Source organism: Heterocephalus glaber, unplaced genomic scaffold (genome assembly GCF_053883595.1).
Source record: "Heterocephalus glaber isolate CG9 unplaced genomic scaffold, H.glaber_assembly_v1.0 deba00001537, whole genome shotgun sequence".
NCBI classification, from domain to species: Eukaryota; Metazoa; Chordata; class Mammalia; order Rodentia; family Bathyergidae; genus Heterocephalus; species Heterocephalus glaber.
Genome location: NW_028258332.1, coordinates 816,503 through 883,208, shown reverse-complemented (window position 1 = coordinate 883,208; position 66,706 = coordinate 816,503). Strand labels below are relative to the sequence as shown.

Sequence of the window (66,706 nt, the reverse complement as noted above, 5' to 3'; positions counted from 1 at the left end):
CGGCCCGCGGGTGACCAGAACCGAAAGGGCAGAGCCGGGAGCAGGGCCTGATGTCCGTTCTCCACCAGCATTTGGTCTCTGGCTCCTGTGGAGTAGAGGAATCCAGCTCCTTCCCTTGGGCAGAACGCCACCTCCGGCTGCCACCTTCCAGCTGTGCCCCTCAGAACGCAGCAGTGGGCACCATGAAGCCAACAGAAATCACCCACCGGACCAAGCCTGATGTCCTCTCTCCAGCGTGGTTTCCGGAGAACCCAGGACTGAGGATGTCACGTCTTCGCTCAGATATTTGTGTTTCACTTGTAAATAAATAAAATCAGACTTTGCAATGAAAATAAAATTGTCAACCGAGGGGAATCGCAAGATCTATAAATTAGGGCCATGATTTATATTTCACTGACAAACCGTAAATCAGCCCAGTGACTCCAGGTCAGTGTGGAGCGCACAGAGTGGCCCAGAGTCCAGTTCAGGTTGAAACTTGGTAACTCAGAGGACAAGACAGGAACTGGACATGGCCCCCAGCCTCGGGCTGGGAGTGAAGTGGCATCTTCCAGCCAGGCCCACACATGGGGACGAGGGGACAGTGGCCAGGGAGAGGCTGACCTCATGCAGGGCCCCACCCAGACCCTACCCTCCCTCTGCCTGGTGTCCAGGGGAAGTAGAGGCCATGGCAGGCAGGGGCTCGGCCATGGGTTTAGGAAAGGACAAGGCACACGCAAGGACCCACACGTGAAGTGCTGCGGGGGAAGCCATGTGCTGCGCCACTGGGTCCCGACGTCCAGGGCTGCAGCCTCAGTCCAAGTTCTGCTGTGACTAAGGCCACTTGCTGGTCTCTCTGAGCTGCAGTTCCTCCATCCCTGAGAGAGGCTGAGGGCACCACCTCACAACAAGGTCACAGAGTCAGAGGAAGGAGGAAGTGGGAGGCACGCAGGACAGAGCTGGGATAAACCACAGCTATTTCTGGGGGGTTTCCATTAACTTTATTGGTACATTTTAGGTACACAATACAGTTACATTCATCACTGGGATCTTGTACCTGTACATGATGCATCTTGGTTCCAATTTTTTTCCCCTTCCCCTTCCCTCCCTTCACCCCCTCCCCCCTTCCCTATTTACAAAGACTTTGTTTTAATTTTTTTCCTTTTCTCATATTTTTTCTTTTCCCTTCTTTCCTTTCCCCTTCCCCTCCCACTTCCCCTACCCCTTTGGACCTTTTCTTCCTATTTCACAATATCAGTTATACATTTTGATACTTATTTACACTTTTAGTTTTTCACACTAGAGAAACTATTCATAAACCACAGCTATTTCTGTGACCCCCATGAAGGTCAGCATTGTCTCAACACTGTGTTTGTGCGAGGACAGAAACAGAGAGAGAGAGAGGGGCAGAGGACAGATGGTGGGGGGGGGTCAGGGTGGGGATGGAGCTGGGGCAAGGACCATCTCGGGCAAAGGAACTGCATGTTATCTTTGGACAGAAGGCACCCCTGGACATGAACCTTCCATCCGGAAACCAGGAAGTCCTAGTGAACTCAGGTTGCATGCTGGCTGCAGCAGGGAGCCCTAGCATGCCACACCTGCCCAAGTTAGGAGCCCCAGCTTCTCAGAGCCGAGGCCCCACCTGCCACAGGATTTCTCAGCCCCGTGCCTAGTCCTGTGTTGGAGCCATGTGCAGGTCAGGTGGCTCTTACCCTCCTGTGCCATAGGAGGGCAGGTGCCCTGCTTTCTCTGAGGATCGGGCTGTCCTCAGTCCACCCGGCTCAGGGCCCCAGGTACCCAGGGTGGCAGGCTTGGCCTGTCCCCAGCACCCATTCGAGGGACCTGGTTGGCACTGCCAGGCAGCGATGCCCACCCATGGAATGCTGTGCGCTCTTCTTCCTGGGCTCCACACCCTGCCCTCAGGCTCCATGTGGACAGCTGAGCCCCTAAGACAGGACCGGTCACCACCTGACCTTCACTGTGACCCTGGCCCCTTGCTGTGCACTGCAGCCAGTGTGACTCGCCACCCCTGAGCTCCAGGAAGCACCAGGAAACCCCATCTGCACGTGACCAGAGGGAGTGGCCTGTCCCTGGGTGTCCCTGAGCCTCCGGTGGACGGCCCTCTTGTTTCATTCTGCACAATCCAGACCCTCCCTCCAGGCCACCAAGGTCAAACACTACAGCCTCTGGTGCCCAGCAGGGCCCTGCAGGGATATCCCGGCCACTTCTGTGCCTCTGAAGCCATCACCGGGCTCCGAGGCCTCTGTTTAGTGGCTGAAGGACCAGGTCACTTTCTACAGAGGTCACCATGGCTTCCCGTAGCCGTCCAGGACAGCACCCGGTAGGAGGCCAAGTGAAGCAGCAAAGAAGTAGGTAGGGACACGAGGTGCCTTCCAGGCTCAGGCCGCGCGGGCACAACTTGCCCTGGGGCATGAGCAGCAGCCACCGGGATCCACCGTCACTCGTGGCCCCGAGCCTGTGGGCTGACTGCAAGGGTCGTCATGTGATGGTTTGCGCATGTGACATTGGGGAGGGCAGGAACAGTCCTAACAGTCTTGGAGCCCCTGCGTGAGGGCGGGAGAATGAATGGGAGGAAGGGGAAGAGTGAGAGCTCTTGGGCCATGGGCTGCATCCCCAGGGCTCCGGGGCTGGGGACTGAGGATGGAGATTTGACTTCAGCAGCCCTGCACAGGACAGCATGCAGAGCACCAAGCAGGGAAGGCTGGGGTGGGCGGTGCCGCCCGACCTGATGATCCAGAGCCTGCTCAGCCGCTGGCTGAGAGGAGCGGGTCCTGGGAGGCATCAGCTGGAGCCCAGGGCCTTCCCCAGCCGCAGACTGAGCTCACGCTCCTCTGTCAGCCTGGGGTCTGGCGTCCCAGCGTGCAGGGTTCAGAGCGCGGCCCCACAAGACTGCAGTCCAGGTCCACTGTGGAGGAATCAGACCCTCCCTGCACAGCTGGGCTCCAGGGCTGGGGACATTGCCATGCACACCTGTGCTCCCTAGTCCAGGTGTGGAAGCCTAGACCACTCCTGACACCTGTGGTCCCAGGTGCGGGTGTCCACAGCTCACAGTGCTCCTGTCCAACCCCTGCGACTGTGGTGCCTATGGCTGACACCCTATGGGAGTGATTTTGCTAATTCAGTAAACTAGCAGTACACTGAATGAGGGAATGAAGTGCAGCGGTCCTCCTCCGGTCACAGGGACCCACTCACTGGCCTTCCTCACACGGTTCTGCCCACTCTCTCTCTGCCGTGAGCCCTGTACTGTGGAGAGCTGGCCAGAGCCGGCCCTGGAGGGCGGGAGGGGACTGTGCCACGTTCTGAAGCCTTTTTGCATCTCTGTTCACTGTTTTTGAGCAGACGCATTATTTCTGTGCTTTTAGAAAAATGCTTTAACTGCTCTTGCAGAGACGGAGCCACCCTGGGGACACAGCATGGACGAGTAGTGGAGGGGGGCTGCTAGTGTGGCTGCCTTGGGTTCGGGGACAGGCAGCTCAGTTGCAAGGGGACAAAGCCGCCAACAGCTTCTGAGCTTTCCATCCAGGGCTGGCAGGTGGCTGGGAAGGACCTCGCCACAGGGTGACCTGCGGACTCTGGGCATCCTCTGGCCCTCACGAGTGCACGGCCCAGGAACGCACAGGGCCGGGCAGTGGCTTCCCCACACCAGGCCTTCCTAGGGGCTGGGAGGGGAGGATCAGAGTTCGAGGTGGAGACAGGACAGCCCAGAATGGCCGCATCCTGGCCTCCTCTGCAGTCAGCTCTTCCCTGCCCCAGGGAGGGGACACAGGGCCACGTCACAGATCCCCTGGTTCAGGGCATTTCCAGTCTGGGCATCCAGAGTTGGACAGGCAGCACTGCAGCTGTCCACCGGACTGTTAGGGACAAAGGAGGAGGTCGGGTGCCGGTGGCCTCCATCCGGCCTGTCCATCCTGTCGCCATGGGCTCAGTGAGAGCCTCCTGGGCTGTATGGGACAATGACGTGCACCCAGAAGGCTCTCTTCGGCCACCCAGGCACGAGCTCGAGCATGCTGTGCAGTGCACAGGTGCAGGGCCAGGCGAGGGGACCTGGGCAGAGAAGGTGCCCACAGCGTTCACAGAGCCAGGAAAGCAGCTGCTCAGGGCCACACTGTGCTCCTGCCATACCACAGGACAGTGTGGGGCAGCCCTCAGGAGGGGACTGCCCTGTCCTGGGCTCAGTGTCCGTGGGAGCCGAGACCCAGGGAGCCTGAGTCCTCCCCCAGGGAGAGCACAGACTGAAGACACTGGCCGCCAAAAGGACCAACCTCTCGAGCCTCACGTCCAGGGCCTGGAACTCTGCCACGCTGTGTCCTCGTCAGAGCAGGGGACCTTCAAGGCTCACTCTGGTGCCAGGGGTGAGGGGCCAGCAAGCAGGCAGAGCTGGACGAGATGGTGGGATCCCAGCACTGTGGATGCAAGACCTCTCAGGCCCACTGGCAGCCAGGTCAGGAGCCCTGAGGAGGGGCGGTTGGGCCTGCAGTCATTGCCAGCAGCCCGGAGCCAGGGCAGTGAGCCCCTGCCCCCCTGGAGCCACCACCATGCAACCACAGCGACAGTTACTTCAGACAGGCCCTGCAGAGGCTCGGCCGCCTGAGGGGCTGGCAAGGGACTCTGGTTGGGTTTTTCTGTTAGCAACTGAGTCACCACAAGCGGTCAAATCCATCCTTCAGTGCAAGGGAGACCAAGCCACCAGCACCCCTGAAAAGAGCAAGAAAGCTGGGATCCTTGGGGGAAATAAACATGGCAACTGTTCTGGCTTCTGAGAGCATTTCGGAAGTCAAGAGCACAAGGCGGCTTTGTTTATAAGATCCCAGCAAGTCAGGAAGATCTCATTTTGAGTGTGCTACTCATCTGATGATCAACACAGTATCCATTGTTAAAATTCATTGCCCTTCAGCTATGAAAAAAATTAGACGCCCTCTTTACATGGATAATGCAAGAAGAGAGCAGGTGGTTGGTTTTGTGCTGGTAAATTGCATTTCTCTTCTTTAAAAATTCCGCTGTTGTGATGTGGCCTGATTAGATCAGGCTTGGCATTAACCTGGCGCCCTGGGGCCCCGGCTCCCTCTCCGGCCTGGCTCCCACCTTCCGGCCGCCCTGCGAGCAAGCGCTGTTATCTCCTTCTAAATTAAAATTGTAACTCGCCCAGTCCCATTTACACAAAGCCTCAGCTTTGACACATGCAATTACTATGAACACAGGGGCAACATGATTGCTAAGGGCCCCAGAAAGAGACTTTAATCAGAAAACATGGGGTTGTTCCGGCCGATTTATAATTTCACTACTTGCTATTCCTTTATGTTCTTATGTGTTCAGATAATTAGATACACTAGTGCTTTCTTCCCGAGAGGCCAGAAAGGGCAAAATTCCTATTCTTTTTACATTAAAAAGATTAAATTATAATATAGAAAATCTGTAACTTTGGGTAGAAATGACAAATTCACACTACATTAATTTCAGTGCTTACAAAATGTTACAAATAATTTGTGCGTTCTGTCCCCTTTTCTTGCAGGTGCGTGTGAATTAATTACCTATCCAATTTCAACATCTTTCAAGTCAGCTTGCCATAGACAACTCTGAAATTAAAAGAAAATATGGTTTGATTTTAATTCGCAGGGTGTGTTTGTTTTGGATGTTTAACCATTTAAGCCTTTGTGCGTGTACATAAGTAATCGACATTAACAGATGTGTTCACTATGCAAACATCGTGTGAAACAAGCGTCCCCAGGACTGTTGATTATGGCACGAGGGCGTGCGTCCCAGCTCGGAGGCCACAGTGCAGCCGAGAGGGCGGCCAGCTGGCCACCCTGAGTTGGCAGTGCCGAGACAGACGCTCACAGCGCTCAGCCCTGGCGTGAGGCCCACACCGGGTGAGGGTGTCATCTTATGGCGTGGTCCCAGGGGCTGGACGGGCCTGAAGAGCCCACGAGGTCCCCTGTGCACTCCAGAGGAAGGACCCTGGCGTGTGAACACCTCCCACGTGGCGTCCCAGGCCTGGCCGGGCTGAGCAGGGAAGACCTGCAGAGACAACAGCAACAGCACCCCATTCACGGCCCGCAGAGCGTCAGAAGCGACCTAGTGGGAAACAGCCTGCCAATGGGATCGGGTCCTGAGAGCCCACCCTGGACATGGGGCAGTCCCTGCAAGGCGCCCGTCTGCTGTCATTTGCTACGTCGGCCGCCGGGCACTGGTGGACTCCGGGCCTGGGGCCTGGGAAAGGTCTGCCAGCACCGACTGCAAGGCTGAGACTCGAGGGGGAGGGCCAGAGTGTGGGACTGGAGAGTCCGGAGGCTCTGCCGCCCCAGCTTCCTCCGTGCCACCCACTTCCTGCACATTGAACTCGACTCTCACCCAAACGCTTACGTTCTCTCACGAGAGCCCCCTGGGACCCTGAGAGTGTTGAGGGCCCAGCTCCATGCCCGGTGCCCAGCAGGGCAGCTCAGGAGGGGCTGAGAGTCTCAGAGGATGAAAGGTGACCCAGTTGGAGCACAGAGGGGCACGAGGCAGGGCCGGCAGGGCCGGCAGGGACAGGGCCTGAGCACCCTGCTGGCTGGAGTCCGGGTTAAACCCCAATGGCAGGGGGAATCCTGCAAAGGGTTCTGTTTTCTCCCTAGCATCACTGTATCCATTGCACAGAAAATAGATTCACGTGATGATTACTTCCTAGGAAGCAGTGGTTCTAAAACGCCCAGGTCAGAGGAATTTTCATGGAAGTATAAAAAAAGAAGATTTATCCAGGTTACAAAGGACAGAAATACGGACAGGGGACTCGGCAGATGAGGGAAGGAGGTGGGACCAGGCGGGAGGCCTGGACGGTGGCCGACCCGACCCCAGCACGGGGCACGGCGACACAGTCAGCTCAGGCAGCGCCTGGCGCCCACCAGGGTCACCCACACCACCATCCAGCCCCAGGGTGTTCCCCAGAGACCCCATCCCCAGCCACCTCACTGCGGGGACCTGCCTGCCCACCATCACAGCACGCGGCTCTGTGTGGCCCTGCAGGTGGACGTGGCCTTTCCTGGGCTCACAGGGACGGTGGGGACTGGGAGCTAAGCCATGATGCCACAGCAAGGGCCGTGGGGTGCTTAGGAGCCCAGGATGCTATCTCCTGGGGTCCAGGAAGTCAGCCCACAGCTCTGCCAGCAGGAGGCTGAGGTGGGCTGGCCCCAGGGAGGCCTCCACTTAGCCCTGCATGCGGTGGGGATGTCAAGGGGTGGGGGCCGGAGCTGGGGACACTGAGGGCAGAGTTAGGGGGCATGGAGGCCCAGCTGGGAAAGGAGCGCTGGCTGCAGCCCCTGCCGTCCTCCATCACCCTGTGCCCTCTCTCCACCGCCTCCCTCTGATCCTTTGGCCTGGTGAGGAGCACTGGGCAGCAGTGTGGAGTCCCATGGCCCCTGGGGGCATAGGGCAGAGCCTGTCTGGGACCCAGAGCCTTGTCATGGGGCCTCCCCTGCAGAGCGGGCAGCCAGGGCCACCAATGTCCCCTGTGGCTGAATCACTGCTTAGCTGCCGTCTGCCCGGCAGGATGTGCCCGAGGCCCCCCTGGGAGGGCAGCTGCCCACCTTCACCAGCTCTGAGAGGCAGCAGGGCACCAGGAGCGCTGTCAGCAGGGTGACGACGGCTGCCAGAGGCCTGGGGAGCAGGAGAGCACACCTGTGAGTCTGTGCTTTCCCTGTGGCGCTCGCCCCACCTGTGCTCCGAGGACCCCAGCCGGTTCCCTGGACCCAGCTGAAGACAATGCCTGCTTTCACTCTCCTGCTCCAAACCTTTGAGGCCCTTTCCTGAACCTTGGCTGTCCCACACCAGTTGGCCTCCGAGGGTCCTGTCCCAGAAGGCAGGTGGGGTCACCGGGCAGACGGGATGCGGAGGGGTGGCCAGCTCCCCGACCTGGGGCCCAGAGGCTCGCTGGCTGCGAACCCCCATCCACGGTGACAGGCTCACACGCACATGTCACACGCACACTCATGGGTGTGCAGATGGCCATGTGCAAGCACGTGTGCACACACGGGCAGAGGCCACACATTCTCACAACCTCGTGGGGATGGGAAGCACGCGGCATTTACACTGGCGCCGAGCAGGAAGGATGGACAGGAGAGAAAGGTAGGCTCTCCGATGGTCACACCTGTTTACAAAAATCAGCATTTTGTCTTTCAGAGACTCTGTGGGCCAGGGAAGGGGTCCTGGAGGTGGGCAGATGGGGGGAGGAACAGAAGGAAAGAAAAAAGGACCCGGATTCCACTCGTGTCTGCACCAGTCCCCCAGGATGGCTGTGTTTACTAGGTGTCGCAAACACACACCGATGAGATGCCATCACCCATCGGCGCGTCAGAGAAGCACTCAGGAAAAGCTTGCTGAGGCGACATGTTCAGCCCACGGGTCTCCCGCCCCTCCAGAGCTGTGCAGATGTACGGTGACATCTCATGCCCTGAATCTCTCCCTGCCCAGCGCCCACAGCCAGGGCACCAGTGGGCTTGAACGTGGCCACGGGTGTGCTGGGCAGGGAGACCAGGGAGGAGGGAGGAAGCCGGGGCCCATGCAGCTCTGCCGCAATTAGAGGAGGAACCAACCACACTGGAAACCAGACGGAGCTCCTCACACGGAGGCCGGGTTTGATCTGCAACCGTTTGTTCAGTTTATGGATCAATATTCATATGATTGTTCATAATGTTTCGATTGCACATTGTCTTGGGTATGATGATGAAGGTGATCCTGGGTTGTGTTAATAAACTCTCGCTTGATGCTGGCACCTGAAGGCTTGATGTGCAAAGTTACACCTGGACTCAAAAGAGAACAGTAAGAGGATTTTACCTCGTTCCCTACTAGAAGTAATCATGACCATATTCGCTGGCTCTTCGAGATTGCGGGCTGGGAAATCAGCAGTGTGAAAATGTCATGATCCCAGTGTGATGCTATCCGCCCCATTTCCAAATGATGGGATTAGGGTAATTTTATTTTCCTTCATTGACATTTGCATTGAATCTGAAGTCCTGTGGAGTACATTTAATAATGTTATAATTAGCAAAAGAGGGAAGAACAGCATGATTAACTGTTAAAGTCTTAGAAGAAAGAGGCAGCGCTGGGCCAGGCAGTGCTGGGCGCTGAGTCCTCCAAAGGCCACGTGCTGCATGCCTGGCCCCGACACCCTCGTCCTGCCCCATCTGCGTGGTGCACCTGGCCCCAGCCAGCCCACCTCCCGCGCTTCCCAAGCCTCTGGGGAACACCTCCTCCGCCCACCCCTGTGCCCTCCCAGGATCCCCAGGCAGAGAGCGCAGGGGCTGTGGGGACACTAAGTGACTGACCTTGATGCTGACCTCCAGCCTGCTCCCTGTACACTGCCTTCAAAATAAAACTCAGTTCCAGCCGTCTCCAACCCTAAGTGACTTCTCCACTTAGCATTCTTTGTATGGTGGGTGTTTTCCCAAGTTACTGGAAGTTCTTCAAAAATGCTACATTTTAATGGTCGCCAAATATGACAAGATTTGGATTTGCCAAAATCTACTGAACTACTTGCATGATGCTTGAAAGACAGACATTCAAGCCCTTTCTTTCTTTTATCTTTGCTAATAATTCTGCAGAGAGGAGCAGGGGGCCCTGCTGCTGGCTCTCCAAGGTCTGGGGTCTGCAGACCGGAGGGCAGTGGCCACCATGCCCCCGTCTGCATCTGGGCCCTGCGATGGAGCTGGAGGTCACCCTGCCTCCTAGCTGGCCGGCCACGGGTCCAATTACAGCATGGGCCGGAAGGGAAGCAACTGTGAGCTTTTGATGTGAACCAAGTCCCTCTGCAGAAAAATCACACAGCCTGCACTCCCCTGCGGGTCTGGGGCTGTGCCCCTCACCACTCCTGTGTGTAAATGGGCTTCTGATCCCTCAGGCTCAGCCAGCGCACACTGCTGGCCTTCTCTGACCATGGCACTTTTACCTCCACTCCTGGCTGAGCCCCAGCCAGACCTCCTGTTCCTGGGAGGCCTGCATGGTGCAGTCCCAGGGTTTGTGGGATTTCGCTATGGTTTTAAAGGCTTTGCGTCCTTGTAATCAAATCTGACTGGTTTCACCTTGTTTCTCTCCTTGTTTCAGGCATAGCAGCAGAACCTCAAGTGGTCATTTGGGGTGGGCCAGGCAGGAGGAGGAAGGTCCCCGGCTCCCAGAGAACAGGAACTTCCGGTTCTGCAGAGCCAGGCCTGCAGCCACAGCGAAGAGCTTCCTGCTCCGCTGCCACAAGGCTGTGCCTTAAACCTGCTGTCTGGCACTGTTTCTAAGCCCTGCCACCAGGGAAGCCAGGCACGCAGCCCCAGCGCATCCCCTCTTCCCTGCTCCCCAGGCCTCTGGAGGCCCCAGAACAGCCAGGCCAGGATCCCGGGAGCTGGGCAGGGGCTGCTGGGCAGTTCAGGGACAGTGAGGTGGCCAGGGCCCCTGAGGGTGCCCAGCTGGGTGAGCCATATGGCGGGCGCCCTTCCCTCTGGGCACCCTCCCAAACCTCTGCCACTCAGGGAAGTGAAGGGGACGAGAGCCAGGCTGCACCCTGAGCCCATCTCTCCTGCCTGTCGCACAGCTGGCCCCATCTCTGCCCTCGCTGGCCAGGGTTGGCCTGTGGCCATGGCCGACTCCTGGGCTGTTTCCTGCAAGTTCCTCGGAATCTCCTGCATGCACACACCCAAAATCCCACCTCCTTCCACACACCCCCACGGTGCCTTCGCGTCCCCCCAGCACAGGCTGAGTAACCCCAGCCCCACCAAAGGGAGTCGCAGACCAGAGGGGCCGGGGGACCATGAGACCTGGGCAGGAGGGCCAGTCCCTTGACAGCCAGGATGTGAGATGTGGGCCCAGACAACGCAGTCCCCTGGGCGGGACACACTCGGGACAGGCTCCTGGCTGCTGCCGGAGCCCTCCTGTGTTCCCAGGGGACCCTCGGCTCTGAGCTGTCTGTTGCGGCCTCCTGCCTTGACCCTGCCTGCCACATGGTGGCGCTGTGGGCAGCGTTTTCCTGGGATTTCAAGATTAATTCCCAGATTTGTTTCCACCACGGAATTGAACCCAGGGCCTTCACACTGAGCTACCTCTCCAGCCCTTTCTGTACTTTTTATTTTGAGACAAGGTCTAAATCGCTGAGTTGCTCAGGCTCAACTGGAGCTTCTGATCCTCTGGCACCACATGCCTGCCTTTCTTCTCAGGGATTTCAAGTTCAAGCCTGGATGCGTTAAGCCCCACATCAAAAAGAAATAAGACAGAGAGTGAGGGCCAGTGAGGCCTGTTACACCCCTGCTTCGCAGCCCAAGCTGCACCCCAGGACCCATCATAACGCCCTGTGACAGCAGGCGGCACAGCGGCAGAGACAGACAGGCACCCCGTAGCAGGGACAGCGCGGCCTGTTTAACAGTCTCCCTCTGGCGGCAGGGTGGCTTCCCCCGAGAACACTCATGGGCTTTCTTCCTCTGTCTCCATGTGTGACGTCAACAAGACCGCGACACTGACTCAGGGGGCTGAGCTCTGGGGGCCCCTCTGCGGGGTCTTTGGGGGCACTGGGTTGGGCTCCCCTTAGGGGGTTTCAGGAGGCTGAGTGTCCCTGGGGGACCCGGCTCCCCTAGCTCCTGCTGAGTGTGCCCCTGAGCTCCAGCAAGCCCTGTCCTGCTGTCTGTGCCTGCACAGAGGTCGAATCCGCCTCTCCTCCTGCCGTGAGCGCGGGATGGGCCCCCCAGGCCCGGGCAGCTCCCCACCGTGAGCTGAGGGGCTCCCTTGGACGTGGACCACGAGTCACCTGTCACCATGGCACCAGAATGTGCTGTGAGCTCACCGGTGAGTGGCCCAGACCAAGAAACGTCCGATCTAGGCCGTCTGCCCCCCTTTTCCAACCCCTGCCCTGGGACGTCTGCCCTGGCCGCTCCTCGGGGCTGTGTGCTGTCTGTGCCTGGGCCCAGCCTGTGGGAAGAACATGGGAGGTGCAGCTTGGAGTGCTGGGTGGCCCCAGGGCAGGCAGAGTTGCCAGGCCCCTGGGGAGGGCCTCGGGCTGAGAACCCACATCCATCTCATCTCGGTACAAACCGGGAACCCTCCTCCACACAGGCCCTGCGGCCAAGTTCCTATGCTAGAGTCCTAATCACAATGCCTGTGGGGTGACCTTAATAGGAACAGCCCTCCCAACAGCCATTAGGTAAAATAGTGAGGCTAAGCCAGGGGCAGTGGTGCACACCTGTAATCCCAGCACTCAGGAGGCTGAAGCAGGAGGATCGCCATGAGTTCAAGTGCAGCCTGGGCTACACAACAAGACTGTCACACACACACATGCACACGCACACAGGCACACGTGTGCACACACAGGCACACACACACACACACAAAGTACAATGCTGCTTTCAGAGAAGACCAGGGACCTAACACCCAAGCCTTACCAGAGCAGGGCCAACCCGGGTCCTGCGGGCCGATGACACTGAATGGCCCAGGCGGGGCTGGGAGCTTCCCCTGCCACCTCCACGCGAGGCCATGGGGCCGTGCAGGCTGCAGCCCAGAAGGTCGACCTTCCAGCTGGAGGCCAGAGGCCAGAGAACAGCAAGTTGACAGCTCGAGGCAGCCGACCGGCTTCTCCTGACTCAGCCTCCACATTTCGCCCGGCCTGCAGCAGGCTGGTCCAAGCCCGTGCGCCCTGGGAGGTGAGAAACCATATCACTCCCTTTGGGTCCATTTAGGGTTTCTGGCTCATAGCCCAGCGGCCCTCATGGTTTCCTAGATGGCAGAAGGTGCAGGCTATCGGTCCTCACACGGCCTCGAACAGCTGCGGAAGGACGAAGGCAAAAGCCTTTTGTTAGGATATCAGACACATTAGGAAAGGCGGGGCTAGAAAGCAAGCCCTTCTCTCTGACCAGCCCTTCCCAGGGCAGGACAGCAACTAGAATTTCCCTGCTTGGAGCTGGACATAACAGTGAAAACACTTCTGCCTCCTATCTCTCCATCTCGACTCTGGAAACTCCTTGGTCTCTGGTCAGATGAATCCTAGGCCGCATCCAAGCCAGGATCCAGCCCCACACCTGGGTCAGGGGATGCTGCCCAGGGGGCTGGCCAGTCTCCATCTGTCCATGCCTCTGGGTCAGACCCTCACCCAGTCACTTCTGTAAGGCAGTGAGTATCTGTGTAACTCCAAGGACAGGCTTGGGTCTGGATCCCTGAGGTCACTGGAAGTGGTGCTGGACAGAGCCTAGTGCTTGGCGCTGTCCCCTGCACGTGTGTCCTGCAAACTCCCACTGTGGATGGTGCTTCCCTGGGTTCTGGAGCTGCTCAAGCAACCCAGCTGCACCAGGATGGGTTCTGGGAGCCCTGATTTATAACCAAAGGTTAAAAGGCACAGGTGAAGCTACGAGCATCTGAGGGCACATCTCGGGACCCCCCTGCAGGTGGACTGTGTTTGACTGGATTACCAGAGATGCCCTGTGGAACTGCGTGCTGCTCGGTGTGGCTGGAGCCTCACACCTGGCGTCAGGTGCTGTGTTGCAGGGCTGTAGCTGGGGAAACTGAGTCTGGCTTGCCTTCTCTGTGTGGCCATGAGCGGGTGGGGAGGGTGCATGGGAAAGAAAGGAGGCCATGCTCACGCAGCCAACCTGGGCATGGAGCAGCCCACCCCAGCCACTGGCTCTCCAGCATCACCCGTCCTGGCCCCTCTGCCCTGTGCCGCCTGGCCGGCTGCGCGTGTCCTGCTGTCCCTCTGCACAGCACATCCTCATGCCTGCTCTGCCTGCATGGTGCCTGTGTGGAAACCAGCTGCACAGAGCCCACCTGCCTGGCCTCCTCTGCCCCGGGGCTCCCTGACTCCTGAGTGGGGCTGGGCAGGTGTGACCCACTTCCAGAATATTCGTCGGGTCACTGAGTCACACACCTGACCCCTGCAGTCGCTGTGGGTCTCCTGGTCCAGGCGATCATCGTGCAGTGTCAGGGCAGCGGAAGAAGCCCTGGGAGGTCGCGCCTAGGAGGCTGTCCAGAAACTTCCAGAACCTTCCAAACGTGTGCTGTCCCAAGCCAGCACCTGGGCCTCACCCACAGCTCTGCAGGGTCCAGGAGCAGCGCCTGTGGGGTCTGAAAACTGCCGGGGATGGAGGCCCAAGGCTTACACCGCAAGACACTCGTTGCAGAATTCACTGAAGTCATCTAATTCACTGTGACAAACAGTGCCAAGTGCCGGCTGCACCACTAGGGTCGAAGGCCACAGTGAAATATTCGCGGCTGTCCTTAGTGTTTACTAAACTCCACCGCCCTTCTAAACACACCATAAACAATTATATGTACAACTTTTTTGTTTGCACAGATGGTAATGATTAAGTGAGTACAAGGAACCAAAAAACTAGCCCTATGCTTAAGAAAAGGCCTTCCCCAGCAGAGTGTGGCAGGGCACGCCTGTGATCCCAGCACTCTGGGAGGCTGAGCAGGATGATGGCAAGTTGGAGCCCAGCCTGAGCAGCTCAGTGACCCAGGTAGTGACTTCTTTCTGTCCCTCCTCTTGGACAACTCTGTCCCCGACAGGCCATCAGAGCTGAGTGTGACACTGAGAGTTGCTCCGGCTCAGCCCCCCAGCACCAAGACCCCCAGGGCCCCACAAGCAGTGCCCAGGAGGAGGCAGCAAGGTTGTGGGTTTCTCACTGCCCTGAGAGACCCTCAGGATGGAATCCCATCCTGCCCACAGCTGCCTTTGCCCAGCACCTGAGGCGGCCCAGACACAGGTGGCTTCCGTGTCACCCACACCCCGGGGCACCTGGAACCAGAGCACCCCCTCCCTCCTGGTTCCCAGGTCATCAGCTGACTTCTGCACTCCGACCCCCACACCCCAGGATGCTGACCCAACAGTGTCCTCCTGGGGTCTGCCAGCCAGTGTGAGCCATGAGGGCTCCATGAAGCACTCACCCTGGCCCCACCCTAGAGCTGCCACACACCTGGCTCACAGCACCACTGCAGGAACAAGACAACACCTGAGGCCCAGACCACCACATAGGGCTTCCCACAGAGGAGGAGATCGGGTTCCCACAGCGATGGGCAGCAGGGCTCACTGCCCAGCCATGACCCTGGAAACGGCACAGTGGCCATGAACAGCAGGGCTGAGCAGATGGCTCCTCCTCACCACAGCAGCGCACAGATGGGCTCGGACACCATGCTGAGTGCTGCACCTGCTCCTCATCACTATGCAGAATTCTCAGGGACAAGAGAGACCCAGTGGGAATCAAAAGGGTCTAGTAGGGTGAACACCAGCCTGATGGACTCGTGTCCCAAAGCTGAGGAACTGAACAAAGAGAAGTTTCAGTTTTTATACATTTAGTCAAAGGGGAGTGGTCTATTAGTGACAAAGTAAGTGAGTTTAAACAGAACAGAACGGGGATAGACAGTTCAGTAATTTAGCCTTGTAAGAAGAGAGTGTCTTATGAATCACATGGGAACAGAGTTTGTTTATAGAATATAGTTGTTCACAGAGCACATAGTTCTTTGGGGGTTCCTGTACAGTGATAGGACTGTTTACCTTATCAGGACCAGGGGGAGGTCAGTAGTTATGGGAAAGGGTAAGGCAGAATCTGAACAGGGAGCTGTTAGACTGCTTTCAGCTAGGAGAACTGATTTTCTTTTAAGTTCTGCTTTGTTCCCCTCTTTGATGCTTTCTATAACAAGTTTTACCAGAGAGCACCATCTTTATCATGATTATTATTATCAATTTTTGTCACAAGGGGTTGCTCAGCACAGCCCACTGAGCAGAGGTTGGTGCTTGGGTAAGACCATCAGTCGGTGGTGTGCCTGCCTACCAGAGTCTCCACAGCTGTCTGAATGTTTCTGACAAGTAGGGGTAAGAGGCAAGGGAAAGTTATAACAAAAAGGATATGGGACTTATGTTGATCTTCAGTCTTCTGTTTGAGTAGCTTCCAGGGTGACTAGAGCAGGTGTTGTCTGTAGTGGCAGCCTGATCTTGTCACAGGATCCTGCCGGCTGGTCTACTTGTCTTGGGCTGTTGGCTTTAGCGGACTGTGGTAGATCTAAGACACAGTTCTTGTAACTTTAACAGCAGTGGAGGTGGACAGAATCACAGTATAAGGCCCATCCTATATGGGCCCTAGAGTTGTTTTTTTGTTTTTTGTGTTTTTTTCATACCAGGAATCAAACTCAGGACCTTGCACTTGTGAGGCAGGCAGTGGAACCACCGAGCTAAATCCCCAGCCCTTTTTTTTTTGACCCAAACAAAGTCCCTAGGTTTGAATGGGTATACTGGGTCTGTTAAGTTTATGAGCATTTTCTCTTGTACGAAGCAATAGATATCTTGTAGGGCTATTCCCAAAACCTACATTTATTTTCTCAGGGACAAATTTTTTAGTTTACAAAGATTACCTTTAATTTGACCTATGATTGGGGGGTGGCTGGTCATATAGAATCTCATAAGGGGAATGCCCAGTTTGTTTGGTGGGGGTGTACTGGACTCAGAGGAGGACCATGGGCAGGACTTGATCTCATTTCTTTAACATCAGTGTGAACTCCTGGACTTTCTTGGCTATGAATGTTGGTCCATTGTGTGACCCTAAGGACAGGAGTACCCAAAATCTTGGGATGATGTCTCCCAACAGCATCTTGGTCACCTTTCATGTCTTCTTTGTTTGGGTGGAGGCCTCAATTATCCTGAAAAGGTATAGACAAGCATCAACATATATTGATTGCCACCAGCTTGAGGCAGTTCAGTAAGGTCTATGAGCAAATTTTTACATGAGGCACCTCTTAAGCTTTGGAATTTTTGTCACCATCTCTGTCATCATTTTCTGGGCATTAACTTTTTAATGTCTATGCTTTCTACGTCTTGTGCATTGCTCCCAATCTAGCCTTGATCCATTGGCAGGTCTCAGCCAGGTTTGGCCCTGTTCTGTTCGTGTTTGTGCCTTCACCCCATGGTGACTTCTGTCTGTTTCTCCATCAGCATCACTCCTAACCGATGCATTTCCTTTTGAACCTCCTATCAGCCTCTTGTTTAGTTTCTTGGTCCTGATTTATATACACCTTGGTAGCTATCTCTAAAAGCTGGGACACACTCATGCCAGCAAAGCCTTCTAACTTTTGCATTTCTGCCTGAGCTTGTCCCACAGAGGCTGCATAGCATGCGCTGACCTCATCCACAGGGCTCCCAGCTGGGCACAGTTTGCAGGCAGGGCTGCAGGCTGCAAACAGGGAGGCCAAGGCCACAGGCCCTGAGTTCCAAATCAAGAGCGTGGTGGGGCTTCCCCCACATGCCAGGACACCTTCCTGCCTGTTCCAGCCTCTCCAGCTCCTGAGCTGGTGGCCACACTGCACCAGCCTCTGTCTCTGTCCCCACAGCCCCCCCCCCCCAGTGCTGCTGTCTAACTTCTGCCTGTCTCTTGCAGAGCATCAAGGTGTGGGCAGCCTGCCATCCACTATAACCTCCGATCCCCAGAGAGGCCGCTGCTGGTCCTGGTCAGGATCCGACACACCACAGCAGTCATCAGCAGCACCCACAGGACGGTGTGCAGGCTCCAGGGCCATGAGGGTGTGCAGTCTGTCCTGGCCATGAGCAGCAGGACAGTGGCTCTGCCCAGCATGTGCAGTGCTGGCCCCCATGGGGGACACCAGGTGGGGTCACAGGAGAGCCGAGGGGCAGGGCTCCTGCCCCCAGGCCATCCCAGGAGCCCACCCAGGGCCCCGACAGCCAGGAAACCCCAGGACCCTACGGCCTGGACTGCATCTTGAAATCTGATGGCCCTGGGCCGGACAGCCATAAGCCCAGACCTCATAAGCTCAGTCCTGGAACCCTTGGCACAGCTCCAGGTGAGACTTCCTGACCTTCGTGTGGAGCCCATGATGATTCACGGTTGGGGACAAAGCAAAATGGGAAGGAAGGCTCAGTAGCCCCTTGGCATCAGGACTCCACTGTGCATGGGCAAAGCCCAGGATCCAGGTGGCTGCTGGGAGGGGGCTCAGGGACTGTCCTGCTGGCCCAGGTCATCCTGTACAGGAGGTGGACACTGTGTCTCAGGGAATGGGGTTCACATAGCCCTCCCGGGACAGTGCTCAGGTCTCCCAGGATGTCCAGGTGGGAGCCACTGATGGGGGCCCTGCACCAGGGCACCCCAAGTCAGGTCCCCACCTGAACAGAGTGGTGAGGTTTGTGCTGTGTGATGTCACTGCCCACTCCAGCCCCCAACAGAGGGCCAGTGACGGTGGACACCCAAACACATGTTCTCACATGCAGTTCTCACGCTGCACACAGTGCCATGCATGTCCTTATGACATTCTGCAAACATGGGTCCTGCTCAGGAGCCACCCAGGATATGCACAGACTCATGGGGCTCTGAGGACTCACCACACAGACAAGCAGGTGACAGAGTTGACAGACCCCAAACCTGGCTCCTCAGGACAGGACCTTGGAGGCAGGGCATGACCCTTTCCCAGCTGCCAGTGCAGTAGTCAGCGCTCCTGCCGCAGGGACACAATGCCGGTGCCCACACTGAAAAGAGGGGCTTAGCTTGGCTCAGGACTTCTGGGGATCAAGTCCAAGGCTGGCTTGGACAGAGCTGTGGTAGAAGGGCATGAAGCAAAGCTCCTCGGTTCATGGTGTCCGAGACACAGAGAAGGGGCAGCACCAGAGAGGAAGGGGCAGGGACCAAAGGTCAGGCCTCCCTGGCCACCCAGACGCACTTGGAGTATGCTCGACTAATCCCCGAAGATCCCAAAACCAACCAAGCTCACTTCCCCCCTAACGTCCCCAGATCATGAACCAGTGAAAATTTGAGTTCCAAAGCCTGGGGACAGTTATGCAACTGGAAGACCGCCGTGGTTGTTAAAGGAAACAGTGGCCCTGGCCACATGGCCATTCAACAGTTCTGTGGTCCCTGGGAATCCATCAGAGCCACATAGGATAAGCTACCAGAGTGACGAGACATGTTTGGCCAGTGGGGGGAGGGAGGGCACTTCCTGCCAGGCAGCCAAGAGCGTGCTGAAGTGTGACCCAGGAAGGGACTGCTCAGGTCACCTCCCGCCTCCTCACTGGGCAGCCCAGGTGCTCAGGGTGCGAGCTGCCTCTTCCACACGGGGTGAAGGCCGATGAATGGCTGGATCCAGATGAAGATCCTCTCCAGGACCTGGCCTGGCCGCAGTGTCCTCAGGGCCCGGCCCTGCTGACCAGCACCCTCACTGGGGCTGTGTGCTCTGCAGGCCTGCATAGCCCTGCTCTGCCCACCAAGGGCCTTGTCCTGTGGAACCAGAGCGGCACCCAGACCTGGCTGTATTCGTGAGCCTTGGTGGCTAAGCAGCACCTGGCACCAAAAGCCACCAGTCCTCAGGGCAGCTGGGCACAGGCTTGCCAAGGGTGCGAGCCAGGTCCTTGGTCCAAGCCGCGGTCCAAAGCTCTATTCTGGGGAGAAAAAAGCCCTCCTTTGTTTCTCCCATGGAAAGCACCATGCAGGCCCTGCATGGCCACGCTCCTGTGCAGGTCTTGGGCCCACACTGGCCCTCACGCTCTCTCTCCCAGCGTCCTCATGGGTGTCACCAGGCAGTGGTGGCTGCACTCACATGCCCGAGCAAACCGTCCGGGGTTCTGTCCCTTTGCTGCTCTAAGCAGTGGCATCAGACAGTCGCCCTTCTTCCTCGAGAGGACTGAGCGTGGTCGCCCTTCCACCCAGCCGCTGCCAGCCCCAGGACCATTAGTGTCCATGCGCTCATCAGACAGGACGGGACTCACATGCAGGTGTCCTGGGTTCTCGCCCTCCGCGTCTGCAGCGGAAACCGGGCAGGTGGTGATTCACTTGCATGTTTGTCTGACAGCACGGAGTCTGGCTGGGGCCGCGGTGTCTGGATGCAGTCTGTGCTCTGCCAGCCCTCGCTGAGTTCCACCTACAGACAGGCTGGGTCAGAGCACCAGGCGGGAGGAGAGGAAGGGCCTCAGTGGTGGGTTTTTGAGGAACTCAGCACACTGTGAGAAACTTCGGGCTTGTCTTTTGTATAAAAGATATAAACAGAAGCGCCTCCATTTCAGCCTCCGGTTGACCCTGGGCGGCCCCTCTCAGACACATCGGAATTTCGAGAAACGCCTGCTCAATTTAAACTCTGGAAACAAAGCTGCCGGCCAAGACAGCTCATCAATACCCAAGGACTGACTCTCTGTCCCCCTGCCCTCTCCCTTCCTGCTCTTCCTTCCCCTCAGCAACCCTTTGGCACTGCTTTCACCAGGCAACCAAGATAGATGTCAGCTTTCGGATCCAGCCAATTAATTCAAAGGACTGCTCTTCCGGGTTGCCACGTGTGAGGCGTAACCCCCTTCCCTTCAAGTCTGAAGGCTCGGCCCCCCGCATGGCCAAATACTGGGCCGGAGAGCTCGGGTCCTGCCTGCTGCACTCCCAGAAGCAAAACTTCCTGGGCTCATTCTGCGAGACTGAACCGCCCTGTTCATTTGCTTTTCTGTTGGTTCGGGCCAGCCACTGGGGGTGGACCCCAGGGGTGCTCCACCCTGAGCTCATCCCAGTCCTCTTCTATTTTCCCCCAAGATAGGGTCATGTTACGTTGCCCAGGCTGGCCCTGAAAATGCAACCCTCCTGCCTCAGCCCCCATGTAGCTGGGACCATAGGCGAGTGCCACTGAGCCCAGAGAATCAGCCTCACGCAGTCCAAAAGTCAGCGTGCGCTTAGTCCACCTCAAAATGGGAAGTCCTTGTGAACGGAGACGTCTCCGTGGCTGCACCTCCAAGTCCACCCACAGCCCGTCAGCCTCAGCGCATCCTCACTGGCTCAGCTCACCTGGCTGGCTCAGTCTTCCCATCACCTCTGGAGCTCTGGCTGTGACTGGGTCACTGCGGCTGGGGGACTGAGCCCCACACTCTGCAGAGCCCCGGGCCCTCACAAGGACACAGGGACCTGGACCGGGTGGCCCTGGTGCACCTGCCCTGGGGCCACCTCAGGCGTGGCTGGCCCCCTGGCTCAATGCCCCTGCCTCACATGGCCCGGCGCCCTCTTCAACAGGTCCGCACCGGAGCACTGGACACACGCGGAGCTGAGCTGCGCTGGCCTGTGCAGAACGAGGCCCGGCCGGGTGTCCACCTGCCCCTGCTGTCCTTGGACAGCCACCTCCCTCAGCACCATGGCCCATGCGCCCACACTGGCCCGGCCTTCGGCACCTGTCCTTGCTCGGCTTGAGACAGAGCAGAGTAGGGTCCGAGTCGGGCCCGGCAGCCATCTCTGCCGGAACCTCCTGGCCCGCACTCCCGGGATGCAGCCCAGATGCAGGTGCAGGAGCCTGGCTGGACAGAGGAGCAGGGGCTGCACCAACTCCAGCCGAGCTCTGCAGTGGGTCTACACTGAGGCGGTCGTCCAGGAGACGGAGGGAGCTGCCGGCCGTCCTGTCCCCCTCGGCTGGTTTCCAGAAGTGACACCAAGCAGCGGCCCCATGCTGTGCTCTTCCTCTGGGAAGACACTGAGTTGGGCCCCATGGCTCACGTCTGTCATCCCAGCACTCTGGGAGGCTGAGGCAGGAGGATTGCAGGAGGATTGCAAATTTGAGCACCTTAGTGATTAAGTGACAGTCTGTCTCAAAATAAAAAAATTTAAAAGGGATGGGGATGCAGCTCAGCGCAGAGGCCCTGGGTTCAGTCTCCAGTGCTGCAAGAAGGTGGCTGACATCGGAAGAGGACACTCCCTGGGCTGATGCCCAGGCCCAGACCCACAGCCAGTGCCGCCCCACGGCTCAGCCTGGAGCATCTCAGAGCCCAGAGCCCAGCCAGACCCGCACTCATGGCTCTGTCCCCAGGGAAGGGCCCTCACTCTGCTCCCCGCCTGGGGACAGGTGGTTCCCATGGTCCCCGGAAGCACCAGAAGCCTGTCACACTCCCCACAAGAACCAGGGTCACCTACCCTGGGTCAACCTGAAGCCTGCCCTGTGGCTCAGTCCTGGTGCCATCAGTGCTGTCACCTCTCCTGTCCCCAGGCCTCACTTGAGGCCAGGTCGCCCTCACCAATGGAGGGAAGAGGCAGCCCGGAGTCCCATGGGGACTCCTGGCCCTCAAAGGACCCAGGGAGCTGGCTGGATGGCTGGGCCAGAACCATAGGAGGGAGGGCCAGGCCTGTGCAGACGTCCATTGCCCTGCACAACGCAGACTCCAGGCTGGGTGGCAGGAGTGCTCTTGGGCCAGCTCCCTGGCCTGGCCTGGAACCAGAAGCAGCCTCCTGGCCTTCAGGAAGTGAGAGGATGGGTGGGCGCTGTGCTTAAGGGGCTTCTCTCCCCCAGGGGCAGGGGCCTCTTCCACAGAGCTAGAGGCGGTGCAGAGGGCTTCCCCCACCCCGGGCACTGCTGTGAGTTCGCTGCCACCCGCAGGCCGCAGGCAGGGGCCCTGCTGTCCAGAGACGGCCAGCCTGTCGCAGCGTGCTTCTGAGGCGCTGGGATTTCAGGCTGAGCTGGCGCACCCGCCGAGGGGCCTCATCGCCTTGGCCAGGGCGCCTGGCCGGCATCCAGCCAGGGACAGAAGGGTCTGTGTGTGGGGCTGTGCTCGCGTCCCAGCCTGGCCGGCCCAGCAGGAAGGTGGGGTGGCCTTTCACAGGCTCAGCCGCGCTGAGTGAGGGCTTTTCCGAATGGTCACATCCTCCCCCGCCAGCTGCTGGTTGCCTGCCAGGGACAGCGTTTGGGTTTTCAATGCAAACATCAGAAGCTGAGGCCTGGCCAACTCCTCTCTCTGCACTCTAACAAAGCTCAGTGGAATAATTGAGATAAATCCACTCTTCACAGCTGTGCTAGGCCAGGAGCCGCCTGGGCCCGGCGTCCATCTGAAGTCACCCTGTGCTGACGCCGAAGCCTGGCCAGGCCGCCCGCCAGTCACCAAGGCCCTGCTGTCCTCGACGCAGCAAGGTGCCGACTCCCTGCAGGGCTGCTCTGGAGGCTGGGGTTCAGCCACCACGATGCCAGTGATGCTAAAAAAGGTTTTACGAGGAAGACACTTTTGCACCAAATATAAAATAAGACTGAAAAGCTGAAACTAAAATAAAATATGAACTCCGTCCACTGTCAAATGACATGCCTGAAGTTGGAGTCTGTAGTTAAACACCTGCAAACCTGCTCAGCCTCTCACGCCCCAGTCTACCCCAGGCCACCGTTCCAAGACCCCAGACTCATAAGCTAAAGATCAGCAGAGCCCAAGGCCCACCCGGAGTCCCCAGGGCCCAGCAGCCCTCATTGTAGACAGGGTGGGCAGGACAGGGGACAGGGCGAAGGGATGCAGATCTGACAGGGGAGGAAGGAAGGGCCCAAGTGCCAGACCAGGAGCCAGCCGGGGGCTTGGAACAAATGGCCCCATGAAGCAGCCCTCCCCATTCACTGGACAGAGCAGGGCTCAGAGCCCAGCAAGGGGCTGGGGAGGGCCACATGGCTGCTCAGGAAAAGGCGCCCACCGCCCAGCCAAGGGAGGCAGGACGCAGGGTGGCCCTCCAGGGCCAGTCCCATCTGGCCATGCCACCTCCTCAGTAGAGGCGGCCACTTCCTGGGATGACCCTGCATCTGCTGAGGCCGGAATCTGCACTGCACAGGGAAGGGGGCCAGGGCCGGGGCCTCACAGGGAGGGAGCCGGCCCTGCACACCCTTGTGGCCCTGTGACCGCCTTCCCTTTCTAGGACACGTGGGTGCCGCCACTGCCCCACCACTCTCGAATGCATGTCTTGTTTCTCTCCATGCCGGGACAGGGGTCTCCGTGCGACCCAAACCTTGGGTGCCCAGGCTCTGTGCCTGCTGCCCTCACTCACCACCGCCAGACCCCCTCACCTGCAGCACTCATGCACTGATCACAGAACATCACGACACAGGCCTGTGCCAGGCGCAGGGCAGGGCCACCCAGGGCCACTGAGTCTGGTGCAGGGGCTGGAGCCCTGGAAAGATGTGGCTGGGACTGGCCGGGAGGGTCCCTGAGGGCAGCTGACCCCAGAGGTGGGCAAGCACACTGCCCTGCGGTGCCTTGTCCCCTCAGCCTCTACCTGCAAGTGCAGGATTGAGAGAACGCAGCCAGGAGCCTGCAGCAGACAGCAGCGCTGGAGACGGAGGCGCCTTTGCCCCAGTGGAGGGGGTGGGGTCTCCGTGACTGGAACTGAGGGGTCTCGAGGGCTTTGTCCCGGGCCGAGGTCAGGGCCACACCTGTGGAAGCCCTCCAGGCCAACTGTGTCCCTGGTCTCCGCACTCGACCCTGGTTCTTGCAGTACCCTGAGGAGCCACTGTCTTACTGGGCTGGGCCAGCAGCAAGTGGCCATGCTGGTCCCTCGGCCGTGTCCAGGCTCACCCTGAAAGGTCACTCAGGTCCCCCGTGGCTGCCAGCTCTGAGGTCAGCCTACTCCCTCAGCAGCCCTGACCTCTGTGGCTGAGGTGGGGTGGGGTGGGGTGTGCAACAAAGCCCCACCCTGCCAGCCCTGAGCAGGAACTATTGGGGTCTCCGTGCAGCCCACACCGCACATCCCCCCCGCAGTGCCACATAAAGAGTCGGGAGAAGGCAGTGCCCTACGTGATGCCCTCTCTCTCGCTGGTCCGGATCTCACAAGGCTGAGTGTTATGCAATTCTCATGGCTTCCGGGAAGAAAAGCAAGAAAGAGGTACAAATGCCACTTGGGTGTGCCGCTGCGTGTTTGCGGGAATGAGGAGAAATGGGCGGCCAATGAGGATGAAGGGGCCCACAGGCCCTTTCTCACCCCCCTTCTCGCCCGCACCACGCTCACACGATGCCCCCAAGGGTCCCGAAGTTCCTACCCTCAGGGTGATGCCCCAGCTGTTTGGTCCTTGGAGAGGTCCTGCCTTGGCTCCTGCGGGCACCATCCCTTACCCCTGCCCGAGCCAGGTCCCAAGTGCCCCCGTGCAGGTGGCAGAGGGTGTTAGGTTGGGGCCTTTCTCCCAGGGGTGTGGAGTGTCCGTCTGCTGGGCAGGCACTGGGCTCTGGGATGGAGGAAGAGGCAGCCCGCACGTCTGCCCGGCTTCCTGTGTCCTGGGGCGGCTCGGGAAGGCCCAGGGGATGGGGACCTGCCCTGCAAGGCCATGAACCCCTGAGACCACTGGGGAATGGGTGAGGGCAGAGGGCACTGCCCCGAGCAAGGTGTTTGCCCTGGACAGAGTCAGGGTACTGTGCGTAAAGGTGCTTCTGCGTTCATAATGAGAAGTTAATGATTAACCTGGAAAAGGTGAGGGAGGGCTTCTGGCCACTTTGAAGAATGCAGATTTCACAGCTAACAGACGGGAACACTTGAACACGCCTGCTGGGAGTGCCTGTGGACCCAGGCTGCCAGCCAGGTTCTCCGGGGCCAGAGCCTGGGAGCCACAGCAGCCTCGTCCTCACCCTGCATGACCCTAAAGTGGCTCCCGGGAGGGGTGGGCCTGTCCCTGCAGCAGCCCGATGCCAGTGCCAGCACCCACTGTGGTCTCCTTTCTCCTAGTTTCCTCCAGGCCAGCCCAGAACCCTCCATCCCATCCTGAGCGGTGCCATACCTCAGGGGACCTCACACGCTTGCAGGCAGAAAACTAACTGGTCTTGGGGCCAGAAAGGGAACGCCTCGAGGCCAACTGCAGCCGCCACAGCAGTCACAAACGAAATGGTCTTGATGGTCCAGGGCCACTGAGTCAAACGTCAGAGGAAAGTACGGCCCCTGAGATGCCTAGTGTCCAGCCATAAATGACCCGAGAATGTGCAGTGCCTGTCACATGACAATGTGTCCTCTGAGTCTGTGTCCACTGACTCATGCACTGTGAGAAACTGGACTGCAGAATTCAGAGGAGACAATGAAGTTGGTGGGCGTAGCTCAGGGTGGAGCCTGGCTTGGCAGGCTTGAAGCTCTAGGTTTGACCCCCAGAACTACAAAAGCAAAAATATTCACACAGCTTGAGTGGCAAAAAGAAGAAGAAGAAGGACAAGAGAGATTTGCAAAGATATTGCAAGTCTAAACACTGAGTCTATTTTGCCACAGCTTTTACTGAGAGTTTGGATTTTGAGTCAGAACACTACCCCGAGGAAAGAAATCCTTTGGCATGGACCTGGGGAAAGTATCCTCAGTGGCCACATTGTATCTTCTCTGACGAGCTAGATGATACTTTGTATAACACGGAGCAACATGTTGCAGGCTTTCTGTTACTGTCTCAAACACCTGAGCTAAGGACCCAGAGAGAACAGCTGGGGCCCTGCTGGGCCAGCCTGTGTGGACCACAGGGAACGAAGTGGAGAGCAGCAGGAGCTGGGCACATGGTACCTCGGGGCTGCCCCAATGTCAGAAGAGCCCCACCACCCCCAGCAGCACCATCTGGGGCCCAGCCCTTCACACCTGGCCTTCGAGGGACACTGCAGCTCTAGGGTCTGGGGAAGTCCCACGGACCCCGACAAGGACCTCGCTAAACGCACCTCACTGACCTTACCCCCAAACACAATCAGTTGCACAGGACAAGTGAACCCAATTCACGTGCCTGGTGGCGCATGTGCGGGGTTTCCCTTCAGGGAACGCAGGGACAGGCATCCCTAGGTCTCCAAGCCCAGGCAGTGTGGCCTTCGCTGTCTGACACGGGCCTGGGTCTCTGACATCCCCTTAGAGGCCTGTGGACCTCTCAACCCCGGCTGGGAGGGCATTCACCTGCTTTCTTCGTGAAACTTCTGCGACAATTATCAAAGAAGAAGATGCAGAGGCAGCAACCCCACAGGACTCCAGCAGGTGAGGGCCAGGGCTGGGATGGGGAGTGAATGTGAGTTACACCCTGGGCAGCTGTGTGGCCTCAGTGTTCCGAGGAGCAGCATCTGTGGCTCTCAGACGTGGCAGGCGAGGCCTCCCGACAGAGGGAGCATCTTGCCTGAAGAGCGGAAGCAGAAACAGTAATAAAGATGAGGCGCATTGGCCCTCCTGTCCCCGAGACGCCACAGAGATAGGGCCCACGGGAAGTCCCTTCTGTGAACCCTTGCAGAGTCCACAGCAGGACAGGGCTGTGACCTACACCCAGCAGAAGAAAGGCGGCCCCTGGCTGGAGTGAAGGGAGCAAAGGGTGTGGGTCTGAGCAGGGGACAGGGCTCACTGCCAGCGGGAACCAGTCCTCCATCCCTGCAGCCCATGTTCTTACCACCGCCTTCCACAAACAGGAAACTGAGGCTCAAAAGTGGAGTCAGCAGGCCTTGCTGGCCTGGCCAAGAGTCCTCACACACAGCTGCACCCACCCCAGTCCCCATGAGCCACTGAGGCACTGTGCAGCCCCGAGGGGCCGGTGGCTCTGGGTCTGGGAGAGCAACACACGCTGAAGGTGTGTGGGTGACCCTGGGCCGGGGTGCAGGTCTGGGGAACATGTGGGGGGGTTGCGGGACAACACACTAGCAGAACGAAGCCCACGGCACCTCCCAGGCAGGCCTGTGACCCTGTGGGTGTGCACGAGTCCCACATCCAACAGGAGCTGGCGTAGGGAGTGCGCTCCTTGCCCTAGGCACCAGGGATTGGCAAATCTGAGCCCTTCCACACCAGGCTGATCAGGACATCTCCCCAGTGACCTGGTCCCAGCTGGGTCTCACCGAGTGCCTCACAAGAGCCACCGCCACCTGAGATCTAATAGGAAAGTGTGGCTGATCCCTCAGCCTCATGGGGTTAGCATAGGGCCCGGCTCCTCTGCAAACCCGGGTGCCCCCAGCACCCCAAGCTTCTCCCCAGCCCCCAGGAACCCTGAGAAGACAGGAAGTGGTGGCACGGGGCCACTCTGACACCACATGGGACCCCGGGGAGGGAGGGGAAAGAGACGCGCCCCCCCAAGGTCACAGGCAGGGGCAGTCCTCCCACCTGTATGTGACCTTCCCGTGACAGAAGGGCTGACTGCCCATGGTCCCAGCACCAGAGTCTCCCTGAGCTGCAAACGGGTGTCAGCCACAATCCTTCAACTCTGAACACAGAGCACAGGGGACTGCTGAAACCTGCAGGAAGACAGCATTGCCCATACAAAACTGCCTCAAAGAACAACCCACCCACACCAGCACTGTCTGCTAGCTGAGTACCTGGTGCTCACCCATAACCCCAGCTACCCTGAAGGGAGGCTGGGGCAGGAGGACTGAAAGCGTGAAGTCAGCCTGGGCAACTTAGCAACTTAATGAGACCCTGTTTCAAAGTAAAACAGAAGCAAAAGCAAACAAAAACCAAAACCCGTCTGCTCCATCAGAGGCTGGCATCACACAGGAGAGTCAGTAAACACCTTGCAGCATGAAGGCAGGACCAGGCCCACTCCGGCCACCGCTGTCTCCTGGAGCACTGGTGAGGGACACAGGAGTGGCCCTTCCAGCCTCACAGGTGTCCTCCTCCCACACAGATGCATGATCAGTGCCAGCCCACGCTCAGGGCACTCGGCCCCACAGAGCCCCCTTGCTGACAGTGGCGTGGGCTCTTAGACAAATCCTCCAGACAGGCCTCTCGTGTGGGCACATCGCTTCGCTATGAGGCCAGCTTCACAGGGCATGCATCCCAGGCCACCACGTGGGTGTCCGTGCACTGTAGACAGGTTGCATGCAGCTGGGTGTGCGAGGCAGAATAGAGGAGGAGAGGATGCAGCCTGTGCCGTACACCCCACCCCACACTGTGAGCGGTGCTGCACTGTGGTGCAGGCTGCAGGCCTGACAAGCACGTGAAGCCCCCTGGCTTGGTGGGTGCTGCAGGACCAGCCTCTGCCACCCCTGAGGGTACCCTGGCTCCCGCCCAGTGCCCCCAGTGAGGTCCTTTTCCCTCCCCTGAAGCTCTGGGTGATGAGGAGGTGGTGGTCTCTAGTGGGGCCAAACCCACTGAGATGCCACCAGCAGAGCTTCGGAGCCAGAGGGCTAGTTAGGTCATTGTTTTTTGTTTTTGTTTGTTTTGGTACCGGGGATCAAACTCAGCACCTTGCACTTTCAAGGCAGGCACTGGAACCACTGAGCTAAATCCCCGGCCCGCCCGGGTTAGGTCTTTGTGAAAGGGCGGGAGCCAAATCCCTTACTGCTACTCTCCAAAGGCTTCTCACCTTCTCCCTCCTCACAGACAGTGGCGACCCCGGGAATCACAGAGCAGGCACATGCCCTTCTAAGTGATGACCGCAGAGGGGCCTGCTGATGGGGCAGGGAGGGCGGGGAAGTAGCAGGCAGGATGGAAGGGGGTCACAGGCAGCAGGGCACTGGTGCCTGCAGAGGGGCAGGGTCCGGGAAGGGCCAGGCCAGGGCCTGCAGAGAATGGGTGGTGATGATGGCGCCAGGTAGGCTGCAAACGAGCGTGTGGAGGATTTGAAGGGGTTTCCCAGATCTATTCCAAGCTGCAAAGACAAATAACACATGGCCAGGGCCTTTGCTTTTTCACTTCCTCCACCCCAGCGGCCTATATGCTCGCAATACACAAGCATGAGTTGAACAAATCATAAGCACCAGCCCAAAATATTATCTAGCAATATAGCTGACAAAAGTGCAGAATTTGTACAAGGACAGCTGTAAAATGCTGTGGAACATTAAGGAAAACTTTGGTGAACTGAGGGCTGAGCCCCATGCATGATGAAAAGATCACAGGTTAAAATGTTACTTCTCTCCAAACTTCTGTATTCAGTCAAAATAATCCCAATGAAAACTGTTGGATTTTCCTGTGGAAATTGACAAACTGACTCTTAAGATTTTCCGAATCAGTATTTTTCCACAAAGGAAAGAAGGAGAGGAAGGAAGGAAAGGAAGAAGCAAAGAAAAAAGGAAATAGAGAAAGAAAATTAAAAGTTCCATTAAAAGAGGGTGGAAAAAATAGATGCATATATTACACAGGAATTATATGCAAAACATAAAAACTCTGCAGATCCACAAATGAAAAACAAAAATATTTGCATAAGAGTATTATTTGACCAGAGCACTGAAGATCTATGGTGGTAGCCAATCACATGAAAACACTGGATACCACAATCCTGAGTGCAAATCCCGTCAGTGGGACGCCGCCACACACGTCAGAATGCCTAAGGTTAGAAAGTCTAACCACACCAAGCGCTGGCAGGTTGGGCAAAACTGCTCGCCGAAGCAAACACAATAAACACATGTGCTAGAATACTGTATTCATTAGCAAAATATCCTACAAAATGAAGGTACAAGGGAAACATTCATAGGCAACCAAAACCTGGAAGATTAGTTGCATCAGCTGTACATTTCAAACATATCAGTGGGATGTGTTTGGGAAAAAGGAAAATAATACAAGAAACTCAGACCTAAATGGAGCAATGGGTGTACTTTAAGGGGTAAATATACAAATAAATACAGAGGCTTTTTAAAATAAATCTTTTCAATCCCTTGAAGAAACAATCGACTCTTCCAAACAAACACAGTAGCTCTGTACCTTGGAGTCTGCAGCCCAAGTAGACTTGGAGTATTAGCACTGAGGAAGCGGGTACAGGAAGCCCAGGGTTGTGAGGACCTTCCGCCACGCCTGAGGTGGCACAATCCAGCTGGGAGGCCACCATGTAACACATGCTGCAGGCACCATAGCAGAGTAAAAAATTAAAATAAAGAGCATAACCGACAAGCCAAAGGTGTCAATAAGACGAGTCACTGAATCAGCCCAAAAACATCAAATACAAGAAGAAACATTTTTAAAAAGCCAAAGAACACAACCAGAAAATGAATAGCAGGATGTATTTCAACCCCAATCACACTGACACCTCAAACATCACCATTATCTCTGTACCCCAACTAAAAGACAGTTCTTGAGGGTGGGTGAATAAAGCCAGGTACAGCTCAGTGCTGTCCACATGGACCCCTCTCCAGGGGCCAGAAAAGCCCAGAAAGACAAAAAGAAAGGGGTAGAAAGAATGTGTAGGGCCAACACTGAACATAAAAAGGTGGAGTGGCCACACAACACTGGACACTGGACACTGGTATGGGGGAGCCACCAGGTAAAGAGAGCAGAGGGTGGCTTGTGGAGAAGACCTAACAACTCTACACGTGTCCATAAGCCGTATACATACAACAGCACAGCTTCAAAGCTAACAGGGTTGAGAGTACAACAGTCAAACCTACAAATAATCAGTCTTGGTTTTTGTTGTTGTCTTGTTTTTGTGGTATTGGAGGCCCTCACACTAAACTATATCTCCAGCCCCTTTTTATTATTTTTTATTTTGAGACAGGGTCTTGCTAAGCTGCTCAAGCTAGGCTTGAAATTGTGATCCTCCTGCCTCAGCTGCTCAGAGTTCTGAGGTTACAGTCTCAGTGATTAATAGAACATGTTAAAAAAAAGAGCAATAAAGATAGAAGGCATGTACAAATAAAACAGTCAACCAAATGGACCCAGCTGCCATCTACAGAACACCCCAAGTAGAGCAATATTTTTATCACATGCACATGAATGTTCGTAATTACAGATCACAGAAGGGTTGAACTCATACAGACATGATGTGACCACAAAAGAATGACATTAAATTCATAACAGAAATGGACCTAGAATCTTTCTAAACATTTGGACATTAACACAGATCTTGATACGTGGGTCAAAGAAGAAAACAGGAAAATAGAAAGTAAATTCAACTCGTGGGTGCGGACAAGGCTGCACTTAGAAGACAGAGTATAGCATTCAATAACCAAGGCCTCACCCTGAGCCATGAGCCCCTCCCCGCCTCGGGACGGCCCTTGAGGCCTAAACCAGTGCTGCCGCCAAAGGGAGCAGAGGCCCCGCACAGCAGAGTGCCCGGCAGATCGCCAGGCCAGGTTTGTTTCAGCCACACAAGTGCACTAGGCCTTTCCAGGTGGCCCGGGTGCTGCGCCCATTTCTGGGCACTGAGAACATGCCAAGTGTCTTCCCCGAGACAGTGCTTCCCCTGTCCCCGAGTGTCACCACACCTGACAGACACACCGCCTGCCTGTAGCTCCTGCTCGGGGCCCCGGGACCCAGGGTGCTCGTGGATGCCGGCCAGGGTGGGCGCTCTCCCAGCCCCACCACCCGACTCACACTGCCTGCATCTCCCAAGGCTGAGCGACACACAACACAGCGGGGATAAACACAGCTGTGTCCTCTCCTGGCCCTGAAGCGCACGTCCCAGGTAGAAGGGAGGGGCCTTCAGCCTGCCCGGGCTTTCCTGCTGTGTGTCTCCCAAGGAGGCCCCATTCCCAAATGAGCTCATGTCCATGGGGTGGGGACTGCGACGTCTCTCGGGGACACCCTGGGATGGCCCCAGCTGGGCACCTCTGCCCCATCTCCAGCACAAAGTCGACCTTCCACACCGCCTGGCAGTTTAACTGGGGGCCCCCGACTAACACATCTGCACCCACTTCTCAGTCCTCCAAGACCCACTTCTGAGGCTGTAGGAGCCCCCGGCTTGGACACCCTCTGGCCTTGGCCAGGGCCAGCGTGCCCCGTCTGGGCCACCAGGGCCTGGTCAGGGAAGGGCCCGGACAGCCAGGGCGGGTACCCCGAGCAGGCGGGGACCCTGGGCCCGGCCTGCTCGCCCCTCCCTCCTGTTTCCTCGGATTCCTAAAGAGCCAGAGAGCTATCCTGCTTTGGCCTTCGTTGTCTAGGCCTCGCGCACTCGCGGATCCCCCAGCCGCCGCGGGAACCGGATCGGGGCAGGGGCAGGGGCAGGGGTAGGGGCAGGGGCAGGGGCAGGGGCAGGGGCTGGGGCATCCCGCTGGCCCTGACAGCGCAAGCGCGGATTCAGGAGGCGGGGCTCCTGGACGCCCCGCCCAGGAGGGCCACGCCCCGCTCACGTCACCACCGCCCGCTCGCGCCTGCGCATCCCCTGCGCCGCGCATCCCGGCGGCCGCGCATCCCGCCGCCAGCTGCTCCCGCGCCGGCCGCTCCGCTCTCGTCCGCCCGCCCGAGTCCTCCGCGGCGGCGCCATGAGGCTGCGGGGTCGCGGCCCGCGCACCTTCTCCGCCTGCAGCGCAGGGGCGGGCGACACGCGGCGGCTGGCACCCCCCGGGCGGAATCCCTTCGTGCACGAGCTTCGCCTCGGCGCCCTGCAGAAGGTCCAGGTGTGTGCGCGGGTTGGGCGGACGGCTCCTGGCCCCAGCGAGCTCGGCCTCGTCGGGGCTCCCAGCGGCCGCCAAGCGCTGGTGCCTGCGGCCCGCACTCCCTTCCCAGGTCCTGGCCCCGGCCTGGCGCCGCTCCTCCCGGCGTGGCCCGAGGCCGGCTCTGCCTCCCAAGCCTGGGGCGTGGGCCTGGGGTCTTGGCTCGGGGGTTTCCAGCCCCGGGCTCGCACAGTGCTTCCCCTGCGTGTGCACCGCAGGCTCAGGCTCCGAGGACTGTCCCTTGGGGCTCTGTGAGCAGAATCAACTTTGTGCAACCCGAGGCTCGTCTGTGGGGCTTCCAGGGTGGTGCTGGGCACGCGGTCGGGGAGGGAGGGAGGGACGCCTGCCCCTTTGTCCCCGGGTCCCTGGCCGCTCATGCCCCTGCAGTGCTGGCTGTCCACGTTGACGCCCGACTCTGCACCCTGCTTTGGTGTGTGGGGTTTGTGGGATCCCAGAGTAGTGCCTGGGAGCTGTGGAGTGGATGCACTGGGTGTGCTTCCAGCCCAGGAAAGCCCCTTATCTGAGCACACTGAAGGGGAAAGTTGTTGGAGTAGGGCTGAGTCGTCCTTTTCCCAGGACGCCTGCTTTTGCTCAGAGGCCTTGGGTGGCTCTGACTTGTGGGAAGGCAGGGGGCCAGTGTCACCCCCACAGAGGCCCTAGGCGGTGTCCCTTGCCAGAGGACATCTGCCCTAGCAGCCCGCAGAGCTGCCCCTGGGCTCAGCCCTGAGCCTTCCTCCCTCCAGGCCAATTCCCTGCTGACTCAGGGTCCCAGCTGCCTGCTGTGCCTGGGAGGAGGGTCAGTGTGACACAGTCACCTCTGTGCCACTCATTTTGTCCCTCCCCCCTCTGAGTGCTTTCCCTGGGACAGGGTTAGGCACGGCAGCCCTCGAGCTCCGCTCTGCTGGCCTCTCAGGAGCCCAGCCCTGACCGCCGTGGCCTCCCAGGTGTTCTCTGGCCTGCCCCGGCCCTCTCACCTGCTCTGTTATGGCCCTTCACCTGCCCACCCTAACGTGCCCACCTGCCCTTATCACACACCTCAGACACGAGCTCCTCCCAGCTGCCCTGGGCACGAATCATGACACACTCTGGTCATGGGTACGCCGTGGTCGTGGGTGTGCTCAGGTCACAGGTTTGGGGACAAGTGTCTCCAAGGGTGTTCTTCCGGAGGTCCCTGAGAGGCCGAGACCTTGTTTCTGGTGTAGGAGGTGACACCTGGGGAACATTTGGAGCAAGAGCAGGTGGGCAGGATGCCCTGTTCTCCCAGGAAGGGAGGGAAACTGTCCACACCCTAGGACAGGTGCTTTGGGGGGGCCCTGTCAGAGTCACAGGTGCATCTCAGACGAAGTTTCCTGCTCGGGTGTCTGGTGTGAGTGGCCAGGGTATAGGTGCCCAATGGGTGCCCTCAGAGTCCTGGCAGAAGCGTGCTTTCCCCAGCACAGCCTGCAGAACCCTGGCACTTCTGCAGGATCTCAGATCTGTTAAGACTGAAGCTCCAGGGCAGCGGAACTCACCTGCCCGAATTCCAAGGGAGATAAGCTGGCAGCGCTGGTTCAAGCTGTGTGTCCTGCCCGGGAGGGGCTGCTGTGTGGCTTTGGATTGGTGCCAGCTGGGCCACCCTGGCCTCTGGCAGCCATCTGTCGTTTACCACAGATCGAGTGGGAGCTTAAGCGTCTCTGCTCAGAAGGACACAGTGGAGCTGAGCAGGGATGGAAGCCGCTGGGGCTGCAGACCCTCGGTCTCTGCCCCAGGTGGAGCGGGGTGGGACCCTGGGCTCCAGAGCTTCCAGCTAAAGTTCTTGGCAGTCATGTGCTACACTGTTATTTTGGAGTCCTGAAGTGGTTTTCTGTCACTCAGGGTTCTAGGGTGCTTCCCGCACGGCTCGGATGGGTTTTTCCTGTTTCTGGGTTCCTGCCCCCACCCCCGTGCCCTGCCCACACTACAGTTCACTTCCTGAAAGCGCAGAGCCTCTGTCCCAGGCCGCTGTGCTGGGTTCCTCAGGCAGGGTACCCCTCCAAGCCCAGCCTCGCCTGAAGAGAGGAGGGTGGCCGGGCAGATTCCACCCCTCCCTCGCAGGTCTGAGTGAGAAAGCAGCAGTGCAGCTCTCCGAAGCCTCCCCGGGGTGGGTGTGGCATTCTGGAGCTGAGAGTCCCTTGGGTCTCCTGGCCACCAGGTCCCTGGGTGCACACGCCTGGCACAGCCTCTGACCTGTGCTCACTGCCCGCCGGGCAGCGGAGGTTCCCAGCGTGCACCGCGTGAGGGGCAGCTCCTTACGCAGCCTCGCCTGCTCCCTGGTGCGCTGCAGCGGCGTGGGGGACCAGAGCTGGGCTTCCGGAGGGGCTGTGAGCCCCGAGCCCTGGGACTGTGCCGCAGTGGAGGACTTCAGGGAGGAGAGGGCCAGGACTGCGCGGTGCCTGGTCCCTCCCTGGACGCCCGAGCTGTCTGTCAGTGTTGCAGGTGACCCTGTGGGGAGACCCAGGGTCCACTCCCAGCGTCCTTGCCTCTGGTCACTCAGCAGCAGCCCTGGCAGGCAGACTCGGGGGCCCATGTCACAGATGTGGGAACCCGGGCTGCGGCCTGTGTCCCGGGCAGAGTCTGGCTCAGTGTGGACACGACGTGCCCACCCTCTCGGGAACCCCCTCTGGGGCGTGAGCGGCCTTTTCCAGCTCGCCAAGGCTGTCCTGGGATCTCACTGGTGCTACAGCAGCATGGGGGTTGACGAACTGCTCGTTGTTTCTAGCTCTCTGCACTGAAGTCGGGACTTGTTGTAGGAACGTGTGTGCGCGCGCGTGTATACACACACACATGAGTGTTCCCGCAGATTGCTTTATAAGTGATGCCAGAGCACTTTCAGGCGGTGATTAAGTCACAGAGCTTCCTTACTTTAGGATTTTCCAGGCCAGCCTCGGCTCTTGCGGGGTGTCCCGTGTGCCTGGGGTGCTTGTGTGTTCTGAGTTTTTCTAGTTTCACACCAGGGGTTTTGGTGTCCCCTTAGCCCCAGGCCCACCACTCCCTGCAGCTGTTTGATGGACATGCAGGAGTGTGAGAATCACTGAAGTCTGGGGTTTCGGGTTCTTTGCGCCCCAGCCAGGCTGGTCCTGGAGTCAGAGCAAGTCTGCCCTGCCCGGCAGGTGGGATCTCGGTGGAGCTACAGGCTGCCTGCCCAGACCAAAGTGTCTCCCTTCTCAGGGAGCCAGCCACTGCTGCCCCCACCCACCTTTCCCAGTGCCCAGTGCTGGGGGAGCTGGCATCCCTGCCCCAGGGAAAGAGTGGACAGGCGCCCTGGAGGCAAGGCCGGGGCCTGGGGCAGAGGGCCTGGCCCACAGTGACCCCTGGAAGGATGGTCGCCTCCCTGCCAGCAGCACTGGATCATCGGCCCTTCTTCGGGCCAGCAGCCCTGGTGATGCCGTGGTGGCCCCTGGCGAGTGGGCCTCACAGAGGGCAGAGCTGCAGTACCCGCCTGGTCCTCGTGGAAGCCCTCGCCTGCTTCCTGCTAGCCTCTTGTCCCTGGGCAGAGCTGCCCTCTGGGTCATGGCCGCTGCCTCGCACAGCAGTGCTGCCCACTCCCTGGGCCGTGGCCTGGCCTCTTGTGGGTGTGCAGCGCCCTTCCCAGGAGTGTGGCTCTGGGAGTCGGGTCTGGGCCCAGGTCCTCACAGGAAATGCACATGTGCGGGTTCCCCTGCCTCAGTTTGACAGGAGTCGCCCAAGGCCCCCCAGGCGCTGGCTGCACTGTGGTGTGACTAGGATTTCACATCTGGGCCGGGGTTGGAATTAAGGGGGCCACAGGGCCAGAGCTCTGGTCCCCCACTGGGGGGTCCCAAGAACCCCAGGGAGATGAGGTTCATGATGAGCTGGAGGAGTGAGGAAGCCTAGGAGAGCCAGTGAGTAGTGCCCAGGCTGTACCCACCAGCCTGGCCCTGAAGGGAGCAGGGATGGGCCTCAGCTGGGGGTGCCCAAGCTTGCTGCCGGCTGTACCCCGCCACGACAGGACTTTGGCACACACCTCCAGGCTTATGCCACCCCCCATTTCCTTCAGTTTGGCCTTGCGCAGCATGAGTGCCCATGCCCCTGTGCCCTTTCCTATAGGCCTCAAGCCTGCACACTAGGCCCCCCATGCAGGGTCTGGGTGTGTGGGGGGGGTTTCATCTCCGCGTGAGAGCTGCCTCTGGTCCTGGACCCCGTCTGTTGCAGGTATTGAGCATCTGCTGAGTGATGATGTCAGCTGTGCTGGGGGCTGGTCGGGCCAGTATTCTGTGCCCTGGGGCTGAGGGCTCAGCCTGGAGCTGAGGGTGCACTGCTGTGTTTGTAGGGTGGGGTAAGAGGTCACACGTGTTGCCCGTGGGTGTTAGCAAGCTCTCTTCACAGGGCCAGCCGGGTAGGAGGCAGGCTGGGCCATCAGCTGGAGCCCGAGAGCCTCCAGAGGGGAAGCGAAGGCAGCTTGCAGCGCCGCCTCGTTCCGCTTAGGATGGGGGTGCACATGTGCTGTTCCCACAGCAGGTGCCTGGGTGTGTGGCCCCCTGTCTGCTGCCCCGAGCCCCGGGGTGCTGTTTCCCTGCCAGATGAGGTGTAGACCCCACACCTGTGAGCTGGGCTGCTCCTGACCCCAGAGCCCCGACTGGTGAGGCTGTGCGCATGGCTCCTCCTGCCCCAGGGCCAGCCCTGGTGGACCACCAGTGCACCTGGCAGCCCTGTCCGTGGCCCGCATCCCTCACCGGCTGGGCTGCCCAGCTGTGGTTTCGCCCCTCGCAGGCAGCCCCTGGGGCTCCCAGGCCGCAGGTGTCCTCCAGGAGCCCACGCCCACTGTCCTTCACAGGGGTGCAGTTCACCCCATGTGGCAGCCCCGCCGCTGGTGCTGGACCTGGCTCCCACAGGGACGGCCTGGCTGCTGAGCCGGCATCTCGCCCAGTGCCCCACCAGTGCAGGAGAAACACGCCACTCTCGGAGGCCGTGTGTGACACAGGGCCTGGGAACCTGACAGGAGGCCAACTGCCCTCAAGCACCGAGTCCTAGCAGGCCACCAGCAGCTGCCAGGAAGTGGGTGGCTGTGCTGCGCATGGTGAGCCGAGCGTGCAGCGGGGGCCACTGTCCTGTCCCTGGTTGCCCTTCCTGAGCTCCAGAGCTGTCTCCTCAAGGACACCCAGGTGCTGTGTATCTCATTGATGAGGCACCGCAGCAGCTGCTGGTGGCGAGTGTCTCGGGGTGCCCATGGCTGGGGGCGTCCTTGGTCCAAAGCTGCGGAGGTCCCTAGAGCGCACTGCGACTGTGCTGTCGGCGGAGGCGGACGCCGGGGAGGGTGCAGGCACCATGAGTGCAGCCTGGACCGAGGGCTGGGTTCGAGGCTCAGGGCATCGCAGGAGCCGGAAGACAGGCAGGCCGCCTGCGAGCAGCCCAGGCCAGGCTCTCTCCCCAGACAGAGGGGTGGACAGAGGCTGGTTGCAGGTTTGAAAGAAAGAACAGCCCCGAGCTAGGAAGCTCTGTTTAATTTTAGACGTGAGTGGGAGAGCTAAGAGGTATTGTGCATGGCATGAACGCCCCGCGGACGATGACCAGCGCTATCTCATGGGTTCCCGAGGCCGAGACGGTCAACCTTCTCCTGTTGGAGAGGAGCCCAAACTCCATGCAGATCTGGGCAGAGGATTTAAATAAATGGGCGGCTCACATGAAAAGACCCTAGACGTGTGACAGCCGCAGGTGGCCTGGCCCCTCACCTGAACGCAGGCCGCACTGGGCAGTGTGTTCTTCGGAAGTGGCTGGGGTCCGAGACCCCGGCCAGGGGCCACCGTGGGAGAAAACCAAGCTTTGCAGTGGCCCAAGCCCTGCGCTCTCGACCCCCTTCTGCTCCCGGTGTTTGAAGGGCTGGGTCCACTCTGAAAACCACTGCTTGCCCCTGAGCAGAGCAGCATCCCTGGGCACCAGCTGGAGGCACAGGCCGCAGCGCCGAGGCCGGCTGGCTCACAGGCTTCTGCAGAGTCCGTCCAGGGCCGGGGCTGCCTGGGGCACAGGGCACCGTCCTTGTCGCCCCAGCCAAGGGTGCCAGCGAGGACCTCATGCTTCCCGTTTCTCGTCTCGAGGAGCAGATGAGGGAAGGCAGTGCGTCTCTCTCCTGCCCGTGTCAGGGACAGCAGGCCTGGTACGGGGACTGCGTCTCCCACCTGCGCTGGGGCGTTGGGAGTCCGTGCCCGGGCCTGGTGTAGACCAGGCTTCTCCAGTGTAGCTCGCTTCCCAGGCATTTACACATCGCAAGGAGAAAGCTGGGTCCCTGAGCCCTGGACAGTTTCTTCGGGCCTCTGCCACCCTGGGGGGGTCTTCGGAGTTTTCCCTCTGATCTGATCCGGAAGCCCAAGCTGCCCTGTGCTCGAGGACGCGTGGTCCCCAGGTGACCGGGCCAGCTTCCCTGGGGCCCGGCTCCGGAGTGGCTGCTCCTCCCCTTGCTAGCCCCGACGGACTTCCTTGCCGCGTATCTGCCACCTCCTGGCCGCTGCCCCAGTGCCACTGCACCCAGCTCGGCCCCTGGGGGTCGAGCGCCGTCCTCAGTGGTCTCGGACACAGAGGGAGGGAGGCCCTCCAGGGCCGGTTCTGGGTTTGTTTTGGAGGTGAAGCTTTGACTCCAGGTGCCTGTCCCTGCAGACAGGACCCACAGGACCCTGGCTGTGCCCCTGGAGGGGACCCCAGGGGCTGGGGCTGGGTTCATGAGGGACAGAGCTGCCCTGGTGACTGAGCTCACTGGGGCCCAGGCTGCCCCGTGGCTGGCTGCAGTTCCGCTGCTGCCACCTGGAGGTGTCCCGAGGCCCCGCTGCTGTGTGGACCTGGGGTGGGGCCTTGTGTCAGGCCCAGCAGTCCCCTGCCATCCCCTCTGCCTTCCGCCTCCCTCCCTGGCCACAGCTTCCCACTCCTTCTACTGCATCCACATGGGGCTCTTTTCCTGGCCTGGGGCTCGCTGCTTCCCCTCTGCGGGCAGGTCGCCTCCAAGCTGAGAGGAGCACAGCCTTGCTGGACAGCCCAGCATGTGGTGCCCACTCATGTGGTGGGTTTGGGGTGCCCCAGACGCAGCCCTTGGTCCTCAGGCCCCCAGCACCTGCGCAGCAGGTCTCTGTCCGGGCCAGGAGGAAGCAGGCGTCACCCCGGTTCTTCGCCCTTGGATCCGGGTGCTGCACGGGACTGGCTGCCTTCAGATGCTGCCTGACCCTGTCTCACAGTACCACAGCCCCTGCGTGTCCCTGGGCCCTGCGCCTATGGGTGACCTGCCTCCATCGCCTACTCAGCTGTGCCTGGACAGGGCACCCCTTGGATGCAGTGCCATCTAGCCTCGGTGCCTTCTCCGGGCTCATCGCTGGAGACCTGTCCCTGGCGTCCTGTCACTCACGGCTCTGCCCTCAGCTGTCCCCTGGTGGCACCTTGGGTGACATCCAGGTCTGCTGCCACCAGCAACGCTCAACCTGTCCCCACATTGGCCCCACCCGTGTGCATGGCTCCCCGGGAGCAGACACCTGAGACTGCCAGGCTGGGCCACATGGACGCAACGCATGGCCCCCAGCACAGGGGACCCTGAGTGCGCTCTGCCCCAACTCGCAGTGGCCTGTGGGGAGGTGGCCCGTAAGACCAGTGGGTGGCAGAGTCCCTGGGCTTGGGACAGGGGTTTGAGGGACTGTGGTGACCGAGTGCATGCGGCAGGCATGCCCAGCACAGAGCTGGGCAGAGCCAGGGCAGAGAAGGAGCCACCTCCCCAGGCGGCCTGGTGTCCGTCCCTGTGCACACTTCTGTGCTCCAGGCTGCACCTGCTGCAAGTGGCCGCCACCTGCGGTGTCTCCCCAGCACATGGGCAGAGGTCCCAGGCCTCCTTGGCGGCCACCTGTCCGGAGCACAGGGACCCTGCCTCTCCAGTGATGTCATGGACTGGCCCTGCAGGGAGAGACAGTGGCCTGGGCCTAGCCGAAGGGACGTAGTTGGCGTCTCTCGGTCTAGACCCCAGGGCTGAGGGCGCCCGCACTGCTTTCCAAACCAGAGCTCAGGGAAGCCCTTCGAGGATGCCGTAGTCCCCTGCGCACTTCCAGCCCTGGGGAGCGCCAGGCGTTCCGGGAATGTGTGAGTGGGCAGCGCTGCTGAGGTCACCTGAGGGCGGGCAGGTGCTGGCCCTCTGCTCCCTCCCCGAGTCACCCCGCGTCTGTCCTGCTCTCTAAGGACCTAGCAGGTGGGCCCCTCGGCACCTTGCCCACCCCAGCACCAAAGCAGATCGCACGGGGAGCCCCTGGCCTGTCGCCCGCCTCCGCCCTCGCCAGCGTGTGGCTGTCTGCCCACTTCCCTGGCCCCCACCCATCTGGTCGGCCCCGTAACTGATGGCCACAGCCTGGGTGGCCTGGGAACCACACGGGTGTGTTTGTGCCCAGCTGGAGGGCACGGCCAGCCCGGGAAAGCCTGGGCTCCTCACGGGCGGAGGCCAGGGGCCTTGGGGACCATGGGGACTCCGGTGGTGGTGCTGGTCACCCCCACGCCCGCCCCGACGCCCACTTGGGCTTATTAATTCATTTTATTGGTACACTTTAGATACATGTAAAGATACCATCACGGGGAATTTGTACCTGTTCAAAATGTATCTTGACTCTTTTTTCCCCAATCCCCCCTTCAACCCTCCCCCTTTTTTCGAGGCAGGGGCTCGCTCTGTAGTTCAGGCTGGCCTTGAACTCACTGTGTAGCCCGGGCTGGCCTTGAACTCGTGGCAGTCCTCCTGCCTCAGCCTCCCTCCCGAGTGCTGAGATGACAGGTGTGCACCGCCACGCCCAGTTGTCCCCCTTATTTACAAAAGCTTTGTTTCCATTTTTCCCTTCTGGTCTCTTTTTTCCCTTCATCCCCTCCCTTCCTTTTCTCCTTTCCATCTGGACATGTTCTTCCTACTTCCCGATATCTGTTACACATCTTGGTCCTTGTTTACCCTTTTGGCTTCTCACACCAGAGAAACAATGTGGTAAATATGTGTGCCCAATTTATTCCACTTAAAAGTGTGGTCTCAAGGTGCATCCATTTCCGAGAAATGTCTCAAGTGTATCCTTCATGGCAGAGTCGTACTCCATTGAATAAAAACCCCACATCTTCTTTATCCATTCATCCACTGATGGGCACTTGGGCTGTTTCCAAGATTTAGCTGTTAGAAACTGTGCCGCTGTAAACATGGCCAGGCATATATTGCTGTGGTATGATGCTTTTAATTCTTTCAGGAAGATCCCCAGCAGGGTACTAGCTGGGTCAAATGGGACCTCTAAACCTAGTTCTTTGAGGAATCTCCATACTGACTTCCACAGTGGTTGCACCAGTTTTACACTCCCACCAGCAATGGAGAAGGGTTCCTTTCTCCCCACAGCCCCGCCAGCATTTGTTATGGGTTGATTTCTTGATAGCAGCCATTCTTTGTGGGGTGAGGTGGAATCTCAGCGTTGTTTCAATTTGCATTTCTCGAATGACCAGTGATATTGAACATGTTTTAATGTATTTATTTGCTGTTTGTACTTCATCTGAGAAGTGTCTGTTCATTTCAGAGGCCCATCTTTGGATTGGGTCTTTAGATTTGGGCGTCTGGTTTTTTTAGTTCTTTATATATTCTAGATAGTAGTCCTTTGTCTGAGGAGTAGCTGGTAAAAATTTTTTCCCATTCTGTGGGTTGTCTCTTCACTCTTTCGGTGGTTTCTCTTGCTGTGCAAAAGCTTTTTAATGTGATGTGATCCCAGTTGTTGATTCTTTGTGATATTTCCTGTGAGATTGGGGTTTTGTTCCTAAAGTCTTCGCCTACAGCGAGGTCTTCAAGAGGTAGACCTATTCTATCTCCCAGCAGGTTTAGTGTTTCTGTTTTAATATTTCTAGTGTTGGTCCATTTTGATTTTAGTTTAGTGCATGGTGAGAGGTATGAGTCTAGTTAATCTCCAGCATGTGGAAAGCCAGTTTCCCAGCGCCATTTACTAAAGAGGCTGTCTTCTTTCCAGTGGACATGTTTTGCCCCTTAGATGAGGTGGCTGAGTGTGTCTGGAGTTGTTTCTGCATCTTCTGATCTGTTCCATGGATCCTTAAGTCTGTTTTTTTGCCAGTACTATGGTGATTTTTTTTTATCACAGTAGCTTTGTTTTTTGGTTTGTTTGTGTTTTGGGTACCAGGAATTGAACTCAAGACCTGGCACTTGCCAGGCAGGTGCCTCGCCGCTGAGCTACATCCCTGGCCACAGCAGCTTTGTAGTATGATTCCAAGTCAGGGATTGTGATGCTCCCTGCCTTGCCTTTGGTGCCCAGAATTGCTTTTCCAATTCTAGGTCTCTTCTGGTTCCAAATGTATTTTAGGATTGTTCTCTCTAATTCTGTGAGGTATGCTATTGGTATTTTGATCAGGATTGCATTAAGTCTGAATAACAATTTTGGAAGTATGGCCATTTTCACTGTATTGTTTCTTCCTACCCAAGAACAAGGGACATCCTTCCATTTTCTGACACCCTCTTCAGTATCCTTTTTCAGAGTACTGTAGTTTTCAATGTAGAGGCTTTTACTTTCTATGTTAGATCTATTCCTAGGTATTTTATTTTTTGGATGCTATTATGAAAGGGGCTGTTTCCCTAATTTTTCTCTCAGTGAGTTTATTTGTGAACAGGAATGCTATTGATTTTTGAGCATTGGCCTTGTATGCAGCTATGCTACTGAATTTGGTTATTAAGTCTAGAAGTGATTTGGTGGAGTTCTTGGGGTCTTTTATGTAAAATATGTTATCCACAAATAATTACAGTTTAACGTCTTCCTTTTCTATCCTTATTCCTTTTATTTCTTTCTCTTGTCTAATTGCTCTGGTTAATGTTTACAGGACTATATTGAATAAGAGTGGTGATAGTGGACATCCTTGTCTTGTTCCTGGTTTTAGAATGAAAGCTTTCAGTTTTTGACCATTTAGTGTGATATTGGCTGTCGGTTTGTCATAGATGGCTTTTACCAGATTGAGATAAAAACCATATATTCCAATTTTCTGTAGGGTTTTTATCATGAATGGGTGTTGGACTTTGTCAAATGCTTTTTCTGCATCTATGGAGATGATCATATGGTTTTATGTCCTTGGCTCTGTTGTTGTGGTGTGTTGCGTTTATTGATTTGCATATGTTGAACCATCCCTGCATCCCTGGGATGAATCCTACTTGGTCATGGTATATAATCTTCTTGATGATTTGCTGCATTTGGTTTGTCAGTATCTTGTTGAAGATTTTTGTATCTGTGTTCATTAAGGAAATTGGCCCTAAGTTCTCTTTTTTATATGCTTTTTTTGTTGTCGTTGTTGTACCGGGGATCGAACTCAGGACCTTGTGCTTGTGAAGCAGGTGGCAGAACCACTGAGGTAAATCCCTGGCTGAAGTTCTCTTTTTGGATTGGATCTTTCTCTGGTTCTGGTATCAGGGTAATGCTTGCTTCCAGGAATCAGTTTGGGAGTATTGCTTTCACTGGGAGTATCACTTTCATTAAAGAGTTTGAGGAGCAGTGGCATTAGATATTCTCTAAAGTTCTTGTAGAATTCAGCAGTGAATCTGTCAGGACCTGGGCTTTTCTTTGTAGGTAGGTTTTTTTTTTCCCCCAGTACCAGGGATCTAATTCAGGACCTTGCGCTACTGGGCAGGCACAACACTGCTGAGCTACATCCTCAGCCCTATAGGTAGATTTTTAGTTACATTTTTAATTTCATTGACTGATACTGGGTTATTTAGAACTCTTACATCATCTTGATTCAGCTGTAGTAATTCATATGTATCGGCAATCTGTCCCTTTCTTCTGTGTTTACCATCTTATTAGAATGCAGGTTCTTGCCGGGGATTTAGCTCAGTAGTTTCGATGCCTGCTGCGCAAGCGCAAGGACCGGAGTTCGATCCCCAGTACTAAAAAAAAAAAAAAAAAAGAGAATGCAGGTTCTTGAAGTAGGTATTGATGATCTTCTGTAGGATCTGTTGTGATTTCACCCTTTCCATGCCTAGTTGCATGGATTTGAGTCTTTTTAATAAAGTTGGCTAAGGCTTTGCCAATTTTATTTAATCTTTCAAAAAACCAACTCTTTAATTCTTTGATTCTTTGTATTGTTTTTTTGGTATAAATTGCATTAATTTTAACTCTGATCTTTATCATTTCCTCCCTCATATGCATTATGAGTTCAGCTTGCTTTTCTTTTTCTAGAAGCTTGAGGTTCATCATTCAGTTTATTTGAGCTTGCTCTGTCTTTCTGATGTGGGAATTCACCGCTTTAAGTTTCCCTGGTAGCACTGCCTTCATTGCATCCCACAAGCTCCGTTATGTTGTGTTGGTCATTATCATTTAGTGTAGAAACTGTCTAATTTCTTAATTTCACCCAAGACCCATTGGTTGTTCAGGAGGGAGTTGTTTAATTTCCATGTGTTTATGAAGTTCTTGAGGTTTCTTTTGCCTTTGATTTCCAGTTTCATTTCACTATGATCTGATAATATGTAGGGGGAAGTTTTTTTGTTTGTTTTCTTTTTTAATAATTTCAGTTCCGTTGGATTTACTTAAGTGTGTTCCGTGAGCGAGTGTGTGGTCGGCTATGGAGAACCCAGAGCCCTGCTTGTGTACGCTTGGGCCAGGCCGTGTCCACGGGAGGGCGGTAGTGATTTCCTGGCTCCTCTGGGGTGGTAGCAGGGCGGATGCATACGTGTGTTCACATGTTGGTGTGGGAGTGCGCATGTGCCCTGGACGTGTTGACACTGGGGCTGACCCGGCAGTGCCTCTGATTTGCACTTAGATGCCCTGGCCTGGCCGTGGCCCCGGCTCCGGTCCCTGTGCCATTGTCTCAGGTCGGCTGCGCTGGCCGTCTGGGCTCTTTCCGCACTCTCACCCGACTGGGATCACCTGGCCGCGGAGCCCAGGCCCAGGTCACCACCATCAGGTCCCACCTGGAAGTGTGTCACAGAAAGGTGACTCCGTGGCACCCGTGTCCGCTCCCTGCGGCCTCATGGGGAGGAGGGCGATCCTGGGGCAGGAGGCTGCTCTGGGGTGGTGGGGCCACGACGCTGTCCCCAGGTCACTGGTGGTGGTGCCAGGAGGTAGGGTGGGGCCATGGCAGCAGGCTGCGTGGGGCTGGGCTCCAGACAATATCTCTCTGCCCCCAGGTGGCCTTCATGACGCTGACGCTGTTCCCCATCCGCCTCCTGTTTGCCGCCTTCATGATGCTGCTGGCCTGGCCCTTGGCACTCATGGCCTCTCTGGGTCCTGCTGACAAGGAGCCTGAGCAGCCCCCAGCGCTGTGGCGGAGGTGAGTGACCCAGTAGCTCCACGTGCAGGGACCCCAAGCCAGGTGGGGTGTGCTCTCACCAGCGAGGACCCCGCCTTCCCTCTGAGCCCGTGTCCCTGCCTACGCCCCAGGGCTCCCTGCCGGCCTCCTGCAGCTTCCTCTGCAGGCAGCCGTCCCTTCTTGTCCCTGTCCCTCTCCTGCCCCGAGGCTCAGGGTACAGGACCCCTGCCGTGGCTTCTCATGGCTGCAGGCTGGAGTCACAGCTTCCTAGACCCTGGACCTTGGGTCCTGAGTAGCCACACTGCTGGGGCAACTTGGTGGCATGGGCCTCGTGCCCAGGAGGACCCTGCTTCCACCTGAGGGCAGTCAGGCCGAGTGTGTTAAAGTGGCCAAGGTGAGCGGGTCACCACATCTCAGGTCCAGGGTCGGTGAGCCAACATCAGGGCCCTGCCAGCTGCCTCCTCTGTGGTGACGCCTGTCAGCCCAGCTCCGGCTGCCCTGGCCTCTAGCACTGGGTGTGGACGGGTCCTGAACCACACAGAGAAGCTCTCCCAGCGCCACGGAGACCTGAGCCTCATTCCGTGTTACCTGGTTTCCCTGAGATCCTGGCGCCACATGTAAGTGGCAGGCACCTGCACATCTCACAAACCGCCACCACGTCCTCAGCCACCACTCTGTAGCTGTCCCCATGTGCATGGCGCTGCTGAGCAGGCGTGGGGCCGGGCACCTGTTGCAGAAAGAGACACATTAGTGGCTGGCAGAGGTGCTAGCACGCGGCCACGTCGCACCTGCCTGCCCTGCCTTGGTGAATAAAGCTTCACTGGAGCCCAACTGCACCCGTGTTGTCAGTCCTGTGGCCGTGATGGGCCACGTAGCCCCAGAGCCAGACAGTCTGTGTTCAGGCGTGTCCAGCCTCAGCGGCCTGGCCTGGCCTGGCCTTCCCTTCCCTTCCCCAGAGCTCAGCTGCTCTGGGCCTACTCCAGGAGGAGCCAAGGGGGACACAGGGACCCTGAGCTCCGGGCCCTGGGAACACAGTGCCGGTCAGAGCGGCAGAGGGAAAGGGAGGCTGGTGGGCCGGGACCCCAGGCCCCGTGCTGAGGACTAACCAGCCCGCGTCAGTGGTGACGCCATGACCAGGGCTGGGTGGGGCCCTCACTGCTTCCTTCCGCCTCCCTGGGTTTTCTGAGCCCTCTTGGAAGAGTGTTTTACCTCGAGGTCCTGTTGACAAGCTTGCAGCCCTAAAACAGGAATTTGGTATCGGATGCAGCCAGACCAAACCAGAGCTGACCGGTGCTGGGAGCGGAGCTCCAAATTCAGGTGGCAGCCTGGGGAAAGACTCAGGGTTCGGGTTCTCAGTAGCAGCTGCCGGAGGGGCCCCACCCTCCACCCTGCCGCCCGCACGACCTCCCCCAGCTGCAGCCCCCTTGTCCTGAGGGTGCTCCCCCAGCCCCCCGTCCTGCCCTCCTCATCCTCAGGCTGCTCCTCGGCCCCTGTCCCTCCCGGACTCTCAGGCACCGGCAGCCCTGTTCTGGGCGCTGTGCCAACACAGTGGCTCTAGAATGACCCGTCTGGCTTCCACCGGCCGTAAGTCGCCACTGCGGAGTGCCCCCGGGTGTGTGCTGTTCCAAAGAGTGAGGTGCTGGGGTTCCTTACAGCCACGGTCGAGAAGCCTCAGGCAGCTGGGTCTGCGGAGACTGAGTTTTATTCCGTGTGTGTGTGTGTGTGTGTGTGTGTGTGTGTGAGCACCTGTGTGTGCGTGTGTAAGAATGTGTGTTCCTCTGTAGTGTGTGCGGTGCCCCCTTGTGTGTCCTGGACCTGCGTGTGCTGTGCCAGGGCACCTGGGCATCCCTGGTCACCAACACTGGACACTCATCGGGCAACTCTGCGTGAGCTGGACTCCCCAACAGCAGACAGCACAGTCAGCAGGGGCCCTGACCAGTGTGGTGACAGCGTCTCCGGGACACCGGGGCTGGGAGACCTGGAACGTGAAGTCTCAGGGTTGATGACCCTGTATCGCTCGGGCTGGGTTTCTGACATGCGCGGCACCGCTGCCTGGAGTAGAGGTTGTTAAAGACTCTTGCTGAACGAAGTTAGTTTCATTCAGGCCTTTCTAAGATAAAAATCCGAGCCTTCCAGTGAATGTCAGTTTGGCGGAAGACATTTATTTTAAGTTACTGTGAAACGTGGCATCTTTTTGCAGAAATGGGGCTGACACTGACCACCCTGGGCAAGTCCCGAGCAGGCCAGGCCTCCGGGCCGGCCCTCAGTGACCAGCAGCTGTGCCTGGGGCTCCAAGCCCCACGTGTGGTGCAGCCCCTCCACGCCCGCCTGCCCACGGGGCCAGAGCCACAAAGCCTTAAATTTCTGGTGAGCCCCCCCCCCCCCCCCGGTCTCCCACTGCCTTCGCCGGGCTGTGCCTCCTGGAGCTCCCGGGCTGTGCCTTCTGCTTGCTCTTGTGGAGTTGCGCCCTTGGAGGCCTCCGCTCCCCCGTACTGGTCCCTGGGCTCTCCTGGGCCTCTTGCGTCGCAGTCCGCCCCTGTGGGTGCTCTCCCACTCTGGGCCCGCCCAGGCCTGGCTCCTGTTCCTTGGGCGTCATTTGTTGCCTCTTGGCTTTTATTTCTGTACATGTTTCAAAGCCAGCATGCCGAAAGCACACTGGGGTGTGTTTAGCTGAAGTTCAGAAGCGCAGTACCCGGTGCCCGGCTGTAGGTTGTGACAGTGACGTTCATCCTGCCACTGGCACGGGTCCTGTCGGGGCAGCCCCCAGGGCCCTGTGCCCTCTTGATCAGCCTCTGCACCTCAGCAGGGGTTCGGGCCCCTGGGAAATCAGTTGGCCCGGTCTTAGGCTCTTATGCTGCAAAGCGATTTGCCCCGTGCTGGCTGCCCTGTTGCCAGCGGCCAGCGGGGCCTGGCTCTCCTGCCACACATGTGCTTGCGGGCCAAGCGCACTCGTGGCTTCCTGGTGGCTGAGCGACAGTGGGCTGGAGCTTGGCAAGCAGCGTGACAGGAAGGTCGCATGCGGAGTTGGACACCATGTCCTCACGCATTGCTGGAGGCCCTGGCCAGGCTGGCCCGCCCCGCTGTCGGCACTGCTGTCCACCCGCTTCTCCCAGTAGCTGCGCCCGTGGTGCTGTGAGGCCTGGGCTCACTCCATGCGTCCACGTGTGCCGCGCTGGGTGGCGCAGTGGTGTCCCCACCTGCACAGGCCCGGTGGCCAGGAGGCGGCGGGGCTGTCGGCCCCAAGCGCCGCTTGTGTGCGCACTGGGCGTGAGTGGCGGCGTCGGCTGGTCTCCGCCACGTGTGGACGTGTCCTTTGCAGTGGGGTGGGTGCGTGAGCCCGTGTCCTCCACCCTGCTGGCGCCTGGCCTGACCCATGCTGTCCTGCAGGCTCGTGGACGTCCTGCTCAAGGCCATCATGCGCACCATGTGGTTTGCGGGCGGCTTTCACCACGTGGCCGTGAAGGGGCGGCGGGCGCTGCCCAGTGAGGCCGCCATCCTCACGCTGGCACCGCACTCGTCCTACTTTGACGCCATCCCTGTCACCATGACCATGTCCTCCGTCGTGATGAAGGCGGAAAGCAGGGACATCCCAATTTGGGGAAGTGAGTAAGACCTGCGACCGGGTGGGGGGACCCCAAGTGCACCTGGGGGCTGTCTGAGACCACGGGCGGTGCCGAGGGCCTGGCAGGATCAGCTGCTTCCAGCTCCTCAGGGGGTCCCCATGCTCAAGGCAGATGCAGCAGAGGTTTCCGGTGGGGACACTGGGCTCTGTGGGGTTCACCTTCCAGGGGGCAGCCAGTCCGGAGCTGGGCCCACAGCCCCCACCAGGGCTCCGACCTGGCTCTGCAGCACAGCTGCAGGGTGGTGCCAGACTCCTGTGCCAGGAAGGAGCAGCCAGCACGGGGCAGGGCCAGTGTCTTTCGTCGTCCTCCTCCTGTTCTGGGCCTCTCTGGGTACCGCGTGTGCTGCTGTGTGAGTGTCCCTGGCAACTCGCCCTCGCTCACAGCTCCCACTGCTGTCTCGGCCCCCCCAAGGAGGGACCCCGGTCATAGGTTAGGGCCAGTGTCACCCAGGACGGCCTTGTCTCTACCGGACCACGTGCAAGCACCATTGCCAAACGAGGTCCCACACTCAGGTCCCAGGAGTCAGGACTCAGCCTGCCTTTAGGGGATTCGAGGGGCTGGGTCCCCCACCGCGAGTCCGAGAGCCCTTAACGCCACCTGCAGCAGGTGGGCACAGCTGCCTACCGCCGGGGTCCTCGCCCGCCTTCCACACTGGTCCTGTGAACGCTCACCTTTTACTGTGACAAGGTGGTTTGCTGCCTTCCGGGAACAAAGGGCTGCTGCCTGGGGAAGTTCCTGGAAGGTCGGGCTCTCCTGAGTCCTCGATGTCCGCCCAGTGCCGTGTCCAGAGTCTCTGGGGTTGCAGATCTCCCCCCCCCCCCAGGCCACTGTGATGGGTGCCATGGACCAACACTGTCTGTCTTCACCCTGTGCAGCCCTGATACGGTACATACGGCCAGTGTTCGTGTCCCGGTCCGACCAGGATTCCCGCAGGAAAACCGTGGAGGAGATCAGGAGCCGAGCACAGTCCGGCGGAAAGTGGCCACAGGTAACCTGCCCTGTGCGTGTTTGAGGGTCTCTGAGCAGTGTGAACTTGAGAGCGGCCAGAAGCTGGGGGTCTTTCTCTGGGGCTGTGCTGCGTTTTGTACCATTGCCTTTGGTCAGAGTGTGCAGATCCGTAAATGTGCTGGGTGTCCAGAGCTTTGGCTTGGGATACACGATTGAAAGATACAAGGAAACAATTCCCAGAGGCACCAGCGTTCCTGAGCCATCTTTGTTTAAAACCGGAGAGGCTCTTGGTGTGCCCCCTTGGGAACCACCCCAAATCCGAGTTCCTGGTAGCCGCAGGTAGCATGGAGGGTGTGCATGTTGTGCCTAGCCCTGCCGTGAGTGCTGCGTGCTCTGGGTCTGGAGCCAACAGTGGAAGCAGAGATTCACACGACCCTTGGGCTGCTGGTCCTGTGGCCGCTGGGGGCAGTGAGCTCCTCAGACTCAGCAGCTGCCCCTTCCCTGGGGCCCCGAGTCCTGGGATTCTGGGGCTCAGCTGCCACAGGGGTGTCGCCTGCCCTGGGGCACACGACTGAAACATCTGTGGGGCTGCACTTCCCACCTGCAGGAAGTGGAGTTCAGTTCCTGCCGCCTACACGCTGTCTCCTCACCACTGGCTTTGGGGTCCGCCATGGCCCCGGCTCTGCTGCTCCCTTCTGTTCCCCTTCACTTTTCCCAGTGACCACGGTGGCTGCCTCCCGCGGGTGTGCACTGTGTTGATAGGGGCGTAGGGTTAATCGCATGCACTTTCCAGCGTGCCTTCGAGGTGGGCGCCCTGACAAACGTGCTTTCCAGGCGTGCGGTGGAAAGGAGGCAGTGTGAGTGCGAGTGAGTGTGTGTGTGTGTGTGTGTGTGTGTGTGTGAGAGAGAGACAGAGTGCTGCTCCCAGCTTGGTGAAGCCGTAGCTAGCGTGGATCTGCGTGCATGCCACGGCACACCCTGGTTTTCCACTGAACGCGACTGGGGATCGAGGCCTTGCCAGGAGTGAGGAACCCAGATGGGCAAGATGGGCACCATGGGCTCTGGGTTGTAATTATGGTCATTTAATGCTGAGTTTCTTCTTGTTTGAAGATAATGATTTTCCCAGAAGGAACTTGCACCAATAGGACCTGCCTGATTACCTTCAAGCCGGGTAGGTAATTTTCTTTGTTTTCCCCGCCAGATGAGAGGAGTGTCGAAGTGAGGGCCCGGGGCTCAGCACTGCCCTTGTGCTTGCTGGGTATTGCAGGTCACGTCAGGTGTGGGTGAGAAAGGTTTCCGCTTTTCTTTTGTTTGCTGGGGATCGTGGAAGTATCTCTAGGAAGAGTGAGTCTCTCGGTGGAGGGCTGTGGTGTCTGTGGAGGGTGAAGTTGCCTTGAACACACTGATAATGAGTAGAGAGGCTCGAGGGACCCTCGCGTGGACCAGGCCTGGTGGGTTGGGCCCTGCCCACCCAGTGCTTCCTGTGTGCAGTTTGCCCCCGTGGGACCCCGGGTGCAGACCCCGAGAGCTGGGGGACCCTGAATACACGGGAGCAGGCACCGGGGCCCAAGCCCACTCCGCAGCGTGACTGTGGGGTGGGCAGATGCAGCGCCCTCTGCTGCCTGGCCTGGGATCTTGGGAGTACCTCTCCCACCCTGTCCCTGCTTGTGCTGGGCCTGCACCCTTCCCTTGGGCTGCATAGCACCGCCCTGCCTTTGGGCTTTGCAGAGCCTGGGCCCCGCTGCCCCTGCCCTCCTGCTCAGCTGCTGGAGGCTGCGCCCTCCCGTCCTGCTGCAGCAGGAGGGTGGTGGGCTTCACAGGCAGAGGCAGGGCAGCCAGGTGTGGCTCCCCGTCCCTGCCTTGGGCTGTGAGGCCGACTCTGCCACCTCTCTGGACCTCTCGCCCAGGCACAGCCTGTGAGGCGGCTGGTGTCCCTGGGACTGTTCCCTGGGAAGCCTGTGATGGCCTATACTGGCCATTTCCCCAGGGCCACGAGCAGAGAACAGCCTGCTGGTGGATGTCTGGATCCCTTCTGAAGGACACATGCCAAGGGACGGGTCATGGCGAGCCTTCTCCCTGGACATTGGAGGCTCCTGGGGGAGCAGTCCCTGGCGTCGCTCATTGGAGCTGCTGCCCTCTTGGGCCAGGCAAGAAGGAATTGAGAAATGAAGAGGGATTAGTACCCAGCGCACGAGACCAGCACAGTCGTACACGGCGAGCCCTGTGCAGTGAGCACTCAGAGGACATGTGCTGACAGCCGCCCATGCCCCAGTCGGTGCTGGCCCAGCACACACACTGTGGCAAGTCACCCCCTGCCCATGGGGTGGTCAGTACCACAGGGTCCCCCTGCTCCGAAGAGCCCTGGGCCAGCACACCCAGGATGCCCGGCAGCTTTGAGGAAAATGGCGTGGAGGGCCTGGTCCTTTGGGCCAGGTGAGGTAGCTATGACATCCAGGGGCTGCTCTGCACCCGTGCAGTCAGCACTGCTCACACTTACAGCCACACTGGCCTGAGCATCTGCCGAAGGCCCTGCGACGTCCGTCCTCCATGTCCTGGAGCCGGGGGGAGGGGCACAGCGGGCGGGGCTCTGCCCGCAGAGGCCGCCCTTGCCACGTGCCTGTGCCAGCAGGAGCGGCTGCTGTGCCCATCCCACCGCCTGCGAGCAGCTTACTTAATCAGAGCACGTGTTGCCTGAGTCCCAGTCTGGACATGTGAAACTTGTGGCCGAGCTTTCTCCGGTTACACTGAGCCTTGGTGACATCACCGGGACTCACGGCCAAGTTGGTCACTGGGGCAGTAGATTCCATGGTTGCCCACAGCGGATGTGGTGCTTCACGTGGGTCCCCACCAGGCCTGTGGGCTAGGGATGTCCTCACCTGCATGCCTGTCCAGGGCTCCAGGGTCTGCTGCCAGGTGCCAGTCAGTGGCATCCCTGCCTACGACCTGGCACACAATGCGCAGCACATGTGTACCCGGGCACCCCTACTGCTGGGCATGGTAGGAAGGCAGTGCCTGCATTGTTGGCTGCAGAGGGAGCCCCAAGTGCAGGGCCCAGGAGGTGGAACCCGCACTGGACAAAACCCGGCGAGGCTGTCAGACGCAGCCATGGTGCTGGACAGAAGTGGCCTTAGTGACGGATGCCCCTGGAAGCTTGGGCGGTGGCCCAGGCTCAGCCCTCCCCAGTGGGCCAGGGCCAGGGCAGCTCCAGGCAGCTGAGCAGGGGTGCCGTGAGCTCCCCTCACCCAAGAGCAGCACTGGCCCTGCAGGTGCCTGGGAACGAGACGCTGCCTCGGTTTGGGCACAGGGGCCCCTCCTCCTCCTGTGATGTCCACCCGTGCCGTCACATCTGGTGCTCCTGACACCCGCACTCTGCTACCAAGAGGACAAGCTCTGAAGAGAGCTGTGACTGACTGAAGCAGGCCAGGCCTCGTCACCCATGAGGCGCCATGTACAGCTGGCCTGGAATGTCCCTGCCCTGAGCCACTGCTTCCCAGGTCCTCCAACGGACAGAGCAGACAGGCAGAGCAGCTGGGGGCAGTGGGGGGACCCAGGATGGGTTTGCTGCTTGCTGCTGTGGACACACCCGGCCCCTCTGGGTGTGCGAGGTTGTGCTGATGTTACACAGGTGGCGCGGACACCTGTCCTGTGTCACCAGGAAGGGCTGAGCTGGGGGCTTGGTGTGGACATCGCCCGTCCTGCCCCGTGCCCTGAGACAACGCCTTCCCCACCAGGTGCGTTCATCCCCGGAGTTCCGGTGCAGCCCGTGGTGCTGAGATACCCGAACAGGCTGGTGAGTCGGGCTCCCGGCCTGGTGTGGGCGTGGACTATGGGTTTCAGAGCCACCTGCTTGCTGTGTCCTTTGTCCACTGATGGAGGTGGACAGCACAGCATAGCCAGAAAGGCAGGGCAGAGGCCCATGTGTGTGCCCTGGCCGCTCCTCCCCTGTGGCCAGTCCCAATGTACTGGGATCGAGGTGCCTGGTTCACACTCGACATCTCGATTCTGGGGCCTGGGGCAGCGGGTCTGAATGAGGGGCTTTGTAGCTATCAGCCTTTCCCTGGCCTTTGTTCAAGGCGGAGGTTTCCTTTAAGAAAACAAAACGAAGGAACAGTCAGGGCCCAGAGCTTCTGGGGTGACCATGGGGGACCCCAGCTCAGAGGGGCGAGCCTGGAGGCAGCACCTGCCTGAGCACCGGGAGGGGGGATGCCGACCCTGCAGGCTCAAGTGGTAGGTGCAGGTCACTGGGGCACCTAGGGGGAGAAGCAGGAACGGGACCAGGGGTGGGACCCAGCGGGTGTTGGGATTGGGGTCCTCATCCTCAGGCCCGGCGAGGGCCATAGGCATCCGGTCCTACCCCAGGTGGGCCAGGGACAGGGCAGGCAGCTGCGCATGGTGACCCTGCTCCTCTGTCCCCCAGGACACCATCACGTGGACGTGGCAGGGGCCCGGAGCGTAAGTCGGACACTGTCCTGTGGGCCCTGGGCATGGCCACTCGGTGATCCCTCCGGCCCTGTTACCAGGCGCGTGTGAGCTGGCTGCCAAGGATGCCCATGAGTGGCTGGGCCAGCCCGGCAGGAAGTGCTGAGGCCCCCGCTCCTGATGGCCACTGTGCGGCTGGTGGCCCTGGTGTCGGGGGAGGGGCTCAGCACAGGGAGGGAGGACCCGGCTGGCCTTGGCCTGCAGACCCTGAGGCTCTCTTGAGCTGTGAGTCACGCTCATGGGACAGGGACGGCCACGCTGAGCTGACTGACGGTGCTGGGGTGGGCAGGACGCCCGGTACTGCAGGTGCCGTGGGTGACAGGGTCAGGCGTTGGCGGGGCAGGTAACTGTCAGCCCAGGGACGGGACCTTGTGGCGCCCACTGCACTCCGCCCATAAGAGGGCGAGGCTAGCTCAGGCTACGGTGTGACCGGCCCGGATGAGCGTGCCTTCTTGGGGCCAAGTCCCCTGGCTGGAGGGCGGGCATGGGAGAGGACAGCTTGCTGGACAAACCAGAGACGAGAGAGGCGGCAGATCCGGGAGAGGAGAGTGCAGGCTGCTGAGTGAGGAGCCCTGCGCCCAGGCCTGCTTCAGCTCGGAGCCCCAGAGCCGTGTCAGATGCCATCCGCTCTGTTCCCAGGTTGGAGATCCTGTGGCTCACGCTGTGCCAGTTCCACAACCGGGTGGAGATCGAGGTGCGGAGACGGGGTGTCCGGGTGTGGGTGGGCGCGGTGCAGGCTCAGGGGCTGTGGGCTGCGTGGCATGGCGCTGAGCCTCCGGTGCCTGTCTCAGTGCCTCGGGGCCCTCGAGCGCCTCCTGCCCTGCCCGTCAGCGCAGCCCTGCCTCTTGCCCCATTGTCCACCACGTGCACAGGTTCCCAGCCACCAAGGCAGCTGGATCTCTTTTACCTTGGTTGCTGGAGCCTGAGAGTATAAGACTGCCACGTAGGCAACAGATGTGTTTTGGCTCTTACTTTTACCGCACACGAATACTGCCGCATTCACCCGCCTGCATCCCACTGTCGGCTGTCTGAGGCACCCCCGTGAGCCCAGTGGGTCACACGCGTGGGGCTGTGGAATTCTGTCTGAGAGCACGAGGAGTGCCCTCTTCTGGGAAAGGGAGCGGGCAGCACAAGGATGAGTGGAGTGCAGCTTAGAGCTCAGTGGAATCCTTTCCGCCTTGGGACAGAGCAGGCACCTGAGGCCGTGGGGGATGGGCCGCACCCGCAGGTTGGATGCTGATGCGCGGCTTGGGCTCCTGAGGCCCCGGCCTGGCCTGGGTGCACCAGAGCCTGTGCTCTTGCCCACTGGCCAAGGCCCCCGTTAGCAGCTCCGATTCAGACCTGGTCTCTTGTTCTATGAGAAAAGAGGCCTGGTGGCTTTGCTAAATACCTCTGGGCACCACTGCTCGTACAGCTGCTGGAGCGCCCAAGAGGAGCTGTTGCAGCCAGAGTTCGAAATGGGTCTCAGCAGGACACAGAGGAGGCGGGTTTCAGGGGTCCTGTGTTAGTGACGTGCTGGCTAAGGAGACCAGGTGGGGCCGCACGGGGACTTCATCCTCTAAACCGAGTGGGCTCCAGCACATGGGCCACGAGAGGAGTCGTTCCAATTTTTTTAGGGTGCTAGTGATATTTTACTTCTTTTCTCAAATAACAGTTTTATGCATTCAGTTTTCTACTGTCCTTCAAATTGCACATCACTCCTTTGTACAATTTAGTGTATGATAAATATCACTATAAAGTGTTTTTTTAAAAAAGAAAAAGTTCTTGAATCTTCATGTCCACTTTAAGATCATTACAAACTTATTAAATAGTTCTGAGAGACAGACTAAAGATTTTTTTGGGCCAAAGAAATATTAAGTTTATCACAACAGATTCTTATTAAAAACTATACTTCAACCATAAAAATGAAGATCCTACATGGAAATTTTCTGATACACAAGGAAAGGAGAGCAGAGTAATTGGGGATAAATGTGAAATATCATTGAATGTGTAAAAGAATAATAACCCTACTCAGATTTTAAAATAAACGTAGTGTACCAAAGCAACAGACAAAGCAATTAATCTAGTTTTATATGGTAGCAGTGCATAATCAGAAACTGAAGTTCAAGGGCCAAGGATTTAGCTCAGTGGTTCCGCCGCCTGCCTCACAAGGGCAAGGACCCGAAAGTTCGATCCTCGGTACCAAAAAAAAAAGAAAGAAAAAAGAAATTGAAGTTCAAAACAGATTTATAATAAAATAATCAAATATTTAAGGATAAATTTAACACATTTCCAAACGTATACGCTGAAAATCAAACACTGCCAAGAGAAATTTTAAAAGATCCTAGTAAATAGGGTGATAGACGATTTTTACATAGTGGAAGAAGGGACATTGTTAAAATATCAATTTCTTCAAATTGATTCTTAAACACAATTCCAGTCAAAATCCTACAAAAATTGCTTAGAAATTATCAAACTGATTCTAAAGTGTACATGAATAGCAAAACCACTCAGAGCCGCCTTGAATAAAGAGCAAGGAGAGCCTTGTTAGCTGACTTCGAGCCGTGTTGTGCAGCTGAGGAGGAAGGCGGATCGCTGGCGTGGGAAGGAGGCAGAGCCGGCTGCCCTGCTCCGACGGTCCTCCGTGCGGCCCGGTCTGCCAGAGCTGCTGCTTCCCTGCGGATAACAACACGCAGTCCCTGGTTTTACCTTGCACTGGGCGCTGAGGTTAACGGCAGGGCTCTACACACAAACATGAAAGCTGCACTGCTGTAACCCTAAAGGAAGCGCATAAATCCTAGTTACTCTGGGATGGATAAAAACTTCATAGACAAAAAGCAAATTCATTAGAAAAAATTACTTTTACCGAATTTCAAAGTTTACTCTGAAGGGAGGCATTTCGATCTGAAGCTGCAGTAGATGCTGGGGCTGCTCAGAGCTGAGCCCCGAGAGTTAGCAGCTGTGATGCTTCTGCAGCCAGGGCTGAGCCGAGCGCAGCGGATGGGGGTCCCCCGAGGTGGACGCGCCCCGCAGAGGGGTCCTGAGTGCTCGGGTGCGCGGGGTGTGGGCGTGGGCGTGCTCGCGTGAGCACAGGTGGAGATTCTAGTGGGACCCTAGTCGTGTGAGGCTGGCGGGTGCCTCCCGCGCGTGCAGTGACTGCTGCGCTGTGTCAGTTCCTCCCCGTGTACAGCCCTTCGGAGGAGGAGAGGAGGAACCCCGCGCTCTACGCCAGCAACGTGCGGCGCGTCATGGCCGAGTGAGTGACTGTCGCGTTGCTTCCCTGCCGGTCGCACTGCGAAGCTGCGGCCCTGGCGTCGGGAGGACAGGTTTCTGCAGAAGTGAGCGGACGAGCTCCGCACGCTGGCACTGGCTGCTGGCCCGACGCCCCGTCTCGTCTTATCTGACGCTGTTCCAACTTGTTCTGCGTTGGAAGACAGGAATGGTTGCTTCACTTAGCAAGTCCCACAGCTGCCCGGAGCCAGCGGTGCCCGGGCCGTTTCTGGTGCAGCCCGGGCATCACAGGCCTTGGGAGCTGCGTCCTCACAGGCAGAGCAAGGGGCGAGTTCAACCCGCGCGGACAGAGGGGCAGGGCCTGCACGGGATGCGCTGGTGACAGCCGCGCGCGCGCATGTGCGTGTGTGTATGTGTGTGCGTGCGTGTGTGCGTGTGCGTGCGCGGGGGCGAGGGTCCCAGGCAGAGCTGACGCACGAGGCCGCCCGCACTCTTAGCGCAGAACTCAGGGCTGCCGTGAAGCCCGCCTGTCTGGTGCTAAGCAGGGACCTGAAACGTTGCAGTCCCGGGAGACCGGGCATCAGCGCTGCCGGCGGGGCTTCTGCTGGCCACCCGTGGGGTGCCTTTCGTGAGCCCTGTGGAGGTCTCTGCCCGTCTGGACCTCTTGCCCCTCCCCCTCCTCTGCACCTTTTGCTGTTTGCCCTCCTGGCCACACAGCTCAGGGGACCGAGCTCAGAGGGGGCCTGCTGCTGTCCCCAGACCCAGGGGAGTCAGCGTGGACCCCCAGTCCGTGCCTGCAGGCTCTCCCAGCCTGTGCCCGGCCATGGGAAGCAGGCATGTGGGGGCCCAGTGCGCGGCCCACACTTGTGCCGAGTGGCTGGGAGTCGCTGGCCGCACGTGTGCCATGAGGGACAGTGGGCCTCACCCTGGGCCCCGACCCCTGGGGTGGGCAGGAGAGGGCAGCCCGGCTCCGGTGCTCTGCACATCGGCCCTCTGATCTTCCTGTCGGGCTCCTGGGCGGTTTCTCCGGCTCTCTCGTGCTGAGGACAGGAACCAGGCCTTCCCAGGCTGGGTTCTCAGGCCACCGGCTCTGTCTCAGCTGTCCGGGCCAGGCCTGTGCCTAGATGCCATGGTCACAGCTGTCTCGGAGCCCCGGGAGGTGTCCCTATGGGCCTTGATGCCCCCTGGCCCGCGTCCCCAGGTGTGGCGGGCCGGACCGCTGTGGGCCTCTGTGGCCGCGCAGGACGCCCCAAGCGGCCCTCGGAATGGCTCCCTGGGTCCTCGCCCAGTGGCTGACGGGTGCCCCTCTCGCAGGGCCCTGGGCATCTCAGTGACCGACTACACCTTCGAAGACTGTCAGCTTGCGCTGGCAGGGGGGCAGCTGCGCCTCCCGGCCGACTCCTGCCTGCTGGAGTTCGCCAGGCTGGTGCGGGGCCTCGGGTGAGTTCCTTGGCCTCCGGCCCTGCCCTGCCCCTGCCCCAGGGCCCACGCGGAGGCCACAGTTCTTCACTGTGCAGGTCGGGGCTCCTGGGGGGGCTGGGGTCCCATGCAAGTGCTCCACCCGCACGCCGCATCCCAGCCCTGAACTTGCGTTCTGAGACAGGTCTCCCTGAGTCACACAGGCTGGCCCAGCCCTGCCTCAGACACTGCTGTAGCTGGAGTGGCAGGCCCACGTCCGAGTTTGCTTCAGATATCAACTCCCGGCCCGTAGAAGGGCCTTAAAAACCCTGGTGCTGAGTGCAGCTGCCCCGGGGCCACCCCAGGCGCCCGCAGCTCTGCACCGGCACCGTTAGGCGGAGACCCCGCGCCCCGCAGGCAGTCCAGTGGGAGTCCAGCTACCGCCCTGGATGGTGAGTCTCCTGTTTCAGCTTTCTGCGGTTTTATTGAAATCTCTTGTTTAGGCTGAGACCCGAAAACCTTGAAAAGGATCTGGACACGTACTGGGAAAGTGCGAAGATGCGGATGCGGAAGGGCGGGAAGGTCGGCCTTGGGGAGTTCGCCGCGTGCCTGCAGGTGCCGGTCTCCCCCGTGCTGGAGGACATGTTCGCGCTCTTCGACGAGGTGGGCTCGGGGGCAGGGCGAGCACCCGGTGCCCAGGGGGATGGGTCTCTGTGTGCGAGCGCCTGTGAGACAGCTCTGAAAGTAGAGGGGACCCTCGCCCACGCCCCACACGCTCATCCGGGTCCCCAATGCTCTCTGGTGTACATAGAAATGTGAGTTTTATCTGGGTGTGGTGGCACAAGCCGGTAATTCCAGCACTGTGGAGGCTGAGGCAGGAGGATCTCTGGAGCTTCAGGCCAGCCTGGACTACAACGAGAGTTCAAGGCAGGCCTGGGCTACATAGCAAGACCCTGTCTCAAAAAACCAAACATTAAAAAAGAACAAAACTGGAAGTGTGACTTTCAGTCGCCCTCACGCATGCTCCCAGCCGGTGTGTGCAGGACCTGTGCTGGTTCGAGCTTCTCCAGACCCTTCCGAGGCTGCTCCCGCCGGCTGGGCTCAGCCTGAGAGTGGCCAGGGCGCCGAGCTGAGCTGTCTCCCCCAGGGTGGCTGCGGCGAGGTGGACCTGCGGGAGTGTGTGCTCGCCCTGTCAGCCGTGTGCCGGCCGGCCCGGACCCTGGACACCATCCAGCTGGCGTTCAAGGCGAGTGAGGCCAGCAGGCGTCGCGCCAGCTGGTGTGGGAGAGCTCCATGTGCCAGGGCCTGGCTGTCCCCGAGGGCGTCCCTGCTGGCGCCCGCCTCCCTCTCCCGGGGGCCCTGGGACTCCCACTGCGGCCTGGCCCTCCCAGACACGGTAGCTCACCTGTCCCTCCCGGACACGCCCCACCCCGGCACCGCAGGCACCCTGGGCCGAAGCACCAGTGACCCGAGGCGGAGCGGCCCAGGTGTGCCTTCCGAGGCCCACGAGGGCGGGCGGGGCGGGGCCTGTGCAGGGCCCGGGTGGCCTCCAGGCTCCGGCAGAGCGCGGTGCGAGCAGCCGCAGTTCTCCCCGTGGCCACCAGGTGGTGCTGGCGACCCGTGTTTCCGCCGCCTCGGGCCCAGCCTGGATTGAATGCCTGCTCCCTCCCTGCCCCGGCTCCCAGCGGCGGCTGCGCTGCCCGCTCAGTGCCCTGCGCCTTGCCTTGTTCCCCCAGCCGTGCCTGCCTCCGCCCCCGTGTCTTGTCCCCGTCTCAGCCCCCGTCACTGGCCGGGCTGGAGACCAGGGCCAGGGGACGGCCCGGCAGTGGGGAGTGGCGGGGGTGACCGCTGTGCCTTGCAGATGTACGGGTCACCCGGGGACGGAGGCGTGGACGAGGACCAGCTGTCGCGCATCCTCAGGACCGCCCTGGGCGTGGCGGAGCTCCCCGTCACTGAGCTGTTCCGGGGCATCGACGAGGAGGAGAAGGGGAGAATCACCTTTGGTGAGCGGAGCAGGGTGCAGGGGCCCGCAGGACGCAGGACGCAGGCCACAGGCTGCCCGCTGTGGGGCGTGTGGCCGTGGTGTCTTCAGTTCACAGCCAGCTTCACATCCGAGCCCACGTAGACACGGTCAGCGGGGGTCCGCTGTGGGATGGTCGCCCACCCTGCCCCGTCTGCCTGTGCATGTGGGTCCCCCGCGATGCTGGCCCAGCCCCCCGGCCCTGGCCCGCAGGTATCCGTCAGGAAGTGAGGGTGCAGCGCAGCAGCTGGTGTCCCTGCACCCGAGCTGGGCTGGGCTGTCCCAGGAGACCCTCGGCCCCAGTGGGACCTGTGATAGGGTCGTGGGCAGCTCCAGGCCTGGCTGGGTCCATGCTTAGCACGGCCTGCTGCCCAGAGGGCGAGCAGAGGGTGAGAGGAGAATTCAGGGAGGGGACAGCACGGGACAGGGAGAGCCGGACCTCGGAGCGGGCAGCAGCAAGGGTCTCGGGGCTGGTCTCGTGGCGGGGCCGTGCAGACAGCAGCCCTCCGTTTCTAATTACATGCACACTTGCGGGTGGCTGGCGTGGAGTGGATGGCTGGCAGTGGTCATGGCACCCCCGACCACTGGGTGCCACCCTGCGCACCTGCCCAGTGAGGCCCATCGGTGCCCGCGGGCTGCGCTGTGCGTTTGCTCAGCGTCCTGGCGTCCGCGTCCACGTCACCCCCAGTAGAGCTGTTTGCAGGAGCCCAGGGTCCTTGTCCACTGCGGGGCCAGCGCCCAAGCTCTCAGGGTGCCGCTGTGTCCTTGCCAGGTCCCTAGCCTGCGGGGCCAGTGCTTCCCTCCCGTCCTGCCCGACGCGGCACAGCCAGGCCAGCCCTGCTGGTCCACGGTGCCTCACAGCTGGGCCTCTGGGGCTGGGAGTCAGGGCCTCCTCCTGGCAGCCTGGACGTGGGAAGGCGGCGAGCAGCACCGACCACCATGGTCACGTGACTGCGTGTGCGGCGGGGTTCTCCCTCCCGGGGCGCAGGGCACTGCCCAGCTCAGGGGAGACCCGGCCTGGGCCTTTGCCCCTCGAGTGCCTGTAACCAGTACCCTGTCCTTGCAGCCGAGTTCCAGAGGTTTGCAGAGCTGTACCCCGACTTCGCCGAGGAGCACCTGCACCCCGAGCGTCAGTCCTTCCATGGCACCACCCTGCCACCACCCACGCCCACCCCCAATGGCTTCTGCACCGACTTCAGCCCCGAGAGCTCGGACTCGGGGACAAAGCCTCGCTGTAAGAAGCTGGACTAGGGCTCGTGGACCGAGGCCGAGGCCTCTCCCACACCCCAGCCGCCTCCGGCGACAGGCTGTGCCCAGCAGCCTCTGCCACGCTGGGCTCTTCGGGCCGAGCCAGCGGCCCGGGTCTGCGCGGTGTCTGTGAAGGCCGAGTCCCAGAGCTGCGTGGGGAGCCGGGCGTGTCCTCGCCCTCGCGTGGAGTCCTGGGTCGGCTCTGTCACCATCCTCCCATTCCCCCCTGCCCCGTCCGAGCACGAGGCCACCACCCGAGGTGTGACCCAGCACGGCCTCTCCTCAAGTCATGGCGCAGAGGCGCCGATGTCTGGTTTTTAAACATTTCTATATTTTCCAGGGGCTCACGAGTGTTTTATAACTTCATTTAGGTACTTCTGAAGACATTCAGCATTTTTTTAAAAACAGAGAAATTGTTTTTCTACTTCATTTTCCTGCCGGGCTCAGAGGTTATTTATTTGTTGGCCCTTTTTTGACAGACTGTGAGGCAGCCTGGCCCTGGCCATGCAGTTCCTGGCTGTGCCCTGCAGGCAGGTTCCTCTCCTCCTGACCCGACCACAGGACCCGGCCCAGGCGCCTTCTGGTCTCCATCCTTTTGGAATCCCTTCTTTTTTATAACTTTGCCAGTCTGGTGTTTCTGTTTCAGCATAACAAGATCTACTTCACTGTCGTGCCGGCTCAGCCTGAGACGAGCAGGCGGATGTGTCAGGCAGGACGGGTAGTGGGGCCCCGGTGTCCCCATGGGTGCACCCCGGTGGTCCCAGCCAGGCTCCCGGGCCTCTTGTGTCCGCCCCGGTTGCTGTGTGACCTCCCTGCACAGTTTCTGATGCGGGCCGGCGTCGGTCACCGTGAGCTCGGGCGGGCACTGCCAGGGCCCGTCCCCACCCGTGCTGTCCATTCCCACGACACAGTCACAGCGCCGCCTGGAGGTGGAGGTGGGGTTTCCTCCCCGCGCAGAGCTCCGGCCTTGCTGGGGGTCTTGGCTTTTACTCCCGAGATGAACCAGTGTACACTAGGGCCTCCTTGCTGCGAAGTGACTGCCAGGGCGTCGGGCGGGCGTGTCGCTCCCTTCCGTGGACACTCAGCCCACGTCTTTCCACCGAGCCTTGGGAAACCAAACCCTCTGTCACCAGGGCCCCACTGCCACCAGCGGGACAGCATCACGTCAGCGGCGATTGGCGAGCTGGGCGCCCTGGGGATGAACAGTGACGGATCCATAACTGTAGCACACATAAGGATTAATTTTTTTGAGACGGGGCCTCACTGTGTACCCAGGCTGGCCTTGAACGTGCCGCAGTCCTCCTGCCTCAGCCTCCCGAGTGCTGGGATTACAGGCATGTGCCACCACGCCCAGCATAAAGGTTCATTTTTAAAACAGGAATGCCTGCAGGCCACCCATGAAGGAGGTCAGTAAGCGAAGATGTTCTGCGGGAGGGGCTGGGCACCCCCGCTGTCTGCAGATGAAGGGTTTTTATTGAAGTGCTGCTGCGCATTTCCAGCCAGAAATCCCTGAGACGCAGACTGAACGGATGTTTGTGCCTCCGGATCCTTCCCCTTTGCTAGGGGCTGTGGATGTACCTAGGGGAGGGTGGGTTCTGCGGAGCGCCAGGCTCCCAGTGGAATAAAGGGCATGAAGGCGTGACCCCAAGAGCGAGCCTCACGTGTCTTTTTTGCTGGGGAGATGACAGGAGACTTGAGACTGGTGGGACCCACAAGATCTCCCGGGCGTCCCTGGTCTGCAACAGCCCCTTCCCCAGCAGTAGGGGCGGCTCTGCAGGGTCACGGGTGGTGAGCAGGCAGGCTGGGGAGGCCGCTGTCCGGCGTCTGCATCTGCCTTCTCTTCCAAGCACACGGCCTTGGCCACAGGCTGTCAGGCCGAGAGACGGACCTTGCTTCCAGTCCTGTGCAGCCAGCAAACGATTTAGGGCTAAAGGAGCTGAGGAATGGCCCCGAAAACACCCAAAACACCGGGCATGCACAGCCCGGCTTCTTGGATCGGGCAAACTTCAGACTCTGCAGGAAAAGACGCCGAGTGAGCAGCCGCCGGCCGGTCTGTGAGGGAAGAAGTGAGCTTGGCCTTTGGAACTGATTAGATGTGTGGGTTTTGAAATCAAAGGTTCAAAGGAGGAGCCTCACGCTGTCCTGGGAGCCAGAGGCACAGGCTGCGGGTGACCAACCGGTGTCCCCCGAGCCTGCCCACCACCCTTCCCCACAAGCTCGCCTCTAGCCCGGCCCCACCCGGTAACAGGGCCGAGAGCCGAGGCCCCGGGCGGCCGCGCTGGGTCCGTGTCCACCCCTTTCCCAGAGTAGGTGCCATACAGATGCCCAAACGCTCCCGGAGCTCAGCTCCTACAACAGGTGGTGTTGATTCCTCTGCCAGTCAGTAGTCCATCTGAGCATTCTCATGGGGAAACTGAGTCACGTTCATCCATGTGACCAAGTGCCTAAAAAACAGCAGGTGTGTTTTAGCTCACTGCTTCAGAGAACACAGTCCACAGCTGGCTCCAAGGCAGAAACATCACGGCAGAGGAAAATTGTCTGGTTTATGGTGGCCAGGAAGCAGAGGACAGGGCTGGGGACAGGCAAAGCCCCTCGAGGTCACACCCCAGGGATTGTGTCCTCCGCCTGCTAACATGAGCTCAGGAGTGGATGAACCCTGTGTGAGTGCAGCGCCCCAGCATCAGCTGTCTTCTCAAAGCCCCGCTCAACACCGGAGACTTCAGGGGGACACTTGTGACCCAAACCATAACACAGGTCATCATCCCCACCACCAGGTGATCCTGTAAAGGGTAGCAGGTGGCCGGAGCTGGGAAGGTGAGGACCCAGTTAACTGTGCACACAGCCGGCCGGGCCAGGCCCCTTTGTGGGTGCGACCTCGTTGTCACCACAGGCCCCTGTCCCTCATTTCCTGGCCCACACCAGAGCCAGGAAGGTCAGGAGTGAGATTCGCTCTAACTCCGCAGGACTCAAAGCCTTTCCTGTCTTGATGGATCAAGAGGCACCCAGTGGACCGCTGGCCTTGCCAGGAGTGGCAGCAGCCCCACCCCCTGTCTTTCCGATCAGATCAGTAGCACCTCTCTTGCCCGCTAGTTGGGGAGCAGGGGTGGCTGGGTCACCCACGGTAGACGGATGGGGCCGGTGGGATGTCCCCTGGGAGCAAGACCTCGGAGTGGAGCAGAGAGCACAGCTGCGGGGGAAGGAGCAGAACCATGGCTGGTTCACCGTTGCCTGGGGTGAGGAACGGAAGCTGCTGTGATTTGGGGTTGCTGTGTCCGGGACCAGCAGGTCTGGACGCTCAGGGAAGAGGCGCCATGCACCCCGCAGATGTTGGGCCTTGAGCGTGGAGTGATGCATGTTGCTGCCCGCTCCTCACCGGGACTCAGAGCTGCTCCTGAGGCCGTGGCAGGGATAGCCCAGCACAGAGGCCGCCTCGAGAGGGGTGGGGCATTTAACAGTGGCACCGGACACGTACAACTCGAGTGGCATCGAAGATGTGGTCGTGTCCAGTGGCACAGCAGCATGACCTCAGGGCTGACCCCGTGTCCTCTGGGCCAGCTGCGTGGGTGGGCAGCAGGGAGCGTGACCACACGGGGCCCA

At 59.2% G+C, this 66,706-nt stretch overlaps 1 protein-coding gene and 1 long non-coding RNA gene across 6 annotated transcripts; one reads left to right on the top strand and one right to left on the bottom strand.

The window, feature by feature from the left end:
• Window positions 1–7,496: 7,496 nt before the first annotated feature.
• Window positions 7,497–32,503, bottom strand: LOC106009435 (uncharacterized). Of its 5 annotated transcripts, none has more exons than XR_015442156.1 (8): window positions 30,282–32,503; window positions 28,948–29,232; window positions 27,747–27,877; window positions 26,568–26,781; window positions 18,308–19,847; window positions 13,853–16,617; window positions 12,378–12,757; window positions 7,497–8,981 (listed from the first exon to the last, which is right to left on the bottom strand). It is a non-coding gene; the product is annotated as an uncharacterized LOC106009435 (long non-coding RNA). The 5 variants fall into 5 exon arrangements; XR_015442155.1 differs by having other exon boundaries at window positions 13,853–18,451; window positions 19,685–19,847; XR_015442157.1 differs by having other exon boundaries at window positions 19,685–19,847.
• A 174-nt stretch (window positions 32,504–32,677) lies between these two features.
• On the top strand, window positions 32,678–64,757 carry Lpcat1 (lysophosphatidylcholine acyltransferase 1). The gene is made up of 14 exons (XM_004845140.3): window positions 32,678–32,908; window positions 46,062–46,204; window positions 49,571–49,785; window positions 50,682–50,794; window positions 51,865–51,925; window positions 54,486–54,544; window positions 55,172–55,206; window positions 55,873–55,927; window positions 58,386–58,468; window positions 59,758–59,883; window positions 60,345–60,504; window positions 60,989–61,087; window positions 61,703–61,844; window positions 62,928–64,757. The coding sequence occupies exons 1-14, from the start codon at window positions 32,774–32,776 to the stop codon at window positions 63,110–63,112; spliced, it is 1,611 nt and encodes a 536-aa protein (XP_004845197.2). The 5' UTR covers window positions 32,678–32,773; the 3' UTR covers window positions 63,113–64,757.
• Window positions 64,758–66,706: the final 1,949 nt, after the last annotated feature.

Excerpts from the sequence above, each read along its gene's own strand:
- Lpcat1 (XM_004845140.3), top strand. The coding sequence starts at position 32,774 with ATGAGGCTGCGGGGTCGCGGCCCGCGCACCTTCTCCGCCTGCAGCGCA. Across the intron at positions 58,469-59,757 it reads GTGCGGCGCGTCATGGCCGA|GGCCCTGGGCATCTCAGTGA; the intron begins GTGAGTGACTGT and ends CCCCTCTCGCAG. Across the intron at positions 61,088-61,702 it reads CCATCCAGCTGGCGTTCAAG|ATGTACGGGTCACCCGGGGA; the intron begins GCGAGTGAGGCC and ends TGTGCCTTGCAG.